Source organism: Schistocerca nitens, chromosome 2 (genome assembly GCF_023898315.1).
Source record: "Schistocerca nitens isolate TAMUIC-IGC-003100 chromosome 2, iqSchNite1.1, whole genome shotgun sequence".
In the NCBI taxonomy this organism is placed as follows: Eukaryota; Metazoa; Arthropoda; class Insecta; order Orthoptera; family Acrididae; genus Schistocerca; species Schistocerca nitens.
The window spans coordinates 995,046,731-995,118,819 of NC_064615.1; positions in this window are offsets into that span (position 1 = coordinate 995,046,731).

The following is a 72,089-nucleotide window of genomic DNA, read 5'->3' on the forward strand; positions in this document are numbered from 1 at the left end:
CCGTAGGGCTGAGCAGTTTCGTGAACTGAAAAAAATGAAAAAGGGCAAAGGAGAAGGGAAAGATGGAGGGTGAAGTAGGGGAAGAATGAAGAATAAAAAGAAAGCGTTGGTGGGCACTACCATGGAAGCAGCGGAAGTCTATGAAAGGAAAACATAAAGGGATTCGGAATGGACTGTTAATTGTGGAGCAAACGATCCCATCCCTGGAATAGAGACGCTTGTTTCCTCGTTTCGGCTGCTGGAAGGAGTCACCCTCGTTGGACCAAGTGAGCCAACGCAAGCAGGTTTAAGTAGTATAATATTTTCCGTTTGTTGTTTTTTTTATACGTTTTACGCTCAACGGTATCTAAACAATGAAAACGGATGGCAATGTTGTTGTGTATTATTCCAAATTTTTGTCGAAATATGTTCCTTTTAATTCATTAGAAAGTCGTCTTGTAAGTAAACAAATAAACGGACTAAATGTCGATGAGCATTAAACAAATAAAGTGGGGAGATGATGGTAGGGTGGAAAGCAAGACGCAAAATGGAAGATGTCTAGGCCTGTATAATGATCTAAATAATAAAGTACTCCATCAGTTACATTAGCCCTGCCTCTTTTTATAGTTTTACTGCAGCTGAAAAATCGTACAATATAACTCTATGCATGCTTAGGTGTTAATGATACGAAATAGTATTTCTTGTGTATTATTTACAAGTATTGTGACTCCTTCGTTACGCAGGCATTCACTCAGTCGTAACTCAGCATTCGCACTGGTTTCTTTACGTTAAACCATGAGGTGGTACAAATATATTGCGACGGTATTGCTTTACAGAAGGCATAGATACAGTCAGACGTTTCCTAATTTTGGTGGATTGCTTGTGTATTTACTTTAAACCGTCATTTCTAACACGCATCAATAGCAAGAATGACTGCTTAAAACAACCATTATGCTTTATATACAATTGTTATACATTTTTGTGGCAAAATATGGTCAAATGATGCACATGCAATGATGAAGCTGATATAATAAATAATTGCTACGTTTAAGAATGCTCCTCGTGTACTTCAGGGGTGTAGTTAATGAGGCGTTAGAAGCCGTTGAGGATGAGGGGCCACTGCCGGCGGAAAGAGAGGAACGAACATAGAAATGACATATGAAAGCACGAAAAGTAGTAAACCTGATGAGTCAAATGAAGTCTTTCCCAATAGTAAAATAATTCAAAAATAATTTGAAAGTCATTGTAAGGTAAAGATACGTGCATCATTTAGGTAATTTTAGTTGCCAGCCTATACTGTCTTCGGATTCTATATCAGTGGCCTTAAAACAGGGATCCAATCAAGTATTTGTGTGGCCCGCGGTTCTCAGTCGGGTTTTATAAAAATATGCATGTAGCAAATAACGGCACAATCCAAAACTGTCAACTAACATGAAGACCTTCTTAAAGGTATAGTTTTCTGCTCAGGAAAGAACAAAAGTAATTACAGAGACAGTAATAATTTAAGATATAAAACAAACAAAATAGAACATCGTTCGGACAAGCCTAGGAGATCCAACAGTACCGGCCGGCCACCATGTCATCCTCAGCCCTTACGCGTCACCGGATGCGGATACGGAGGGACAAGTGGTCAGCATACATCTCTCCCGGCCGTTATCATTTTTCGTGACCCGTGTCGCTACTTCCCAATCAATTAGCCCCTCAATTGGCCTCACAAGGGCTGAGTGCACCCTACTTGCCAACAGCACTGGGCATACCCGAACGGTGAGCCATCGAGTACTAGCTGAGCCCAACAGCGCTTAACTTCGGTGATCTGACGGAAATCGGTGTTACCTGTGCGGCAAGGCCGTTGGCAATATTTTAACATATGCTTAATTTTAATTCACGTTGGTGAATTCGACCATGAGCTAAGTGAAGCTGGTCACTTAAATGGTTCAAATGGCTCTGAGCACTATGGGACTCAACTGCTGAGGTCATTAGTCCCCTAGAACTTAGAACTAGTTAAACCTAACTAACCTAAGGACATCACAAACATCCATGCCCGAGGCAGGATTCGAACCTGCGACCGTAGCGGTCTTGCGGTTCCAGACTGCAGCGCCTTTAACCGCACGGCCACTTCGGCCGGCCTGGTCACTTAACTTATGAGCAGAAAAGTAAGTACCGCGGCCACCTCCGGGTTTGTGGATGTTAGAGTGAAAAGTTTAATTGTTTGTCTTCCGATACTGGCACTTCATAAGCGAGCGAACCGATCACCTGCAATGGAATACATTTTGGCAAGCAAGTAACGTGAATTCGTGAATGTGCTTTACACGGACGGTCACCAACAAATGTGAAATTTGTAGCAAGGAACAGTAGATTAGTTAAGGCTGTTGTAATATAACGTACTGAATAGAAGAAAATGACATTGAAATCAATTGGAAAACATTTGTGATGCTGTCCGATATTGAATAATGTATTTATATGTAAGTAAAATTACTGATGTTAATCAATTGATCATCCACTCTCAGAGACAACACAACAACACTTCGTCACGTAACTAGTGCCACAACTTTGAAATCGCTGAGGGTGGCAGTAATCTGAAACAGAACAGTCAATACGAAATGTTCCGAATGGTGCCGACTTAATGATCAGTACTTTGGGGGGGGGGGGGGGCGGCATCCAAGTTACTGTGCCCTTACTATAGCTAGTCTGTTGAGCTACTAACATACTAATTTATTCAGGTTACAAATTAATAATAACATCGGTACATGTGCTGCCCCACAATGTCAGTATTGGCTCCTGAGGGAAAAACTCCCAAATGAAAACAGGCTCTACACGTGCTGTCAGTTATAACATAGATGCAGCGTGTAATTGAATTTTAAATGGGTTATATTAATTGTTATGTCCAATGAAGATAATCATTGCACACAATATTCAGAGCTAAGATTGGTACCGATCGGAAACAAGTGAATATCACTCCGAAGGGACAAACAACCTTTCGACTTGCATCGAAAGAGCTACTCCCAACAGCCACTGTTCCGATAGTATTTCCATGCCGCGAGGAGTGGCCGCACGGTTTGAGGCGCCATGTCACGGATTGCGCGGCCCCTCACCATGGAGGTTCGAGCCCCCTTCGGGCATGGGTTCAAAAATGGTTCAAATGGCTCTGAGCACTATGGGACTTAACTTCTGAGGTCATCAGTGCTTTAGAACTTACTTAGAACTGCTTAAACCTAGCTAACCTAAGGACATCACACACATCCATGCCTGAGGCAGGATTCGAACCTGCAACCGTAGCGGTCGCGCGGTTCCAGACTGTAGCACCTAGAACTGCTCGGCCACCACGGCTGGCGCTCGGGCATGGGTGTGTGGTTTGCTCTTAGCATAAGTTAGTTTAAGTAGGGTGTAAGTCTAGGGACCGATGACCTCAGCAGATTGGTGCCTTAGGAATTCAAACACTTTTGAACATTTCTGAGTATTTTTTAGTATTTCCGTAGTGAAAGATTCATATTTGTTAAGCCACATAAAGGGATATCAGGTACAAGTGATGTTGCTGTAGGTTACCTATCATCGAAATGAAACACAGCATTAACGAATGCTTTACGCGCAGTATCATTTGCTCACCAAAGATGAGGAGAAAGTACATATTAGCTGTCGACTTCCAGTGACTTCTACCGGTTCAACGCTACGGAGAAGAGAAGCCAAGAAAATACAGGCTGACTGTATTGGGGTTGAGGATACGAACTACACTGGCAGAAAAAGAAAAACTGATCAAGCTTATTTAATTGCACGTAATCTGAAACAACAATTTATATTCGCATTTCATTATCTTTATAAGAGACCCATGAGTTAAAACGTAAATTAGTTTCTGACAAAAATACAGCTTAATGTTTGAAATTCGTCTATAATCCCTGAACGTTCTTACAAAAACGCGTTATGTTCATGGAGAACGTGTGTTCCAAGACACCAAGGTGACACACTCATCTTGTCGAACTACGCATTCACGAGCTAATACAGAGAGCACTTGGCCTGAAATGGTCGTAGGAGCATGTGAAATTTGTATTATCTCGATTTTCCTGTAGTTACGAGGCATGAAATTCATGATCCTCCAACACAAACTGCCTCAGAGAAATCTTGTGAAACAGCCTGGATGACCGTTTTGCAAAATAAAATTACCCTGAATATAACTGCGTCGTCGAAGATCTCCATGTTCATTAACTATACATACCGGTGAGAATTTACGCTATGCGCCAGCAGAATTGTGCAGTAGATTTAGCGCCTATGTTTTGGGCGCCACGAATTAAAGGAAGATCTCGGTGGATGGCTTACCTTCTGACTGCTATCGTAGCTCCTTGTTCTTACTGCATTTCGCGGTATACTAAGGGTTTCACTGAGTAGAGATTGACACGTTCATGTTGAACGCCAGTCGCCCGTTCGAACTGTTGCTGAGCGACGGCGCGGGCAGCTGCAGAAACCGCGGTATTGTTAGAAATTGTGTCATCTTGCGATGTACGTTTACCCTTAGAGGACACACGGAAAATAACGATGGTACAGTTAAGGAAACTACCCAGCGATAAAAGTAGATCTGCAACTAGGCTGGGACAGGCGGGGCAACATCCCCGATGGTACGGTGCCTCCGAAAAATAAAAACGAAAACCTGACGAAAAATTAAAATCTAAAGGAAAATTGGAAAATTTACTGCAATCTATTTGTCAATAGAATTCTTACTCTACGTTAAAATAACGAGAGATTCATTTAGAAATCGTACTGACATATAGATATTCAAATCATTTACCTCTTTTATGCAGGTTAAAGATTAATCCGAACAAGAATACGAACATCCGTTAATTAAATACATAGAACGAAAGAGGACAGATGTGGGCAAGCGTTTGACTTAGGGTATGGCGGATTTGTGTATACAACGATGTGTAAAAAACAATCATGTGGCAATTTAAACTTAGTTCATAAAGGAACTGTAGAGGCTGAGAGGTTAGTCAAGAAAGGACCTTGTACTTCGAAACGGATGAGAACGCCTACAGCGTTGGTTACAGCATGCTACGGTGGTAAGATTTAAAAACTTGTTCTGTGAATACTTCTAAGGTAACGTTGAAGACATCAAATACAACACCTTGGACTGGCAGATGGGAAACCATCTATACGTTCAGAGATGCATTGAATTTCTTATGGCTCGGACAACATAATTCGTTATCAGTAAAAAATGTAACGAACCCGTCTTAAAAACATATTCTTACCTTCTTCAAAATCATTACAAACCACCACAATGAATTAATACACCATCTAAATACTTGCAGTCGGAAAGTATGGACGTTACAGTTGCATATGACTTTTTAGGAACGGCTGTGTCAGAAACTAAGATGGAACATTGGAGTTTAACGTCCCATCGACGAGTGGTAATTAGAGACAAAGAGCCAACACGGTTAGGGGAAGGATGGGTAACGACTTTTTCCTCTCCAAAGGAACCATCCTGATATTCGCCTCAAGCAGTTTGGGTTTAAATCACGTAAACCTCAATATGGATGGGCGGACTGGGGTGTGAATCGCAAATCTCCTGGATGCAAGTCCAGTGTCTCTCCACTGTGACATATCGCTACGTCGCTCTCGGAAATAACTAGCATGGAAGCACCTTGCTACAAACTACTTGCCAAAGCTTTCAACATATGTGGAAGATGGGCGATTGAGCCTAAATTCCCTAACAAACAGCTTTAACAGCAGAGAAGCACTTCGACGAGTTTTACGAGGACGAGAGCGTAACATAACATGTTTTTATCCAAGAGAGCTGCTTTTTTATGTACCTTTTATATTTGTTGCTACTAGTTTCGAGCATACATCATTTTAAGCTGTGCACAGTACAATTATAAATGCTTATCAATTAATAGAAAAGAATACATTTTGTAGCTACAGAACAGCAAACACAAGATATGTTTTTATCCAATGATTGACAAAATTTATTCACAACTAAATACTTAGTTCTGTGGAGTGAAGTATGATATGGTGGCGTAACATGTTAGCGTTCCGTACCTCAGTCAGTAAAAATGGAACCGTTATAGGATTACTTTGTTCTCCGTCTGTCTGGCTGGCTGTTCGACTGTTAAAATCCTTTTTCCTCAGGAAAGGGTACACGTATTAAGTTGAAATGTAAGTTACATACTTAGGTCTACGGTCCCTTGGTGATACAAAAAATTGAAGCTTCTAAGTCAGTGCAATCAAAAGATACGATCATTTATGTCACATACTTTATCACTTGAAAACTCACTAATCAAAATCTGTCGGATACTTCCCGTTGATCTAGAATCATGACATTTGCCAAGAAGCAGGCTTTCACAGTACCAGTAAAGGAAAAAAACCCGAAAAGTGTTAATTAGTAAATATATCACATGAAAAAAAAAATTTATTAGGGTCATTTGTTACCAACTGTCTGTGTGTCCGGCTGATAAAATCCCTTTCTCTCAGGATCGGGTTGACGTATCAAGCACCCTTGGCGGTGTAAAAAATTCATGCACACATCTGTGCAATCAAAAGACACGGAGATTTATGTCACATGTTTTGGTATGTTGTCTACAAGGCACTGTGCAAGATGTGGTAGCTTCGTAATGGTATGCGCTTTGTTTGCGTGGAATAGACTAGATCCTCTGGTACCACTGAACCGATCATTAACGGGAAATGGTTACGTTCTGTTACTTGGAGACCATTTTCAGCCATTCATGGACACTACGTTCCCAAACAAAGCTGGAACTTTTATGTATGACAGTGCGAAATGACACTAGGCCACAATTAATCGCGACTGGTTTGGAGAACATTCTGGACAATTCGAGCTAATGATGTGGCCACCCATCGAATATTTATGGGACATAATCGAGAGGTGTCCGCCCCTTGTAGCTGAGTGGTCAGTGCGACGGGAAGTCATACCTAACGGTCCGGGTTCGATTCCAGGCTGGGTCGGAGATTTTCTCCGCCCAGGGACTGGGTGTTGTGTTGTCGTTATCATCGTCATTTCATCGCCATCGACACGCAAGCCGAAGAGGTGTCAACTCGAAAGACTTGCACTAGGCGAACGGTCTACCCGACGGGAGGCCATATCCACACGGCATTTCCATTTTATCGAGAGGTCAGTACGTGCATAAATTCCTTCAGCGGCAACACTTTCGCAGTTACGGACGGCCATAAAGGCGGCATGGCTCAGTATTTTTGCAGGGGACTACCAGCGACTTGTTAAGTCCATGCCCCGTCGAGTGTTGCGATACGATAGGCCAAAAGAGATCTGACACGAAATTAGGAGGTATCTCATGACTTTTGTCACCTCATTGTAACGATCGCCAAGAGAAAGAAAAGTTATTTATACACTATTGTATTAGGTTTAGGACATAAAATGCCACACATCAAATGGTACCAAAGTTAAGTACCATTTAGTAACACACTTTTTTTAAATGTTAATTGCTGTTTCCTACTACGCTGCCATAAGGTTGTTATAGTGACGTCACGTCCTATCAAACAAGTGTTTATTTGCAACTGTGCAAATCAGCTGTCATTAAGGAACAAAAGCACGATAGAAGTTTCGGCTAATGTGGATGTTTGGGCTGAATTAATAGTAGCATTCAGTTGCTACATTCGCAGTATTTACACCGCCTCATAAGAAGTATCCGAACACTGCTATAAAAAGCGGAATTGGGGACTAATATTGCGACGGGCTGACCCACTTCTACGAAATGAGGCGTGAAGCCCAGTGTTGTCAATAGGGAAGTAGTAAAAGTAGTAATAAAGAACGCGGTCGGTTAGGAGAGCTTAGTGATTTGTAACGTGACATATCCATCAGGTACACTTAAACCATTCTAAAATTTGCGCAAGGCGACTGTTGGTGAAGTGTTTGTGAAGACGATGCACTGTGGAACACCCACAGCTTAATCAAGACCACGCAGAACTCATTTACTCACGTACAACGACTACACTCATGTTCAGAAAAGAAAGAAACAGAATACCTTGAACGATTAGTGACAGAACGTTCATATTCATAGGACATGTACACTACTATGTTCTTCAGAAACCATTAGCATTTCAATTACCTCGGTTCAGGATGTGTCTTGTTGCGTAGTAGGCACAGGGTTTGCCGTGGACCCAGATAACTCGTTCCATGTATGATGGCATCGACGCGTATAAGGCGCAAATGACGCATTGGGTCACGGATACTCAATTCACCGTATCCTACACATTTTTGATTGGCGACAAGTGTGGTGATCTGCTGGGCCAGGGCAAAAGGCAGACATCTTGTGACACCAAGAAGGCACGTATTCGAGCATTCTCTTGCCGAAAAATCGCGTCGAGGTGATGGGCAGAAAGGATATGGCTACGGATCGCAGGATGCCGTTCACGTAGGTCACTCTGGTCACAATGCCCCAGACATGGACCAACTGTCATTTGTGGTTGTACCCAATAGCACGCCACACCATAAGGCTTTGAGATGGAGCTGTATTTCTTGTGCGAATTCAGTCACTGTGGTGCGGCTGCCCCTGTCTGTGGCGAACCAAAATGCGGCCATACTTTTTAAACGAACAGAACCTAGCTTCATCCAAAAATACTATCTGATGCCGCTCCTGTCCCCAGTGACGTCGTTCCATTCACCGTTGCCGTCTAGCATGTTTCTGCGCATTAGTCAAAGGGAGGGGGAGAAGTGGACGACGCGCACGTAACCCTTGCCGTAATAAGCGGCGACGGACTGTTAGCCCTGATAGTGCACGATCTGCTAGACTGTTATACTGTTGCGCCAGAGCAGAGGAGGATGCAGATCTGCCCTGCAGTGTCGTTCTCTTGACTTTCCGATTTCTCGGGGCGGGGGGAATGGTCTGGGTGGTGCCACCTGATCCATCTCGTCGCGTCCTACAGCCTTCCGTGAACCATTCTGCACACACCCGTTGCACTGCTGAAACACTTCGTCCCACACGAGCAACAACTTCCAGGGTGGATGCATCACATTCTCGCACGCCGATAATGGGTCCCCGTTCAAACACACTGATCTGACGGTACGTCTGCACGTCTGCTGAAGTCACAATGGTCCTTTACATTCGTTTTATAGCGACAACGAGAGCCGCAGGCATATTTTACCAGTAGGTGGTGTTGCTCCGCCATATCGATGTTGACCTTAAAACATCGGGCCGACATGTTTCAAATGCTAACCATATCAGCAGAACATACTAATGTACATGTCCCGTGAATATGAGCGTCCTATTTCCAGTCGTTCAAGGAGTTCTGTTTTTTTTCTGAACATTTGTAACATTGCAGATGGTGGTTGTAAAGAAACGCTTGCAATGAGCGGAAGCAAACAGTCGTTAAGTGTTACCAGCAGTCCAGCTAACATAATCGCTGTTCGCAAAGAATTAAAAAGCCAGCCATTACTGTAGCCAGACCTGAGCGACGATTGAGGTGATGTAAAGAGCGGTGTCACTGGACAGAGGATAAATATAACACGAGTGATTTGGAGTGATGCGACGACTGAGGTGATATAAAGAGCGGTGTCACTGGACAGAGGATAAATATAACACGAGTGATTTGGAGTGATGCGACGATTGAGGTGATGTAAAGAGCGGTGTCACTGGACGGAGGATAAATATAACACGAGTGATTTGGAGTGATGCGACGATTGAGGTGATATAAAGAGCGGTGTCACTGGACAGAGGATAAATATAACACGAGTGATTTGGAGTGATGCAACGATTGAGGTGATATAAAGAGCGGTGTCACTGGACGGAGGATAAATATAACACGAGTGATTAGGAGTGATGCGACGATTGAGGTGATATAACGAGCGGTGTCACTGGACGGAGGATAAATATAACACGAGTGATTAGCAGTGATGCGACGATTGAGGTGATATAAAGAGCGGTGTCACTGGACGGAGGATAAATATAACACGAGTGATTAGGAGTTATGCGACGATTGAGGTGATATAAAGAGCGGTGTCACTGGACGGAGGATAAATATAACACGGGTGATTTGGAGTGATGCGACGATTGAGGTGATATAAAGAGCGGTGTCACTGGACAGAGGATAAATATAACACGAGTGATTAGGAGTGATGCGACGATTGAGGTGATATAAAGAGCGGTGTCACTGGACGGAGGATAAATATAACACGAGTGATTAGGAGTGATGCGACGATTGAGGTGATATAAAGAGCGGTGTCACTGGACGGAGGATAAATATAACACGAGTGATTAGGAGTTATGCGACGATTGAGGTGATATAAAGAGCGGTGTCACTGGACGGAGGATAAATATAACACGGGTGATTTGGAGTGATGCGACGATTGAGGTGATATAAAGAGCGCTGTCACTGGACGGAGGATAAATATAACACGGGTGATTTGGAGTGATGCGACGATTGAGGTGATATAAAGAGCGCAGTCACTGGACGGAGGATAAATATAACACGGGTGATTTGGAGTGATGCGACGATTGAGGTGATATAAAGAGCGCTGTCACTGGACGGAGGATAAATATAACACGGGTGATTTGGAGTGATTCGACGATTGAGGTGATATAAACAACGGTGTCACTGGACGGAGGATAAATATAACATGAGTGATTTGGAGTGATGCGACGATTGAGGTGATATAAAGAGCGGTGTCACTGGACAGAGGATAAATATAACACGAGTGATTTGGAGTGATCCGATGATTGAGGTGATATAAAGAGCGGTGTCACTGGACAGAGGATAAATATAACACGAGTGATTTGGAGTGATGCAACGATTGAGGTGATATAAAGAGCGGTGTCACTGGACGGAGGATAAATATAACACGAGTGATTAGGAGTGATGCGACGATTGAGGTGATATAAAGAGCGGTGTCACTGGACGGAGGATAAATATAACACGAGTGATTAGCAGTGATGCGACGATTGAGGTGATATAAAGAGCGGTGTCACTGGACGGAGGATAAATATAACACGAGTGATTAGGAGTTATGCGACGACTGAGGTGATATAAAGAGCGGTGTCACTGGACGGAGGATAAATATAACACGGGTGATTTGGAGTGATGCGATGATTGAGGTGATATAAAGAGCGGTGTCACTGGACAGAGGATAAATATAACACGAGTGATTTGGAGTGATGCGACGATTGAGGTGATATAAAGAGCGGTGTCACTGGACGGAGGATAAATATAACACGAGTGATTAGGAGTGATGCAACGATTGAGGTGATATAAAGAGCGGTGTCACTGGACGGAGGATAAATATAACACGAGTGATTTGGAGTGATGCGACGATTGAGGTGATATAAAGAGCGGTGTCACTGGACGGAGGATAAATATAACACGAGTGATTAGGAGTTATGCGACGATTGAGGTGATATAAAGAGCGGTGTCACTGGACGGAGGATAAATATAACACGGGTGATTTGGAGTGATGCGACGATTGAGGTGATATAAAGAGCGCTGTCACTGGACGGAGGATAAATATAACACGGGTGATTTGGAGTGATGCGACGATTGAGGTGATATAAAGAGCGCAGTCACTGGACGGAGGATAAATATAACACGGGTGATTTGGAGTGATGCTACGATTGAGGTGATATAAAGAGCGCTGTCACTGGACGGAGGATAAATATAACACGGGTGATTTGGAGTGATTCGACGATTGAGGTGATATAAACAACGGTGTCACTGGACGGAGGATAAATATAACATGAGTGATTTGGAGTGATGCGACGATTGAGGTGATATAAAGAGCGGTGTCACTGGACAGAGGATAAATATAACACGAGTGATTTGGAGTGATGCGACGATTGAGGTGATATAAAGAGCGGTGTCACTGGACAGAGGATAAATATAACACGAGTGATTTGGAGTGATCCGATGATTGAGGTGATATAAAGAGCGGTGTCACTGGACAGAGGATAAATATAACACGAGTGATTTGGAGTGATGCGACGATTGAGGTGATATAAAGAGCGTTGTCACTGGACGGAGGATAAATATAACACGGGTGATTTGGAGTGATGCGACGATTGAGGTGATATAAAGAGCGTTGTCACTGGACGGAGGATAAATATAACACGGGTGATTTGGAGTGATGCGACGATTGAGGTGATATAAAGAGCGGTGTCACTGGACAGAGGATAAATATAACACGAGTGATTTGGAGTGATGCAACGATTGAGGTGATATAAAGAGCGATGTGACTGGACAGAGGATAAATATAACACGAGTGATTTGGAGTGATCCGATGATTGAGGTGATATAAAGAGCGGTGTCACTGGACAGAGGATAAATATAACACGAGTGATTTGGAGTGATGCGACGATTGAGGTGATATAAAGAGCGGTGTCACTGGACGGAGGATAAATATGAGTGATTTGGAGTGATGCGACGATTGAGGTGATATAAAGAGCGGTGTCACTGGACAGAGGATAAATATAACACGAGTGATTTGGAGTGATGCGACGATTGAGGTGATATAAAGAGCGGTGTCACTGGACAGAGGATAAATATAACACGAGTGATTTGGAGTGATCCGATGATTGAGGTGATATAAAGAGCGGTGTCACTGGACAGAGGATAAATATAACACGAGTGATTTGGAGTGATGTGACGATTGAGGTGATATAAAGAGCGGTGTCACTGGACGGAGGATAAATATAACACGGGTGATTTGGTGTGATGCGACGATTGAGGTGATATAAAGAGCGGTGTCACTGGACAGAGGATAAATATAACACGAGTGATTTGGAGTGATGCAACGATTGAGGTGATATAAAGAGCGGTGTCACTGGACGGAGGATAAATATAACACGAGTGATTAGGAGTGATGCGACGATTGAGGTGATATAAAGAGCGGTGTCACTGGACGGAGGATAAATATAACACGAGTGATTAGGAGTGATGCGACGATTGAGGTGATATAAAGAGCGGTGTCACTGGACGGAGGATAAATATAACACGAGTGATTAGGAGTTATGCGACGATTGAGGTGATATAAAGAGCGGTGTCACTGGACGGAGGATAAATATAACACGGGTGATTTGGAGTGATGCGACGATTGAGGTGGTATAAAGAGCGCTGTCACTGGACGGAGGATAAATATAACACGGGTGATTTGGAGTGATGCGACGATTGAGGTGATATAAAGAGCGCAGTCACTGGACGGAGGATAAATATAACACGGGTGATTTGGAGTGATGCGACGATTGAGGTGATATAAAGAGCGCTGTCACTGGACGGAGGATAAATATAACACGGGTGATTTGGAGTGATTCGACGATTGAGGTGATATAAACAACGGTGTCACTGGATGGAGGATAAATATAACATGAGTGATTTGGAGTGATGCGACGATTGAGGTGATATAAAGAGCGGTGTCACTGGACAGAGGATAAATATAACACGAGTGATTTGGAGTGATGCGACGATTGAGGTGATATAAAGAGCGGTGTCACTGGACAGAGGATAAATATAACACGAGTGATTTGGAGTGATCCGATGATTGAGGTGATATAAAGAGCGGTGTCACTGGACAGAGGATAAATATAACACGAGTGATTTGGAGTGATGCGACGATTGAGGTGATATAAAGAGCAGTGTCACTGGACAGAGGATAAATATAACACGAGTGATTTGGTGTGATGCGATGATTGAGGTGATATAAAGAGCGGTGTCACTGGACAGAGGATAAATATAACAGGAGTGATTTGGAGTGAGGCGACGATTGAGGTGATATAAAGAGCGGTGTCATTGGACAGAGGATAAATATAACACGAGTGATTTGGAGTGATGCGACGATTGAGGTGATATAAAGAGCAGTGTCACTGGACAGAGGATAAATATAACACGAGTGATTTGGAGTGATGCGACGATTGAGGTGATATAAAGAGCGGTGTCACTGGACAGAGGATAAATATAACACGAGTGATTTGGAGTGATGCGACGATTGAGGTGATATAAAGAGCGGTGTCACTGGACAGAGGATAAATATAACACGAGTGATTTGGAGTGATGCGACGATTGAGGTGATATAAAGAGCGGTGTCACTGGACAGAGGATAAATATAACATGAGTGATTTGGAGTGATGCGACGATTGAGGTGATATAAAGAGCGGTGTCACTGGACAGAGGATAAATATAACACGAGTGATTTGGAGTGATGCGACAATTGAGGTGATATAAAGAGCGCAGTCACTGGACGGAGGATAAATATAACACGGGTGATTTGGAGTGATGCGCCGATTGAGGTGATATAAAGAGCGGTGTCACTGGACGGAGGATAAATATAACACGAGTGATTAGGAGTGATGCGACGATTGAGGTGATATAAAGAGCGGTGTCACTGGACGGAGGATAAATATAACACGAGTGATTAGGAGTTATGCGACGATTGAGGTGATATAAAGAGCGGTGTCACTGGACGGAGGATAAATATAACACGGGTGATTTGGAGTGATGCGACGATTGAGGTGATATAAAGAGCGCTGTCACTGGACGGAGGATAAATATAACACGGGTGATTTGGAGTGATGCGACGATTGAGGTGATATAAAGAGCGCAGTCACTGGACGGAGGATAAATATAACACGGGTGATTTGGAGTGATGCGACGATTGAGGTGATATAAAGAGCGGTGTCACTGGACGGAGGATAAATATAACACGGGTGATTTGGAGTGATTCGACGATTGAGGTGATATAAACAACGGTGTCACTGGACGGAGGATAAATATAACATGAGTGATTTGGAGTGATGCGACGATTGAGGTGATATAAAGAGCGGTGTCACTGGACAGAGGATAAATATAACACGGGTGATTTGGAGTGATGCGACGATTGAGGTGATATAAAGAGCGCAGTCACTGGACGGAGGATAAATATAACACGGGTGATTTGGAGTGATGCTACGATTGAGGTGATATAAAGAGCGCTGTCACTGGACGGAGGATAAATATAACACGGGTGATTTGGAGTGATTCGACGATTGAGGTGATATAAACAACGGTGTCACTGGACGGAGGATAAATATAACATGAGTGATTTGGAGTGATGCGACGATTGAGGTGATATAAAGAGCGGTGTCACTGGACAGAGGATAAATATAACACGAGTGATTTGGAGTGATGCGACGATTGAGGTGATATAAAGAGCGGTGTCACTGGACAGAGGATAAATATAACACGAGTGATTTGGAGTGATCCGATGATTGAGGTGATATAAAGAGCGGTGTCACTGGACAGAGGATAAATATAACACGAGTGATTTGGAGTGATGCGACGATTGAGGTGATATAAAGAGCAGTGTCACTGGACAGAGGATAAATATAACACGAGTGATTTGGTGTGATGCGATGATTGAGGTGATATAAAGAGCGGTGTCACTGGACAGAGGATAAATATAACAGGAGTGATTTGGAGTGAGGCGACGATTGAGGTGATATAAAGAGCGGTGTCATTGGACAGAGGATAAATATAACACGAGTGATTTGGAGTGATGCGACGATTGAGGTGATATAAAGAGCGGTGTCACTGGACAGAGGATAAATATAACACGAGTGATTTGGAGTGATGCGACGATTGAGGTGATATAAAGAGCGGTGTCACTGGACAGAGGATAAATATAACACGAGTGATTTGGAGTGATGCGACGATTGAGGTGATATAAAGAGCGGTGTCACTGGACAGAGGATAAATATAACACGAGTGATTTGGAGTGATGCGACGATTGAGGTGATATAAAGAGCGGTGTCACTGGACAGAGGATAAATATAACACGAGTGATTTGGAGTGATGCGACAATTGAGGTGATATAAAGAGCGGTGTCACTGGACAGAGAATAAATATAACACGAGTGATTTGGAGTGATGCGCCGATTGAGGTGATATAAAGAGCGGTGTCACTGGACAGAGGATAAATGTAACACGAGTGATTTGGAGTGATGAACTTTGGTGTGTGCTGAGGTAGTGGGTTGGAGGGGTCTGGGTTCGGCGAATTCATATAGAACGTTATTTGTCATAGTGTGGAGTGCCAACAAGGAAGTACGGAGAGGGTGGTGTTACAGTATGTGGGCGTCTTTCGTGGTTTGTGTGTGTTCCCCTAATTGAGCTTAAGAAAACATTAAATGTGGAACAACATGAACACATTTTACAGCATTGTTTACTGTGTGCAGTAGAGCAACACTATGTCAGCATTACAAGGCAACCCTTTATAAAGCAACATCTATGGCGCAATGATTTGAGGACAATAACATTCCTGAAACAGAATGACCTGCGCTGAGTTCGACTTGAGTCCTATGAAGGATCCACGGTATGAGTTACAACGTCGATTTTTCCCCAAACCTAGGTGTCCAATAACACTATTTTCTTTAGTTTGAACTATTGAGGAAGAATGGATTCGCCATTCCTTCACAGACATTCAGACACCTTACTGAGTGTCCGTCCCATCAACGTTCAAGCCCTCATAATGGGAACGTTGTACACACTCCATATTAATGCGCACTAATAGGTGCCCGGAGACATTTAATCAGTTATCGTACATTATACAATTACTCAGGAATAGTTTTCCAGTTTGGTAATATACTGTGGAAAAGAGGAACATGGCACGAATGATCACAAGCTAATTGGACTGGCGAAGACTATAAAGCCAAAGTTGAAAAATCTGGCAGAACTAGAAGTAATACGTATCACTTCTCTCAAATACTGGCTTGCGGGTCTCAGAGACTCATCTTTCTCCAAAGAAACCACGAATATTCTTCAGCTTCCTACGTGTCTATGTCGTAGAAAACGTGCAGGTAAAATCAAGGAAATACTATTTCTCTCCGAGGTGCAGAAGAAAAAGGGAGAGGAACAGATTTAATTATGTAATTCAGTAAAAAAAAATTCACCCCTACGCAGTTTATGGATAGATGAAGATCGAAACGTATAAGATGTATAGAAAATGAAAGCTAACAGAATAGTGAAAAGAAAGGAAATCGTCGTCCTTTTTAAGCGAACCATCCCGTCCTCGCATTACCCGATCTGGGGAAAGCACGAAGAACCTAAATCTAGGTGAATGCCAGTTCACTGTCCTACTATTCAGCCACCTTGGTAACTGCGAGTCTGTTCCGTGATACAAGTCACCTGAAAGTCTTCCCGACTGAATGGTTCGGTGTACCTCAACACACATTCTCTCTCCTTCCGAGTAATCTCACATATAACTCGCTCTCATTCGAAAACGGATTGCGGGTGGTTTCCAGATCGAGTCTTTCTCTCTGTACTCGGATGTTGGAGCCCCTCTGACACATTAAAACGTTTTGCTCTCTGGGAGTTTAATACGTTCTGCCACTTGCCGCAGGCAGTGTTTTTAACGACTGGGCAGTCTAGATGGCGTCCGAGAAACATTTTAGGTAACTAAAGGGCGGCTCCGTTCACTTTGGGGATCGCGCCTGCCCTCATCACCGATTTCGTCAAAATTTATAGTATACGCAGGGCTTGGACAGAACAGACGGTGACAGAATTGGGAGTTCCAGATGGCGAAACCTTTAAAAAAAATAGCATTTTTGGCGCGGATCGGGCAATGGGTGAACCATCTATGCTAATCTCGTTTCTAGGCAACAGGCAGCGGTTTGTCATAGTGGAAAGAGTACACAACAGTAATTCGAGGGCTGTGGGGTCGAGCCCCTATGTGGCACTTTTTATTTCATTTTTAAATTTTATCATACTTATTTTTAAATTTTACGATACTTATACTGAAAATGAATATAAGTTTTGTCCAATATTTTCGTAAAAGGCATGAAATGGAAAGGCAAAGGAAAATTTGGGATTGCAAATAAAGCCGTACGTTTAGGAAAAGAATTTCTTGTTTTAATTGACTCGTGGAGGGGGTAAGGAAACGCACAAATAGAATAATTTTTTAATTTGGAGAAAGATTGATATCGTGCAGTACCGAAATGATGCCCCTTAAATGCACTCCATTAGTGGAAACCTGCGATGTCTGTTTTTGTCGCCACGTAAAGAATTTGATGCAAAAGTTTCATAACTGGAACTCATCGAAAGAGAAAAAGAAATCGCATTCGGAGAGAACTGATTCAAAATACATTCGATTGTACATCCTCAGTTATCCTCACCGATGTTGGCGAAATGATGCTTACGCATTGTTAGGTGCCTAACTCTGTGGTGAGAATGACCCTTTTGTGAATATAATCCATGCAGTTGTAAAAATGCGGCTTTTATAACGTATGCAAGATGCCGAAATAGTTGGGCCTATTGATTCCCCTGTTTTTACAATGCATGCCATCCCAGCACACTTAAATTATCAATTGTAAAGAAATAAAAGTATCTAATTTTATATACTAAGTTCTCGTGTAGAACTGACGATCCTTTCCTGGAAATTTACTTTTCTGTTGTCTTTCCTTTCATGCCTTGTACGAAAATTTTAATAAATACATTGTTTCGGTTCCCTTGAAGTGTAAGTAACGTAGACATTTAAACATTGAAAGGTTCCTCACGTGATCACGCTCCTCGGATTACCATTGTGTTCTCTACCCTCTGTACCTACTGCTGTCTTGTCCCCACCCGCGCCAAACATGCTTTTTTTTCTAAACCCTTGGCCATCTGGAACTTCCAATTCCATCATTACCATTTGTGGCCAAGCCCTGCATACACCAATAACTTGGACGAAATCGGTGATGACGAGTGGGCGCCGTCCCGTTGCAAGTACCATACAATTCTTCTTTCTTCCTAGTACGTGGCAGCTATACACAAATGTAAAATCAGTACATGTGCTGACCGGACAAAATATTACACAGCCACTCAGAAGACAACACTGGTCGATTTGATGTCCTATAAATGGTATAGAACTGGCACCACGAACTCCTGTGACTGTCCACCGCAAACGTAAGTCATGGCAGCCATGTGATATGCACAGGGGATGGACAAAAACGTAAAAACACAACACATAACCGTGCCTCACACGGTGCAGGAAAATTTTTGGGATTCAAAACAGCTTCCAGTCGTTTCAGAATAAATTAGTATTGCTGCTGTATAGTTCTCAAGGGAATCCTATACCATTCTTCTGGCAAAATAGTGGCAAGTCCACTTAACCATGTTGTAGATGAGCAGGGTCACGCACCCTCCTCTCCAAAGCAAACCACAAAGGTTCAATATTATTGAGATCTGGTGGTTGTGATGGCCAGGGAAGATGCGAAAATTCAACGTAATGCTTACAAAGGCAGTTCTCGAAGATGTGAGCTGTGTAAACAGGAGCACTGTCGAAACTTCCTGGCAGATTATAACTGTGTGCCGGACCGAGACTCGAACTCGGGACCTTTGCCTTTCGCGGGCAAGCGCTCTACCAACTGAGCTACCCAAGCACGACTCACGCCCCGTCCTCACAGCTTTACTTCTGCCAGTACCTCGTCTCCTACCTCCCAAACTTTACAGAAGCTCTCCTGCGAATCTTGCAGAACTAGATCTCCTGAAAGAAGGATATTGCGGAGACATGGTTTAGCCACAGTTTCATATCAGCGCACACTCTGCTGCAGAGTGAAAATCTCATTCAGGAGCCCTGTCGTCTTGCAACGCAGCATCACCATTTGGAAACAAACATGGACATAATCAGCGAAATGCTCTCATAATCCCTGGTAGTAATGTGACCCTGCGGAAAAGCCACGGCCCCCATGGAGTACCACGATATGGCTGGACTGCACAAATAATCACCGAACCCCGCCAGTTTCCCTCTTGGGACGTAACCTCGGTTAGTGCAACAGTGTGGAACAAGACTCATCCGACCAAACGATTTTTTTCCAGGTTTTATGGATCCGTCACCACGTTTTCCTGTTACGGGAATTAGGACCGCTGATGAGCAGTTCTGAAATTCCAGCTCGCCCTGCAGTTTCCTGCCCATGGAGGTTCATTCGTGTTGTTTTGGTGCTGACAGTGTTCGCGACATTCAGTTCCACAGTGACTTTTACAGCTGTCGTCCTCTTATTTTTCGTCACAATCCTTTCCAATGATCATCCATCGCGATCACTCAACACACGCTTTCTTGACTTAGCGGATGATGTTTTCCCAATTTGCTTATATGCAGCATAAATCTTCGATGCGGTACCTCTTGAAATACCAAACACTTTAGCTCCATTGGCTACGGAAGTACCCACTATACGAGCACCAACAGCTCGCCCACGAATTCTCTTAGCTCTGACGTAATGCTCTCATAGCTACACGAAACACTGTTCTGACCACAACTGACAATTGCAACGTACTGAGAACATCGGACTGTTGTCATTTGTGGGCAAATACAGGAAGACAGTTATTGAACTATCCATTTTTATTCTATCGCTTGCGCCTTGTCCCGCGGTTACGCAGTGTCGGCCATGGTTAATCGGATTTGGCATACTAATGTTAAGGTGTGGCCGGATGCCCTTCCTGCCGCCACCGTGTACCCCCCAGGACGGAATTAGTGTACGCCAACTGTCTGTGTCTAGTGGAATCCATGAAATAGTGTGAATGTGTTCAGATGTCTGCGCGCTGTGTAACTGAGGCGGAACGTGGGGACCAGCCCGGTATTCACCTAGCGGGATATGGAAAACCGCCTAAAAACCACATCCAGGCTGGCCGGATCACGTCGTCAACCCGCCAGGCGGATTCGATCCGGGGCCGGCGAGTCTACCCAAGTCCAGGAAGCAGTACGTTAGCTCTCTCGGCTACCCTGGCGGGTAAGACAGTTACTGAACTATATGAAATAAAATAGTTATAACTTCCGAACGGACGGTTTGTGTTAGATATTCAAACTGCACGGCTGACCGCGGGGCACGGTAGGAATTAGCATGCGCTGTATAGCTTGGTTTAGCGACGAAGCCCGATTTCATTTGGATGAGTTCGTCAATATGCTATATTGGGGCATTTGGGAACTGAGAATCTGCATTTCGCCATCGAGAATTCTCTTCACCCCCAAGGGGCGCTGTGTTGTGTGCAATGTCCAGTCATGGAATAATCGGTGCTATATTCGCTGATGGCACGGTGACTACCCAAAGCTACATTAAGGTTTTGGAAGAACCTTTCATCCCCATTATCCAAAGTCTGCATTTATGATGAAGCAATCATTTATCGCAGTGTTTCCATATTGTTTTTCCAATCCAAAAATGCACGAGTCTGTTGTATTGAATCAGCACAGTAAGATGGATCGACGAAAGAACGTGACAGAATGGCAGGAAGCAGCTATTTTGTATGCACGTTCCTATGACCTTGCGGTCGTTGAAGTTGCCCGATTTATTGGTGTTTCAACGTGAACTGCCCAGTGTGTGTACAGGGAATGTTGTACCACTTGCAGCCGTGTAACACGGCGTAAGAATAGTAGTCGTGAAAAGGTCCAAAGATACAGGGACCGTAGACGATTGTCACGCCTCGTCAATGAGAATCGGTTTCAAATCTGACAGGAATTACAGCTGCCAGAGGATGCAGGTCCGTCTCAAATACTTTGCAAGAGAACAGTGCAAAGGAATCGCGTACAATGGGCATCTGAAGTTGGGTACTTTGCGAAAGGCCATTGCTCACAACGGCACGGTAGGCTGCACCTCCTCAATAGGCCAAACAAGACACAAACTGAACAGTAGCCGACTTGAGTGGTATAGTGTGATCCAAAGAATTGCGATTTTGCATGTTTTCGAATGATCCGATTCATCGAGATCACCGTCGGCCTAAAGAGGCTTTCAATGCACAGTGTAAGGAGGACATACTTCAGATGGAGATGTTTCTTGACGTTTTGGGTTTGTTTTTTGTACCGTAACTCGAGTCCACTAATCCAGGTTACCTTGAAATTGAAACGGATGTTTGTTTCAGTACTGTCGTTCCCTCTACCTCTTCATGATGAGTGCTGTGGACACTACCGTCCTCCGAGACAACTGCCGTGTTCACGGGGTTGCACGCATATGTTACTGGTTTGACAAACACTCAGGACCCTATCGCATTTCGACTTGCCTGCTGAATCACAGGATCTCTGTACAACAGAGAGTCGCTGAATGCGATTCCTTGTCATCATCTGTATTAGATATGGATCTGTCACCCGACAGTGACATTTGAATATTTGTGCCAGACCAGACTGTATGCTATCGTCTTTGGCGTCAGGAGAACCATAGCCAAATCGAGTGTCCTGGGCACCAGATAGACGTTGACATAAGCCACCCACTGGACCATGTTCAAAGTCCGCAACAAGGTGTGTACACCCATACGTATGCCTTGGAGGCCTCAACTACAGATATGGTGCGCCTCCGTCGACTGTCGCATGTAAACATGTCTCACAGACATTTGATTGTAGCCCAGAGCGGTATGGGGCCCAGCTCCCTTCTGGGAGCCTGCTGCCGATGACCACCACCACTGACTTCTTCAAGTTCATGCCGCTTCTTGCTGTGACTCCGTATCAAGGAATCCAGTCCAGTGGTCTATGGACTTCATCTGGCGTACGCACTAGGAACACCACATCAATCCACATGCACAGCACAGGAAAGTATGTCTCTCAATATAAGTCCTTGCTGCCGGCACTGTAGCCCACTTAACAGCGACTCGATGGCGATGACATACATAACCAATTATAGGGGCAATCTTGTCTCACAGGGAGGGCGATAGTATCATGACTACTCTACATCCATTGCTCGTCACCACTGAATTCGCGCCACTGCTGGGTGTACTCGGGCAGCGTGGGCTGTCCCTGCCGCAACATCGGGCGCTGCTCAGGATCAATTGGGGACGACGCTTCTGTCAACAGTTGATGTTCAGACGGCACAGAAGGGAGCACCGTTGGACTGGGCCTTTGCATACAGCTTGATCTGAGATAACTCTCTTGCCCGCAACCCGAACATGTCTTCGGCTGACCATCGTAAATTAAGATTTACAGACAGCACGGGACATATTCACTAAGGTCTATGCGCACCATGCGCACGCCATTCAAAACTGTGCGTCGTAAATGGTGCTACCCATTTTTCCGCCGTATGGCTTATCACAGTGGCATAGGTTCTCAATGCTGCGATTAGCGTCTCTGCTTGCACCTCAGACAGCATTTCGGTCGAGAGTCACGTGTTCCACTTTCGCGGTGCCAATGTGTCCATCCAAATGTCTGAACTGTAGGTCGCTCATCTTATTGTGGATTCTTTCATAAGCCATGTTGTCCAGTAGTTCTACTGTAAGGTGCCAGGACGTGGGCACTCACATGTTAGCTTACCAACATTAGTATTAATAATAAAAGGCATCAGATCATGACTCTATTGAATTACGATAAATATGAGGCACTACCGAGCAGTACTCCCTGCATGTCTGCAGTATTGAGCCACTTAAAGCGTTGGTGAAAAGCGTTGGTGAAAAGCGTCGGAAGTTGAGAATTGTGGAATGTAAAGTCTGCAGTTGACCGTAGCTCGCCGGGCCGCCGTGGGCGGGACGTAGCGGTCACCGCAAACGCGGGACAATACGGCGCTATTGGGGATAGCCCAGCATCCGGAGCCACCTGTGCTGGGCAACACGTGGCGATGACGGGAATTTCGTTTGCCTAGGGGCGTTATGACCTACTCGATCATTGGGTAGATCTCAGTGGAGGCATTTCGGCAACGCTTGGGAGACGGGAGAGTTGTGGAGAAGAGAGGACTTCGCCTTCAGCCACCGAGCGGTACAGACTTGGAGACGGCGTCTTGGCCATCGTCTTCAGAGGGAGATATACGGTCTGTATCGCAGCACTGCACCAACACGTGTCCGCGCAGAGTTTGCGGTTAGAGCTCTTTGTGTGCTCAGAAGCGCGATTTTCAGCAACGCTTAACCACTTCCAACAACTTACCTAATATTCTTGATCTGGTAGCTATCCTTGCGAGGTACCGAGTATTTATCAACGCAGCTGCCGGTAATAGGAGCGCGTAATTGCAAATTGTTAATGTGCCATTCTCAGGAGTGTGTGGGTGGACAAAGAAATTAACATTTGTTTTTTTGTAAATTTTGTCAGTTGTGGGGGGATATCAAATTAAAATGCCAATATTACAATCGAATCATCGACTTCATTGTAGCTAGCATTTACCCTGTCGCCGGTAGGATTGGCTGTGCGGTTCTAGGCGCTACAGTCTGGAACCGAGCGACCGCTACGGTCGCAGGTTCGAATCCTGCCTCGGGCATGGATGTGTGTGGTGTCCTTAGGTTAGTTAGGTTTAAGTAGTTCTAAGTTCTGGGTGACTGATGATCTCAGAAGTTAAGTCGCATAGTGCTCAGAGGCATTTGAACCATTTTTTTACCCTGTCCCAGTAAGCTTTACGTGTACTCTAGTCACTGCACAGCTTGCCCAGACGGGAAGGAAAGAAGGTTTGCAGTCTTCTATGTCAGAGACGGACAAATAAGTTTACACTACACAGACGTCGCTACTCATGATGGAGAGGTGATTCCCTGCTAACTCATAATAATCGATGCCAACGTCATCTCGTAAAAATTGTTGAGTTTCCAATGCTTTTGGTCCCGCATACTCCATCGCAAAACTGAACTTTAATGTCTATTTTCGATGTGAAAATGTCATGGTGCATCGTAGGAAGTAAGTTGCACGGAGACGATTGTAAACCACACCAACACTGCGCTTGAACTATTGTGGCAGGGGCAGAAACAAATGGCTCTGAGCACTATGCGACTTAACTTCTGCGGTCATCAGTCGCCTAGAACTTAGAACTAATTAAACCTAACTAACCTAAGGAAATCACACACACCCATGCCCGAGGCAGGATTCGAACCTGCGACCGTAGCGGTCACACGGTTCCAGACTGAAGCGCCTAGAACCGCACGGCCACACCGGCCGGCACTTCCACTATACCTGATACAATTGATATCATGGAATTCGCATTCAGTGAATTAATTTCAAATTATTTCAATAGCTGTGGGTTTCATACATAGATGTATGTAAGAATAGACATTGTCTCGAATCATTTCGAACAGCGGATGAAAAGTAACAGTCAACATCCTCTCAGTCTGGTATCTCTCCACGATCTAATTATCAGTGAGTGGCTCCTTTGAACTTCGCATACCTGAAGAAATTTGCGTACTCTCTTTCTCGCCGAATTCCGACCATTTACAGCGTTAGACGCAGTGTTCCGCAATATTTTTATTTTTTTATTTTTCCTCCGGTGTGCTTACAAGTTGCTCTTGTGGGAAAACGGCCTATGAGTGTTTTTCAGGTTGGATATTTCTCTTCGCAACGGACTGTGCTCGGTTATTAGAGCTCCTGAAGGATTAAAAGTTGTATAAGACTGCAGGCTTTCATGGTGTTGTCATTGACGGTGTACTGTGCAGTCATATTAATGCGACCACTTGTCAAAAGCCTGAATAACCACCTACTACAGCACGGACCACTGCAAGGCGTGCAGGAAGGGTAGCCCTGATGCTATGGAAGGCACCGACAGATATTGGAGCCATGCTGCGTCCAGTCCCGTAGCCATTTGCACTAGTTTTGTCAATTGAAGAACCACGCCGCAGACAACCCAATCAAGGTAGTTCCACAGATTCTCCATTGGGTTTTAATATGGGATGTTTGGTGGCCGAGGAGTGCCACTAACTCATCCTGGTGCTCTTCGAACAGATCATTTAGGCTACGAGCTGTGTGACTCCTTGCATTGTCCTGCTGGTAGATGCCATCGTGCCAAGGAAAAAAGCAAACTCCATGTAGGGGTAGACATGGTCCCCAAGGATAGATGCATGCATATGTTGATCCACTGTGCCTTCCAGAATGACGAATCACCAAGAGAATGCCACGAAAATATTCCCCAAACCGTAACGCACCCTCCTGGTTGCAAGGTGTTTGCTTTCAAACATTTTACGCCATACACGCCAACGGATATGTACCTGATGCAGTATGGAACGTGATTCATCTGAGAAGGTCACCTGTCGCCACCTAGTAGACGTCCAGTTGCCGTAATGGCGTGAAAATTCTAGCCTCCGCCGCAGATGAACACCAGTCAGCCTGGATGCATAAACCAAACTCCTGTTGTGGAGGCCCATACGCGGCAACGTTCACTGACCCACGGTGCGCCACAACTGCCTCAACGTCGATTTTGGGTAGCTCCATTTTTCCATCCGCCGTATACTTTAACCTGGGTAGCACGCGAAGTTCACAAACTTAGCTGTTTCCGAAATGCTTCCACCTCTGGCCCAAAAGCCAATGATCACGCTCTTTTGGACGTCAGATAAATTGCTTCACTTTCTCATTACGTTAACGACTGCACTGTTCTCTCCGCCCTCCCCCGAACAAGCTTTGAATACACTCCACTGCTAGTGCTGACCCCTTCAGTCTGTGAGTCATTACTGCACGTCGACTTCTAACGTAGATGGTGCTCACATCAATGTGAATGGATCATGTAAAATGTCCTGAATCGTTAGGATGCGTCCTATTCAAACGTCTCCAATAATCTACGTTTCGGCCCGTCTGCTAGAAACTTCTTCAGGATTACAATGGTTTCCCTGGGTGGTTGGATATCCAAGGACACCAGTGGAGTCCTGAAAAAGATCCCAGCAGACAGATCGAAAAGTCGAGCAGTGAAGAAGGTGAACAGGATTACTTCGGGGCCTGCCTGTTTAGAACACGTTATGATCAGATTAAAAGTTTTTGCAGTCAGGTAATACATTTGGGTCCCTTATCTTTCGCAGGCAGCACTGTTTGAGACTAAGGAATCCATGTGGCACCGCAGAATCACTTCATGCGAATAAGACTAGTCAACAGCCATTTTGCATCTTGGATGTGATACATCAACTAGTACTATTTTGATGTGTAGAATCCGAATATACCCTTCAAAATGTTCTAGTATGTACCATATTTGAGTTTTTAAAGGTTTTTTATTTTTCGTATTCGGTATTTCGCTTTTTGCTGTTCTTCTGTTTTGATGTTTAATTGTTTGTTTTTGATTTGCAGAAGAGAGCTACAAGATCTACAAATCGTCAGTAAATTGTTGGTGTGGTAATCCAGTGGTGTGAAAGAGATCCTCAGTGAAAAAGATACTGCAAACTTTTTGTGTTTAAAACTTACGCTAAGACAAATGGCAACTAGTAAATCTCGTTGCTGTCTAAACCACCCCGACAACTTCTTTTATGTGTGTGGGAAATTCACTCCAAAAGCCCAAAGAAAACCAATCACTGATTTGGTTAAGAAGGCATATAAATTGTATATTGATGGTCCTGTTGCTGATCAACATAAAAATTTCGCACCTCGTATTTCTTGCATAACCTGTACTACAACCTTAACCGAGTGTTTGAAAGAAAAACGCCAAGACATGCCATTCGCTGTTCCGATGGTGTGGTGTGAACCTAATGATCATAATTCAGACAGTCTCTTCTGTCTTACAAATATTTCGCGACATTCAAGCAAAACTAGACATAAAATAAAGTATCCAAATGTATCTTCAGTGCAGTTGCCTGTACTCCATGATGAGGGGTGGCCTTTTACTGTCTGCAACTTGAAAGCTACGGAACCAGAAACCATGTCAAGTGAATCAGAAAGTATTGAACATATAGAAGAGTATTGCCCTCAATATCATGACACTTCGCCTCAGCTCTTAAATCAAAAGGAACTGAATGATTTGGTTTGCGATCTAAAACTTCCGAAACAGCAAGCTGCAAACAACGGAACCTTCTTGCTCCAGGGACAAAAATGTCCAGTTTCAGATCAAGAGGTACTTCCTTCGCTCAGTTTTTGGATATGCAGAACTCATTGTGTGTATGTAGACTGTCAATGGTCTGACGATGCAGCTAGGTGTACAATATAATCCACAGGAGTGGCGGCTATTTATTGACTCCAGTAAAACCAGCTTGAAAGCAGTAATGGCAATGCATTTCCATCGATACCTTTGGCTTACGCAGTAGACATGAAAGAAACTTATGAAACCCTGGCTTTGCTGCTAGAGGCAGGATCATGAATGGCAGCTTTGCTGTGATTTAAAAGTTGTTGCGCTCCTTACAGTCTTACAGGCTGTATTCACGAAATACTGCTGCTTTTTGTGGCTTTGGGATAGCCGTGACACCAAGCACAGTCAAGGAATGGCTTATAAAGAAGTCATATGTTCCTGGAAACGTAAATGTGAACAACACCCCATTGGTTGAGCCTTGCCTCCCCTCCATATTAAGTTGGGTCTTATCAAGCAGTCTGTAAAAGCTCTGGATAAAGAAGGTGAGGCCTTCAATCACTTAAAAGAAAATATCCCAAATCAAGTGAGGCAAAGCTGAAAGAGGGTATATTAGTTGGACCACAAATAAGAACATTGCTGAAACATCCAACCTTTGATACCAAACTCACAGATATCCCATTAGCTGCTTGGTCTTCTTTTAAAGCAATTGTGAAGGGCTTTTTGGTTAACAGAGAACACAAAAACTATGTTCCATTGTGAATGATCTGTTGGACAACTATAAGAACATGGGGTGTAGAATGTCGCTTAAAATTCGCTTTTTACATTCTCACCTTGATTTATTCCTGGAAAATTTGGGAGCTGTATGCGATGAGCATGGTGAACACTTTCACCAATACAATCTTAGCGTGGAACACCGTTACCAGGGCCATTAGAACCCTTCGATGATGGGTGACTACTGCTAGGGTCTTGTTAGGGAGAATCATGAAAGGGCAAACAAAAGAAGAGTTCCGTCGTCGCATTTTTCAAAAACCAAAGACGATTAAAGGTGGAAATATCTTCGGAACTAATTTGGACCTTTTATTGGCATCATGCCCATATAGGGGAAGGCGGGGCAAGACGGGGAGGTGGGTTAAGACGGGGAAGGGCTATAAGCTACAGTTAGAGTGCTGCCATCTGTGGATAGCTACGTCAACATCATCAATACAAAGGTCCCAGTGTGTTGACATTGCTGAACCTTAGTCTCGCGGCGGTTTCTGTGAGGTTTACAAGGTACGTACAATTGTTATACTGATTTGCAATGTTTTACACCTTTCGAGGTACTAAAACATGTGTTTCGTGAACATTTGTCCAGACTGTATATATAGCACTGAATAGTACGTCTTATTAACAGTAAACTGCTGTGTCAGTAGTCAATGTTCACTAAATAGTGTTCATGTAGGCGTAATATAACCTGACATCATATTAGGGGGCAAGATGGGGAGCTTCACCGTCTTGCCCCTACTATTTGTCCAACCATTACTTTCTTATCGTCTCATGTGTTTACCTCGCTACGAGTTTTGAACACGTACATTATACGTTGAATACAATTGTAAATAGCCTCTGAAGAAGGCTGGATACGGTGTATTAGCTGCGTACGCTGGGCCCACGACACTTGTGTCGGGATAGAAAGTGATGATGACGAGGCTGTCCACACTTGTGTACTATGTGAAAGTAAGAGGCCTAAATAAAACGTAATACCTGATTCTACAATTCGCAGAACCATGTTTCGAAACCTCATCGTCACATGATTTCATTATTCCAGTCCTTATTTAAGCTTTAGAGATGAATTCATGCTAGTTCCCCATCTTACCCCGCATTTGGGGCAAGACGGGGAATTTGTAGTTTATTTTTCAAATCGAGATATTTCTAACTAAATGTAACAACTTTGCAGGTTTCTTTACTTGTTATTTTAATTCAGTGTTTAAGTAAACAAATGATAATCAAACCTACTTGAATTTGTTTATTTTTGTCCCTTTTGTAAGGGTTTAAAGTTAGCTTCCCCATCTTGCCGCGCCTTCCCCTATATATACAAAATAGTATTGATTTCAAACGTTCTGAATGTGTATTTTTGTTTGACTAAATTTTGTGTCAATTTTCGCTATCACCATTTTTTATTCTGCTGTGTATCTAGGAAATGTGCCATCATAGAGAAAAACTGATTTTACCGGAGTATTCAGCACCCCAAAATTAGGTAAATCCACCCAATTACAAACTAGATGCAGGAAAAAGTTTAAATTCGTTGACTAGCGTAATGAGAGCAATCCTTTACACATGGCAACTACAGAGAGCTGTAAGAGCCGCACTTACTCAACAGTCATTTATGACGTCGATTGTTGGAAATAGTCTGTTATACCACCTTTTAAAACATTTACGGTTGCTTTGTTATACCACCTTTTTAAAACATTTACGGTTGCTCGTGAAAAGTATGCGTAGTGCAGGCAAGCCATTTATCGCAAGAGCGCTGCAGTAAATTCTGGCCTTAAAATAGTTTTTGCGCGTCACGACTTGTTTCTCATAGGTGAGGGTCGCTATGATTTATGTGTGGAAGGAAGGGGACAACGCTAGGTAGTCACGTCATGCACAGAGCGGCGCTCACGCCGGAACCGTTGCTGAGTACTGTGTTCCGCATGTAACCCGACGCCTATTAGATCTCCCATCTTTGCATATAATAACCTAGCACGTGAAACGGCACAAACAGCAACCATGTCCGATTCAAGGCTTTTCTCCCAACTGCCGGGTCTACATGCTCGCACGCGTAGAGCCATCAATCACGCCTGACACTTCGAGGATTTGAAACGGGATCGCCGTGTGGTTATTCCTCGTTCTTGTCAAGTTTTCAGTCCATTAAGACCTTAAGCGTCTGAAGTGAGATAAGATCTTTAGACACCCAACGACAAGAACTACCTGAATTGATGGAGAGCATTCATTGGGAATATAAAGGTCAAGAAACTTGACGTGTCATAACTCTGTTTTCTAAACTACACTTACCTCGTTCATGTTTATGAGAACTGCGCAGTTATCATATTGCTACAGATTGTGGCGGGTGTGAACAAACTGCTGTATGGCATTAGTCGGGGGTAAGCAAAGCATTTATGTTCCTCTTCTCAGAAGAGTGCAAGTAGCCTGAAGTATGCGCCGAAAATAGTAATCGGATGTTTTTATAGACCGCCTGAGTCAGAAGCTGAGGTGGTAGAGCACTTCAGAGAGAAACTGCAGAATATTGTTGATCTCTTTCCTGATCATACCGGTGTAATAGGGGGTAACTTCAACTTGCCAGGTATACACCGGGAGAGTCCTGCTATCAAAACTGGTGCCAGCTACTGGAAGTCGTGTAAAGCTTTTCTGATTGTCTTGTCCGAAAATCACTTCGAGCAGGTAACTAGAGAATCAACTCGAGAAGAAACGTCTTAGACCTCCTAGCTGGAAACACGCCTGGATTGATCGAATCCGCTAACGTAGAGAAAGGCATCAGTGATCTTAAGTCTGTGACATCAAGTATGACTACGGGTATTACAAAGAATGTTAAGAAAGGTACAAAAATATTTTTGCGTAGCAAGAATGACAGGATATAAATTGCAGAGTATCTGAGTAGTCAACAACAAATATCCAGCACTGAGGACTATAATGTTGAGTACAAATGGAAAAAAATTTAAAACCATCGTTCAGTGTTACATAGACAAGTATTTTCCGAGTAAGGTTTTAAGGGAAAGAAAACACTCACTACTGTTTAATAACTGTGTCCGAGTACTACTACTGAAACAAACAGAGCATCATCACACATTCAAGAGAAGTCAAAATCTAGCAGACAATCAAAAGTTGAACGAAGCGAAAATGAGCGTAAGGAGAGCAATGACAAAAGCGTTCAGTTGCTTTGAAAGTAAAATTTTGTCAACTGATCTGACTTCTAAAAGGTTTTGGTTTTACCTAAAATCAGTAAGCGGGTCGAAATCATCTGTTCGATCAGACAGTGACAATACAGGCACCGAAACGGAAGATAACAGAGAGAACGCCGAAATTGTTTCACCCCAGAAAATTGTGATACGATCCCACCTTTCAGCCATAGTAAGAACGTCGGAATGGCAGATATTGAGGTAACCAACCGCAGAATAGATGAGCAACAATAATCGCTTAGCACCGGAAAGGCATCAGGAGCAAATGAGATATCAGTAAGAATCTACAAAGAGTGTGCGATAGAACATGCTCCCCTTCTAGTATCCGTTTATCGTAGTACTCTGGAGCAACGTAAGGTACCTAGCGATTGGGAAAAAGTGCAGGTCATTCCGGTTTCCAAGAATCGTCATAGGACAGATGATATACACTGACGGAAAAAAATTGCAGCATCAAGGAGGAATTTTGCGTCGTAAACGAAAGTTGGTAGGCGTCTTTCTACATCTGAAAAATGATGTCTACTCAGTCTTCGTGCCAGTCGCATGAGACGCGCTAGCAGTCTCACTACGAGAATCCACGTCAGGTTTGCTTTAAATACACACTGTAACGGTCGTTGGCGTTAGTTACCTCTGAGATTGCACGTGGCGAATTGATGTTAATAGTGCTCTGCCGCACCGTACTGCATCCGCAGCGGCAGCAGTTAACACCACAATGACACAACGAACTGGTACATATCGGTTACTTCAGGGACAGCTCCGAACCAGATGTCCTGTAGCCTGCATTCCACCACCAAAAACCCACTATCACCTCCGCCATCAGTGGTGTGAAGCGAGAGCTCATTTGAGAACAGGGTGGAGGTCTGTTGTGTTTTCTGATGAAAGCAGTTTATACCACGCCGACAGTGATGGCCGTGTGTTGGTTAGAAGGAGGCCATTTGAGGGCCTGCAGCCAACCTCTCTGTGTGCTACACAAACCGGACCTACACCTAGAGTTATGGTCTGGGATGTGATTTCGTATGACAGCAAGAACACTGTTACGTTTATCCGACGCACCCTGACTGCCAATTTGTACATCAATTTGATGATAAGACATGTTTTGCTGTCATTCATGAACGGCATTACAGGAGATGTTTTCCAACAGGATAACGCTCGCCCACGTACCAATGTTGTAACCCAATGTGCTCTGCTGAGTGTCAACATGTTGCATTGGCCTGTTCGATCACTTGATCTATCTCCAGTCCAGTACATACGGGATATCCTCGGATGATAACTCTAGCGTCATCCACAACCAGCATTAACCGTCCCTGTATTACCGACCAAGTGCAACAGTCATGGAACTCTGTCCCACAAACTGACTTCCAGCAACTGTAAGACACAATGCACGCACGTTAGCATGCTTGTATTCAAAATTCTAGCAGTGGCACCGGTTATTAATCTACCAGCATTTCGCATTTGCAGTGGCTTATGGTCACTGTGACCGAGTGGTTCTAGGCGCTTCAGTCCGGAACCGCGCTGGTGCTACGGTCGCAGGTTCGAATCCTGCCTCGGGCATGGATGTGTATGATGTCCTTGGGTTAGTTAGGTCTAAGTAGTTCTATGTCTAAAGGACTGGTGACCTCAGATGTTACGCCTCATAGTGCTTGGAGCCTGTGATCTTGCAGTGTTTATCACTTAAATATGTTACCCAGAGAAATGACTTCCCGAAATTTCATTACTCTACGTGATTATTTTTTGATGTTAGAAATTTTTCCCGTCAGTGTAATTATAACTCTACGTCTTTGAAGCCAGCATATTGTAGAATTACGAAACGTGTTTTATGTTTACGAATTATGACGTTCTTGGAGAACGAAAATCCCTTTAAAAACCAACTTGAGAAACTCGGCTCCCTTTGTCTTTCCCAGAGATCCATCCCGCAGTAGACAACGGCGTTCAGACCGATGTCGTGTTCCTTGACTTTAGGCGTGTAGTGGAAAAAATAGGCGCTTGCCGAGTGTCGCACCAGATTTGCGAAGGGATTAAGGACTTTCGTGAAGATAGGAGTCAACATGTCGCTTGTGGTGTCACCGCCAGACACCACACTTGCTAGGTGGTAGCCTTTAAATCGGCCGCGGTCTGTTAGTATACGTCGGACCCGCGTGTCGCCATTATCAGTGATTGCAGACCGAGCGCCGCCACACGGCAGGTCTAGAGAGACTTCCTAGCACTCGCCCCAGTTGTACAGCCGACTTTGCTAGCGATGGTTCACTGATAAAATACGTCCTCAATTGCCGAGACGATAGTTAGCATAGCCTTCAGCTACGTCATTTGCTACAACCTAGCAAGGCGCCCTTATCAGTTGCTGTTGATCTTGTTAATCATGTACCGTCAAACCGACGTTCGCCTTTAACGGATTAAAGTTAAGTATTCCACCAGCTACGTCCGTTTTTCTATATTCTAATTTCCTTGTCCTGTTCCAGACCTCACGCCAGCCTGCGTGAGCTAAAACGCGTGCCTTTCGGCTTCCTCTATTTATACGGGTTGGCTCTCCTGCCAGCCCACAAAATCGCAGTTAACGGAGCAACATCTATAAACGTAGAGGTGATTTCCGGAGTACCCCAAGGAGGTGGTATAGGACAATTACGTTTACAATGTATATAAATCGCAGGAAGCTATTTAAGGCTATTTGCATATGTTGCCGTTGTCTACAAGGCAGTAGCAACGGTAAAAGAAAGTATTGAAGATTGATGAATGGTGAAATCTCTGACAGTTAACCCTGATCGTAAATGCGTTTAACATATTGTGCATATCCACAAATACGCTATTGATGAAAAATTACTGGGAGAATTAATATCCAGAGAGATCGTGAGTGAAATGACGACATAAAACAAATATCAGGAAAACAAGCGCGGGTTTTGTCACGGGGTCGTTTAGCCTACGTGAGAGCGTTACAGAGATGCTCAACAAAAATCCGTTGGCAGACGCTCCATAGAGGCGTTGTGCATCACGGAGAGGTCTGCTATTGATATTTCGAGAGAACACTTTCTGGGAAGAGTCGAACAGCAAATTAGTTTCTCCACATACATTTCGCGAAATGACCACGAAGAAAAAATTCGATATACACTCCTGGAAATTGAAATAAGAACACCGTGAATTCATTGTCCCAGCAAGGGGAAACTTTATTGACACATTCCTGGGGTCAGATACATCACATGATCACACTGACAGAACCACAGGCACATAGACACAGGCAACAGAGCATGCACAATGTCGGCACTAGTACAGTGTATATCCACCTTTCGCAGCAATGCAGGCTGCTATTCTCCCATGGAGACGATCGTAGAGATGCTGGATGTAGTCCTGTGGAACGGCTTGCCATGCCATTTCCACCTGGCGCCTCAGTCCCAAACATGCTCAATGGGGGACAGATCCGGAGATCTTGCTCGCCAGGGTAGTTGACTTACACCTTCTAAAGCACGTTGGGTGGCACGGGATACATGCGGACGTGCATTGTCCTGTTGGAACAGCAAGTTCCCTTGCCGGTCTAGGAATGGTAGAACGATGGGTTCGATGACGGTTTGGATGTACCGTGCACTATTCAGTGTTCCCTCGACGATCACCAGTGGTGTACGGCCAGTGTAGGAGATCGCTCCCCACACCATGATGCCGGGTGTTGGCCGTGTGTGCCTCGGTCGTATGCAGTCCTGATTGTGGCGCTCACCTGCACGGCGCCAAACACGCATACGACCATCATTGGCACCAAGGCAGAAGCGACTCTCATCGCTGAAGACGACACGTCTCCATTCGTGCCTCCATTCACGCCTGTCGCGACACCACTGGAGGCGGGCTGCACGATGTTGGGGCGTGAGCGGAAGACGGCCTAACGGTGTGCGGGACCGTAGCCCAGCTTCATGGAGACGGTTGCGAATGGTCCTCGCCGATACCCCAGGAGCAACAGTGTCCCTAATTTGCTGGGAAGTGGCGGTGCGGTCCCCTACGGCACTGCGTAGGATCCTACGGTCTTGGCGTGCATCCGTGCGTCGCTGCGGTCCGGTCCCAGGTCGACGGGCACGTGCACCTTCCGCCGACCACTGGCGACAACATCGATGTACTGTGGAGACCTCACGCCCCACGTGTTGAGCAATTCGGCGGTACGTCCACCCGGCCTCCCGCATGCCCACTATACGCCCTCGCTCAAAGTCCGTCAACTGCACATACGGTTCACGTCCACGCTGTCGCGGCATGCTACCAGTGTTAAAGGCTGCGATGGAGCTCCGTATGCCACGGCAAACTGGCTGACACTGACGGCGGCGGTGCACAAATGCTGCGCAGCTAGCGCCATTCGACGGCCAACACCGCGGTTCCTGGTGTGTCCGCTGTGCCGTGCGTGTGATCATTGCTTGTTCAGCCCTCTCGCAGTGTCCGGAGCAAGTATGGTGGGTCTGACACACCGGTGTCAATGTGTTCTTTTTTCCATTTCCAGGAGTGTATTAGAGCCAATACGGAGGCTCGATGGCAGTCATTTTTCCCACGAGCCAATCGCGAGCGGAACGGGAAGGGGCGATCAGTTAGTGGTGCCAGGTGTACCTTTCGCCACACACAGTCAAGTGTCTTGCAGAACACTGACATAGATGTAGATGAATATTATTTTACATAAAACGTTACGTACCGATCGAAAAATGAGCTGCAACAATGGCTAACAGTTATAAAGAGAGGTAAAAATTTCTCATTAATGTACACAGTCCGTCCAGAAAGCTCGGAGACCGACTTTGTTCCTGGATTACAAACCACTTGAGCGGAATTGCTACGTTGACAGCTTGAGCTAATAAGCACAACGTGTGAATTCGACCAGTCAGTTCTGTACAGGCAAGTGGTAACTGGTCTACTGCTTAACGGGCGGCCGAAAGCTTTAAAATCCCAAGCATTCTTGAGGAAATATCGACAGTCCTATTTTATCGAAACAACAATGTGAAACAATTGGACGATAGAGAGTAATGTCAGGAAGACGAATTCTAGCTCAATATGGCCTTTCAATAAAAAAGTTTCGAGTCTGGATTAATAAAAAATAGAGAAATTTAAGATGTTTTCACGCTTCAGGTTTTCGTCGCAAAGTTCTCTGAGATGTTGCTCACCTCGCGTGTAACATTGGCTTGAATGTCGGTTATGTCGTCAAAGAGTTAACTCTCCATGCGAATTTCTGCACTTTGTCGTTCTGTGAAACGTCCGTATTGAGAACACCAAGTCTCGTCACCCGTGACGACAACATGTACTTGCTCGTTTCGTCGCCTTCTTTGTTTGCATTATGAAACGTTTCTCATTGTCGTTGTCTATCAAAATAATTAATGAGAGTCACAGCAAGTTCTCGCCGCCTCCTACAAAGTCATTTTCCTCCATCACTCTCCCTGTTCGCACTATGAGGTGCATTAATTTGAATTGGAAAGTGACTGCAGCTATCAGGTGACTACATTAGTTTCCGCTATGGTCGGGTTACCAGTTAGCCTTGCAGCGTAATAATTGCAGCGATTAGCGTGAGATCAAATGCCAGATCAGGTGACATCTTACAAGATAACTTTTCCACAACAGTTAGTGGCAAACATCTACATCTACATGAATACTCTGGAAACCACACTTAAGTGCCAATCAACTGCTGCCTATGAAAGTGGCTGGATCCAGCAATATTACTGGATCACAGGGCCCCGGGTTCGTTTCCCGGCCGGGTTGGGGATTTTCTCTGCTCGGAGCTTGGATATTTGTGTTGTCCTCATCATTTCATCACCATCATTCGTGGCAGTGGCTAAGTTTGATTGTGTACAAATTGGACTGTGCACAATTTGGGACTTCGTACGGGCCCTGATGACCGCGCAGTTGAGCGCCCCACAAACCAATCATCTTCATCATCACCATCCAGGAATATTAAAGTTACCGATCCGCTTCTAAAAATCACTCTATCGATTTATTGGGATAGATAATACGCAGCGCACCTCGTTAACGGACCGTCCTCGTTCGATGAAATGTCGTTGTCCCAGGGCACGTAAATACTAAAGGAGGACTAGCCTAGCATTGCCGGGGAGCATCAGCGAACATTCTGTATCCAAAAAAGTTGTTTCCCCTGACGTGATCTATGACCTCTAGAAGTTTGATTCAAAGCCTTTGAAACACACACACTGTTCGGAAATTCCCGTTACAAACGTCTAGGACTTGTAGGTCTTCTAGGACTTGTTGAATAGGAACCCATGTCCGGGAAAGTCATCCGACGATGCCAAGAGCGTCGAAGTTATAGGCGACGGCGCCTGTAAATGTGCGTATGCATGCACAGAGTGATTCCATGATGATGTCACAAATTTTCTAGGATGATGAAGGATCAATGTATTAATTTGAGGTAAGGGACCATTGTTCAGAAACTAACGAATCGAAAGTTACAAGCTACTATCGATCTGATACCTCTGAGTGTGGAATGCATATGCCGACACTGTTGCTGCTAACAATGGAATCTCTCCAAATGGTTCAGATGGCTCTGAGCACTATAGGACTTAACATCTGAGGTCATCAGTCCCCTAGAACTGAGAACTATTTAAAGCTAACTAACCTAATGACATCACACACATCCATGCCGGAGGCAGGATTCGAACCTACGACCGTAGCAGTTGCGCGGTTCCGGACTGAAGCGCCTAGAACCGCTCGTCCACCGCGGCCGGCAGAAACTCTCCATCGCACCCGCTTCAGATTTAGGGTTAAGGTGGCTCAGTGGATAGTTCGTAAAAAACTGAACACAGATCAAGCATGGAAGCAGGAAGAAGGTGTACTGAACTTAAAAAGAAAGCAAAATAGAAAGAGTGAATATATGAAAAAAGAAGTGCGATGTAGAGCAATCTATCTTAGGAACGGCGTCGTCGTTAACTTGTCACGGTGTTGAACTACTCTGCGGGTGATCTGTGTTCAAATCTCTCTCGTGTCCCTTTTTTTTTTTTTTTCCCAGCCGCGGGAAGTGGCCGTACGGTTAGAGGTGCCATGTCACTGACTGCGCGGCCCCTCCCGCCGGAGGTTCGAGTCCTCCCTCGGGCATGGGTGCGTGTGATGTTCTTAGCATAGGCTAGTGTAAGTTAGTTTAAGTGGTGTGTAAGAGTAGGGACCGATGATCTCTGCAGTTTGGTCCCTTAAGAACTCACACACATTTCAACATTTTTATTTTTCCACAACATTATGAGTTGTCCGTCCGGGCACTGAAACGTTTGTTGTTTTCTGTTGTCTTGGTAGTTGTCATTCTATACACTGGTTATAGAATATAAGTCATGCGTTAAGACTGCATTACCGTCGCAAGTAAACGTGATGAATAGTGAGAGCAGGCGAGATACCATATAGATGTCTCACAGAAATGAAAACAACAAATAAACGGGTGTGAATTATGCTTCAACAAAGGAATTCAAGAGCCAAAACTTCCAAAATGGGACGCAACTTCTAAAACGTTAAAAACTTATGTTTTTACAGAGCACGGAGAAACTGTGTGATTGTGAAAATCTTGCGTTCATCTGTTGTAGCTTATGTGACAAGCTATTATGTTTTCATCATATCCTTGAGAGTGCTCACATTCACATTCAAATGAACACCTCAATCGGACAAAGAGGCATATCTCACTCACTTACCAGGAGTACAAATTAGGTGTATCGGTAAGAGATTCCTATGACGCACGTACTGTCACTAATGCCGTGTATGACACACCAGACGTGTTTTCCAGTGGACAATTCGGTTGACTTGACGTCTTGATATCAAACGTTTGCGGTTCACATTCGAAAACTACTTCTTTTCGGCTCCTAATAGAGTAGTCATTATAGGCCACTTCCATACAATTCGGTGTTGTAAATGGACATTTCACACGACGCAGATACAAATGTGAATACAGCGAAAAAAAAAAAAAAGCACGAGGAAGTTTCGGGTACTGTTCATCCGCATGACAGTTTAATACGGTAACCATTCATCGCGTTGGAATGCCACGCCAAGAGGCCCGGGTTTGATTCCTGGCTGGGGCAGGAGATTTTCTCCGCTCGGGGACTGGATGTTGTGTTGACCTCATCATCATTTCATCCCCTCTCCAACGCGCAAGTCGCCCAATGAGGCGTCGAATGCAATAAGTACTTGCCCTCGGCGAATGGCGGACTTCCGCCCCATAATGTCGTAGGCTCATTTCCATTATTACCGTAAGCACTTATTTTAATATAATTTTTTTGTTCGTTGTATTTGTTGTTTGCCCATAACATTCGTTCAAGTTCATAATTGATCCGTTCACCCAGTTTTTTTTTTTTTTTTTTTAATTACGGAGGGCAGCTAACCCACTGACCGAACACGCTTTTTTCTTGTGATCTCATTTTGTTCATCAATGTTTATTGCAATGTTTATTGACCCGGACGTCCATATGACACCCGTTCAAGTTAATCCTGAATCCGTCCACTCAGTTTTTTTACTGCAGAGGGCAGCCGACCCTCTGACCAAACACGCTGAGCTACTGTGACGGCTAACACGCTGAGCTAGTGTGCCGGCACTAAACCACGACGCCGTTGCTCTGTTGGGTTGCTCTATATTTCACTTCTTGTCCTTCGACCATTCACTATTTCTATTTTGCTTTCTTTCCACAGTTTCTTATAACTTCTTCCTGTTTTCATGCTTGGTCTGTTTTCATGTCCTGACGGATAGTCCACCGGGCCCTCTTACCACTAAATCTGATGGGGGCAGGAGGGGGGGGGGGGTGATGGGGAGTTTCCCTTGTAAGAATTGTGGACATGCAACTTTCAGAGGTTGTAGTATGGCCCAAAACAAGGGAAAAATGTCCAGTAAACATGGGCTCTAAAATGCATACCTTAAGAGCTATGAGCACCTTTTCATCTTCGCTGTTATGAAACACGCATTCTTTATTGAACATGTACTCTTAGCTCTTGAGGTACGCGTGTGCAGGATAAAGGCTGAAGCTGAAGTATACATTAGTATACAATAAGTAAGTAATTGCTACAGAAGAATGCTGAAGATAAGGTGGGTAGATCACATAACTAATGAGGAAGTATTGAATAGGATTGGGGAGAAGAGAAGTTTGTGGCACAACTTGACCAGAAGAAGGGATCGGTTGGTAGGACATGTTTTGAGGCATCAAGGGATCACAAATTTAGCATTGGAGGGCAGCGTGGAGGGTAAAATCGTAGAGGGAGACCAAGAGATCAATACACTAAGCAGATTCAGAAGGATGTAGGTTGCAGTAGGTACTGGGAGATGAAGAAGCTTGCACAGGATAGACTAGCATGGAGAGCTGCATCAAACCAGTCTCAGGACTGAAGACCACAACACAAGTAAGTAATTGAGAACGCTGGGTGCAAGTGCCGTTCTGAGATGAAGAGATTGCTACACGTTAATAATTCGTAGTGGGCCGCATAAAACCAGTGGACTGATGTCAAAAACAAATTGTCGCTAGACTGATACCCTATTCGTCGCTTCTCCACTTACATAATTTCCTTGTCAGGTCACGTGCCCGCAACACCAGTAGGGACGGTGGTCATTATGTTTTGACCTATCAGCGTATATTCTACGAGGGTTGGAACTTTAATGTTGGCAACAATTTATTTACAATAGGTTTGTTTATAAATAAATAAATCTTCTGCTACCAGTCACGATTTTTCTTTATTTTATTATTCGCACGACGCGTTTCGAGAAATAATTCCCATTTTCAAGTGCGTTTTTTTTATGTGTGTTAAGCCATTTCTTTTGATGTTATCAGTGTGTGTGAGTCTGCTTCATTTTGTTGACTTTTACTGTAATACATAAGAAACGCGATTTTTAGTTGGGTATCAATTCTTTCTGTGAGGTTAGTGGCTAAAGTTTGAGAACAATTTGTACTTACAGTTTCCTAATGGTCCATTTGTGTAGAGTCTCACACACACTTAACATCACACACAACGTGTACATTTTACACATCGAAAATATCTTATATAAACAAAACAGTTACAAAGATCTTCTTACAGGTAGTTCACAGAGATAACATTATAGGTCTTCCACAGATTATGATATGCTTTTGTACAGAGGTTAATTTATCTTTACAATTTGGCTCATGAATTACTTATACTGATTTTACAATTGTGCTTATTTCTATGTTTTACTTTTTTTATTTAAGTATATTATCGAAACATCTGAAGAAATACACTGATTCACTTCAAGTTTTCCATTTAATATTTTATCTTCATATTTTCTGTAATGTGAATATATCTCCAGTTCTTCAAGCAAATCCATTTTATGTCCTTTATTTAGTCAGTGGAGTACTTTGACATTTTGCGGAGCTATTAGCTGCCTTCAACTTCTTGCTATTAGTTTGGATTTAGTATTATTATTATTAGTGAAGTACAACCAGCGGTATTTTATGCCTTCTGGCCGCTTATTCCCCAGCTACCTGCCCTGGAGGTTAGTGTACTTTTCCGGTAGTGTACCTTTCCTCATTGTGTTGATGCTGCCCAACACGGCGTGTAGTTCGACAGCCTCTTGAATTGCACTGTGCATATATTTTTGGAAGGTCTACCTTGGTTCTAGTGTTTCCTTCGGCTCTGGGTATTTTTCTGAAGACGTGGTGCTGTCTGTCTCTTTGCCCTTGCCTAAAAATATTCCATCGTTGTACTGGTGATCGGACATTAGGCGAATTGGTTAGTCGGTCGGTCGGCGCTCAAGCTACCCCTAGTGTGAGTTGCCATCCTGTTACGTGAATACAACTCTTGGCTGCCTGTCTCACCGCTTACATACCTGTAGTCACCTTCTTCAGGTCGATTCAGGTAGTACTGTCTGTGGATCAACTCCGTCTTATTTGGACAAGTTGTCATAATTGTTTAAAATTTATCCTAATGTTCTAACATGCTATTGCCTTCCCCACTTGTAATTCCAGCCTTCAGCCGTTAATTTTTTGTAACAAGTCAGTATAGACTGTTACAGTTCGTTAAGATTGTTTAAAAAAGTTTTAGTATTTTAAGGTGCAACAGCCTTCCTTACTTCTAATTCAGGCCTTCAGCTCTTGAGTATTCTGAAAACTGCTTGTGGCCATCAGCCCCAATAATTTTGAATCCTTTCTTCATCAGGCCTTCAGCTGTTATTTGTTTGTAACATTGCTTGTGGCCTTCAGCCGTCACTATAGCTTGTTACAAGTTATTAAGATTATTAGAAAGGCTTTTAGTATTTTTTAAATTATAACTGTCTACTTTATTTGTAATTCAGGCCTTCAGCCATTGTGTATTCTGAAATTGCTGCTGGCCTTCAGCTGTTAATTGTTTGTAACATTGCTTGTGGCTTTCAGCTGATAAATAGTTTCAATTCTGTTTTTATAAGGCCTTCAGCCGTCACTGTAACTTGTTACAGTTATTAAGATTGTTAAAGGGGTTTTTGGTATTTTTAACGCGTAATTGTCCACCTTATTGGTAACACAGGCCTTCAGCCGTTGTGTATTTTTGAAATTGCTTCTGTCCTTCAGCCGTCGAATAATTTTGAACCATCTTAATCAGGCCTTCAGCCGTTGATTGTGTGTAACATTGCTTGTGGCCTTCAGCCGACAATAACTTGTAATTCTTCTAATAAGGCTTTCAGCTGCCAGTGTAGTAAAATTTTTTTAAAGATGATTGTTGAGAGTTTTGTTTTTTAAAAAATAAAGTGTATGTGTTTGCTGTGCAACCAATGGTAACTGATTAGGCCCCGTCCACACCTTTCCTGCTTTCCGTAAGTTCCACGTCTCAATCGATACTACAGAGATTGAACATTTATCAAATTCGCAACTCCATTCTCAATTTTAGCCAAAATTTCTTGCAAATCAACATGGCAAATACGACAATCCCCTTTCAACAAGTATGAAAATCATAACTGGAGCCATAGCTTTAGCATCTGACTGCACTGGAAAAATGTTTTGTGCTATGGGCGTCACTAATAAAACAATGTACACAAAATGTCAATCCAAGAAATAAATTATCATCTTAGCTTCGTGCAGCGATTTAAAAACAGCAAACTGTGCAAATCTACTGAACATAAATAACCACTTTTACATGATGTACTTTGAAAAATAAACCATTGATGTATTAATAACAAATATAATAAACACGTCAAAATAGTTTTGCATCGCCTTGGTTCCGAGAGTCCCGGAAACTGTACAGAAAATTGGAATAGAGATCTACACAAACCACACATTGCATGTTGTACCACCATATAGCCAGACCTTCAGAGGTGGTGGTCCAGCTTGCTGCACACACAGGTACCTCTGATACCCAGTAGCACGTCCTCGTGCATTGATTGATGCATGCCAGTATTCGTCTTGGCACTCGTACTACCCACAAGTTTATCACGGCACTGTTGGTCCGGATTGACCCACTCCTCAACGACGATTCGGCGTAGATCCCTAAAAGTGGTTGGTGGGTCACGGCGTCCATGAAAAGCCCTTTTCAAGATATCCCAGGCCTGTTCGATAGGGTTAATGTCTGGAGAACATCCTGGCCACTCTAGTCGAGCGATGTCGTTATCCTGAAAGAAGTCATTCTCAAAATGTTCACGGTGGGGGCGCCAATTATCGTCTATGAAGACGAATGCCTCGCCAATATGCTGCCAATATGGTTGCACTATCGGACGGATGAAGGCATTCACACATCGTACAGCCGTTACGGCGCCTTCCATGTCCACCAGCGACGTACGTCGTCCCCTCATAATGCCACCCCAAAACAGCAGGAAAACTCCACATTACTGCGTGTGTCTAAGGGATTTAGACTGACCAGGTTGCCTTTAAACAGGTCTCCAACGACTGTCTGGTTGAAGGCGTATGGACACTCGTAGGTAAAGAGAACGTGATGCCAATCCTGAGCGGTCCATTCGGCATGTTGTTTGGCCCATCTGCACCATGCTGCATGGTGTTGTGATTGGAAAGGTGGACCTCGCCATGGACGTCGGGACTGAATGTGCGCAACTTGCAGCCTACTGGGCACAGTTTGAGTCGTAAAACGACGAGCTGCGGCTGCACGAAAGCATTATTCAACATGGTGGCGTTACTGTCAGCGTTCTCGCGAGCCATAACCTGTAGGTAGCGGTCATCCACTGCAGTAGTAGCCTTTTTGCGCCTGAGCGAGGCATGTCATCGACAGTTCCTGTCTCTCTGTATCCCTCAATGTCCGAACAACATAACTTTGGTTCACTCCGAGACGCCTGGACACTTCCCTTGTTGAGAGCCCTTCTGGCACAAAGTAACATTGCGGACGCGATCGAACCCCGGTATTGGCCGTCTAGGCATGGATGAACAACAGACAACACGAGCCGTGTACTTCCTTCCTGGCAGAATAATTGGAACTGATTGGGTGTCGGACCACCTCCGTCTAATAGGAGCTGCTCATGTATGGTTGTTTACATCTTGGGCAGATTTAGTGACGTCTCTGAACAGCCAGAGTGACTGTGTCTGTGATACAATATCTTGAGTCAACGTCTTACATCAGGAGATCTGGGAACCGGGATGATGCAAAACTTTTTTGATGTGTATATTCTTCCAGTAACATTCAAGGCAGTTCGCCTTGTGCAAATAACTTCCTGAAAATGTTTAAAAAATATTAATGATAACTACAATCACCCAGGTGCAATTACAATCCGCTAAGTCCAGAACTGACACAATAAAAATTAAGACTACACTGAGCAGCACAGTAAAAGGATCACTTTTTCGAAACGCCGAAACTGTCTAGCATTGCGACGTAGAAGATTGAAGTTTGGCTCAAAGGTGCACACAACATTCCTCTGCAATGCTGCAAAAACACGCTGCCCTGCGATGTGACTCTCGGATTCGTCGCCCCTTCAAACATCAAGGTGTAGACACATGCGAAAAATGGTTAAGAGCCTACAAGCTCATGTGTGGTGTAAGGTGGGTTCATGATATCTAATTGACACCAAATTCCATTACAATTCAGCCTAACGGCACCGTGGACGTGTCACACGATGGGAAGGTTATCACACGTCCTCTTACCCACTTTTCACGCACTCTTTCGACCTCGATGGAATGGAGGTCAGAACCGCGACGCTCAGTGATGAAACGAAGCGGGTATCTTATGAGTGGCCGAGGAAAACATTTCAGGCATACCACCGCTCAGAATGGACATGAAAAAGACCTTAGGGGGTGGCATAAAACGCGTTAATGAAACCACTCCTTTTTTTGGCACGTAATTCCCATACATTTCACAGCCGAAAACGTCAATTCGCAGTGTGATGAAAGAAAGGACGACATTCTTGAAAACCTTTGAAGCTGCCTCGGACTATTAAACTCTCACCTAATGACATCATAGGACAGCAACCACACTGAGGGTGATCACACCCCTGTGGAGTGCATTGCGACCAATTTTCTTGCTCTTGCGTACAGTATGGAAACCTTAAGGACCGTTCAAAACCATTTGAACGCGATCCGAAGCAACAATGGGTGCTCAAGCTTTTCCAAACCTCCTGTTTCGCGCCATCCTGTGGCATGGTCACATAGGGGTGCGACATTGACACATGTGTTAATAAAACAGCGAAGTGTCCCTCTAAGACCCCCATTTCGGCAACACTCTCTGTCCCACCCGCCTGCTTTTGTTGAGACCTCTGGAAATATTTCTGTGCAGGGACATACTGTGACGGAATTCTAGGCGCTTGCAGACTTGCAATCGCTTCACAACCCTCCGATTATGCACAGCTACTAGCAGGTGCAAGAGCAGCAGCGGAGCCTCCCTGCAGGCGCCTACGATTGTCGTCTCAATTTGTCTCTGTTTCAGTACATTTTTAAAGCGCTCAGCAATGAATGTTGTGCAGGTGGAAAATTGGAAATTTGTGCTAAGGTCTTGTTGGACCAAACGGCTGAGGTCATCGGTCCCTAAGCCTACACACTACTTAAACTAACATTATGGACAACACACACACATACACACACACACACACACACACACACCCATGCCCGAGGGAGGACTCGAACCTCCGACGGGGGCAGCCGCACGGACCGTGACAAGGCGCCCCACACCGTGCGGCTACCCCACGCGGGGCGCAGGTGGCACCAAGGGTGTTGCCGAACTCGTGGGTCTTGGAGGGCTCCTTGCCGTTTTATCCACTCATGTGTCAAACTCGCACCCCTACGTGGTGTTGCCACAGGATGGTGCGAAACAGAAAGTCTGAAACAAGCGCCCTTTGCTGCTTCGAATAGCGTTCAAATTTCGTCAAATGACTTTAAAAGGTCCCCAGTCGTCCCACAGTGTACTCCGTAGCATAAGCTGCGGCCTCACTGCTCTCCAAAAGGATACGATCACGCTGGGCATCGCAGGTCTGATCTCCACTGCACAGGCGTCAAAAGAAGGGGTGAAATGTGGGTGAGAGGGGGTGTGACGACCTTCCCATCGCGTGACACCTCCGCAATTGTGTTGGGTGAAATTTGTTGCCAATATGACATCATTAATCCACATTACACTTCACATGAATTTCGGAACTCTGGCCCTTTTTTCGCATGTGACGACACCTCGCTGTTTGAAGAGCCGCAGAGACCGAAGGTAACGTTACAGGGAGGCATACTTTCGCACCGTTACAAAGAAAGTTGTAGGCACCTTTGAACGTAATTTCAAACTTCTACCTGACTCTGAAAATTGTGTTGGTTAGTTCACATTGCTATATCCTATTTGTCTTTAATTCTTGAGAAAATAGTGGCTGGCTGTGAATGCAGTGCCTGTTGTTCTTAGATAAATGTTCTGCGCATCTAACACAATCACATCAGATTCCCAGCTACTGTATTTCCCGGAACGCTAAGCTAGGTGGCATTTTAGACGTTATTTGCTTTACAAATGGAACATATGTCCACAAAACTATTAATAAAAAGTTCACTTACCATTTGTCGCTCTTTTACTGTCATTCATCAAGCTTCTCTTTTACATATTACATTAATATTTGATGGAAGAATAAAAATGTACACAACTGGATCAATACACTTTTAACTAATTCGCTTACTTTCATTTTAACAACTCGTAGAACATGATTGTAGGGAAGTGTTGTATCTTGGGAGCAGTGTAACTTGGAACAGAAAATGTTTTCTGGTCGCTGTTTCAATGTAGCGACCAGAATCACATGAAGAAATGTGTACTCGAGACCGTCGTAACCGCTATCCAACATTTTCTGCTGTTTTTGTTGTTGTGAACAGTACAAACCGCTACTGACATATGGTGGAGATGCTGAGTCATAGACAGGCAAACCAAAAATACTGTTGGACAAGTAAGTTTTCGTCTGACAAAATGCCTTCTTCTGAACTACACAACATACACGTAAATGTAGCTCACACACACACACACACACACACACACACACACACACACACGCACTCACACACACACACACACACACACACACACACACACACACACACACATGACCTCTGCCTATGGCTTCCGAGTAGTAGTATATGGAGACAAGTAATTTATTCTTTTCATAATTTCGATATCTACCTATTTACTTGCTGTATAATACAGTATATTAAAAGTATTTGTAACGTATTTTTAATTCGTCGTAGTATGTTTGTTCTTAGGGTCGTAAGCATATTGACGTTAGATTTTTTTTTACATTTGAGAAAAAATTACTTTTCCCGAATTTTTATGAAATTTCAGAAACAGACTGCAACACAGGAAAAGTGAATGCCATTATCCAAAAATCGATTAAGAAAGATGCATTTACTTCTGTTACAGACCTAGCTGAAAGAAGATATCTGAAATACACACATCAAAAAAAGTTTTGTATCACCCCGGTTTCCAGAACTCCTGAAGTAAGACGTTGACTCAAGATATTGTATCACAGACACAGTCACTTTGACTGTTCCGAGCCGTCACTAAACCCGACCAAAGATGTAAAGAACCAAGCATGAGCTGCGCCTATTACACGAAGGGGCTCCGACACCCGATCAGGTCCAGTCATTCTATCAGGAAGGAGGTACACGACTCGTGTTGTCTGTAGTTCAACCATGCCTAGACGGCGAATACCGCGGTTCAATCGCGTCCGCATTGTTATTTTGTGCCAGAAGGGCTCTCCACAAGGGAAGTGTCCAGGCGTCTCGGAGTGAACCAAAGCGATGTTGTTCGGACATGTAGGAGACACAGAGACACAGGAACTGTCGATGACATACCTCGCTCAGGCCGCCTAAGGGCTACTACTGCTGTGGATGACCGCTACCCACGGATTATGGCTCGGAGGAAACCTGACAGCAACGCCACAACGTTGAATAATGCTTTCGTGCAGTCGCAGCTCGTCGTTTTACGACTCAAACTGTGCCCAATAGGCTGCAAGTTGCGCACTTTCACTCCCGACGTTCATGGCGAGGTCCATCTTTGCAACCACGACACAAGGCAGCGCGGTACAGATGGGCCCAACAACATGCCAAATGGACCGCTCAGAACTGGCATCACGTTCTCTTCACCGATGAGTGTCGCATATGCCTTCAACCAGACAATGGACGGAGACGTGTTTGGAGGCAACTCGGTGAGTCTGAACGCCTTAGACACACTATCCAGCGAGTGCAGCAAGGTGGAGGTTCCCTGCTGTTTTGAGGTGGCGTTATATGGGGCCAGCGTACGCCGCTGGTGGTCATGGACGGCGCCGTAACGACTGTGCGATACGTGAACGGCATCCTCTGATCGATAGTGCAACCATATCGGCAACATATTTGTGAGGCATTCGTCCTCATGGACAACAATTCGCCTCGACTATAGTGGCTAGCATGTTCTCCAGACATGAACCCTATCGAACATGCCTGGGATGGATTGAAAAGGGCTGTTTATGAAAGACGTAATCCACCAACCACTCTGACGGATCTACGCCGAATCGCCGTTGAAGAGTGGGACAATCTGGACCAACAGTGCCTTGATAAACTTGTCGATAGCATGGCATGACGAATACACGCATGCATCATTATAAGATGACGTGCTACTGGGTATTAGAGGTACCGGTGTGTGAAGCAATCTGGACGACAGCCTCTGAATGTCTCGCTGTATGGTGGTACAACATGCAATATGTGGTTTTCCGATGTGGCGTCAACTAAAGAGGAATTGCAATACGGCGGCCGAACTCCCCCGCATGGGGCTTCCCGGGCAACAATACGATACGAGCATCTCATGGGCAATAAAATGGGCGGAAATGGTGTTTATGTTGATCTTTATTCCAATTTTCTGTACTGGTTCCGGAGCTCTCGGAACCGAGGTGATGAAATACTTTTTTTGATGAGTGTATATTCCGATGTAGAACATTCTCTCTTACAATCTTAAACACTGCCATCGATAAATATTGTTTGTGAAAGTTATAGTGGAAGTTACGGGTTTTTCTTTCCAAAAACACAGACTAGCGTATGGGAATTGAATTACAGCGAATCCTGTCTTGTAGTTTCAGTTTTAAGATATAACAATATCATAATGTAGCTCCTGTGAACACTGACGACGTACACAGAGAACTGGAAATCAGAGCTTTGAGAACAATGAAGATAGGAACTAAAGCTCGGTACTTAGTGAAGTATGGTTGAAATGGAAAGTAGAATGAGTGGTCATTCGGAAAAGAACGAGACCAACCTAACGAGACTGAGGCTGGGGCGAGCAAGGGCGGAAGCTAGAGCAAGGAAGCGGGGATGAGTGAGCATCTGAAGAAGAACGACTCCGATCAAACGAAACTGACCTGAAGGCTTCGATTGACGACCGTTCCTCAGAAGTCGTGCCTCGGTCCTTCCGTTCGGTTTACTGAAACGTTCCTTTGGAGCTGCTCCTTCCTGAAAGACCCAGCTCTACTCCTATGTCGTCTCATTGATTCACGGTGGAATAGAACAGGCCACCTGTGTCTTTTTCAGAGCAACAGGCCGGTGCGTGATGCGGTCATCGGAACCTGCCTGTGATGTACTGGTTCCCTCGTAACGCCACACAAAGCGGCTGCGTCGCAGGCTGTTCGTCCAATGGCACAACTCAACTGCAACCCTACCACAGCGCAGATTTTTGGCTACTGTTCGTTGACACGTAGCACGTTGTTGTGGTTGAAATGGCTCTGAGCACTATGGGACTTAAACAGCTGTGGTCATCAGTCACTTAGAACTACTTAAAGCTAACTAACCCTAGGACATCACACACATCCATGCCCGAGGCAGGATTCGAACCTGCGACCGTAGCGGTCGCGCGATTCCAGACTGAAGCGCCTAGAACCGCTCGGCCACTCCGGCCGGCACGTTGTTGTGCTCTGATTCAACTGTTTTGAAACTGACGGTTAACTCAAAAACACAGCATTTTGTCAGTCTGCTCAACAATGGCAAGCCACACAGATAATAATGTGCTCGTGTTGTATAGGTATTTGACGAAGCTTCAAAGAAATTGTAAATTTTTGAATTAATCCCTTCATTCGAGAGTTTAAGACACGGCTTTCTTATTAGTTAGAGAACTAAAAACAGACGAAGTACAGTTCAAAGCAATTTATAGGATATCGAAGAAACCGTACGATGACATGGCTCATAATTTTCGTCCAGTCATTGCAAAATAGGACAAATTGAAAGAAAAATGTTTCAGTTCAAGGACGACTACCACTTACTTCGAGGTAACATGCATTTTGTGAATCATAATATTAACACCTGAAATGCAAACGAATCAAGGAGTAAAACATGGGTATAGACTGAGACCAGCATTGTGCAGTACTATACTGACGACATGACCAGAGAATGGAAAAGAGATAGAACATCATCAGGTATAAATACTGGTATGAATAACATTATCAACACGATGATTATCAAGTTACCGTACAAGACAGAGAAGATAAATTTCATGTGGCATTATATAAACTAAATTAGATGAGTGCAAACCATAGTCTAACTGTATCTACAGATGAAACTAAAACCATGGCTTTTTAAGGTATTCATCTAATACGTAAAAAAATAGTCTTAAGTAATAAACTGATAGATCAATTAGCTCATCTCAAATATTTAGGATGTCACGTATCCAATGGTTCAAAATGGTTCAAATGGCTCTGAACACTATGGGACTTAACTGCTGTGGTCATCAGTCCCCTAGAACTTAGAACTACTTAAACTTAACTAACCTAAGGACATCACACACATCCATGCCCGAGGCAGGATTCGAACCTGCGACCGTAGCGGTCGCGCGGTTCCAGACTGTAGCGCCCAGAACTGATACTTACCAGCGCATATGAGGCACAATAAGGAGAATACGTACGGGTAAAACAAGCAAAGTAGAAACTATCGAAATTGTATAAAGATACGGCAATTCGCAGTTCACCATATGGAGGGGAAAGTTGGACGCTGACAAAGATTTACATCAACTGGAAGCATCAGAAATAAAATTTCTAGCGTCTGAGAAAGGCTGCACTTGGAAAGACAAAATTAGAAACGAAACAATAAGGGCAGAATTAGGGATGCAATCAAACACCCAAAAGGTAATTAATTACAAAGATAAACCTTGTATGTCATCTAAACTAGCAATGGATTAAAAACCCTAGACGCGCGGTATTAACCGAGTGGCCTGAGGCGCTGCAATCCTGGACTTTACGGCTGGTCCCGGCGGAGGTTCGAGTCCTCCCTCGGGTACGGATGTGTGTGTTTGTCCTTAGGATAATTTAGGTTAAGTAGTGTGTAAGCTTAGGGACTGATGACCTTAGCAGTTAAGTCCCATAAGATTTCACACACATTTGAACGTTTTTTAAAAACCCTAGGACAACAGAACAGTGGGAAGACCGAGAATGAGAGGGTGAGATCGAAACGGGCCCCAGGGCTAACCCTTGAGTGACAGAAGAAGCAAAGAAATAGTGGAGAAAACATGAAGGATGGCATTTTATTATGAAACAAATCTGTACAGTTATAAATTTAAAATCATTATATTCGATACAGTTCTAAGAAATTTCAACAGTTTTTTTAACCCGTAACTATACTCGCTTTTTAGACTGAGGTTAGTAGTTTCATGGGGTAGTTTTCCGCCCTAAAAACAAAGACCACCTCAAACTTATTAACTTCATTGTATCTCTAAACTGTTCTTAAGAAATCAATAAAAGAAAAGTTGCTGTTTATGAAAAATCAATCTTCACTAGAAAAGAAAACATGATCCTGCCAACAATTACGGCTCTTACGTTAACCTAAGCCTCTTAAACAAAGTTTTAGTATTAACTTAAAAAGCAAAGAAAATCTTTTTCAACCATGTACAGAAACACGTTTTGAGATCAAATAATGATCAATTAAGTAAATTATGTAGCAAAAATAAACAATGACTTCCAATAAAAAATATCTGTAGGTACATGAACAAATCAACTTAACACTTATCTTCATTCATCACAGTAAAGACACACCGTTTTGTCAATGTAATGCATTTTCTGCACTATTTTTGACATTTAGAACGTGTTTTGGTAGCTTTTGTATCTTTAAGGAATGGTGATACGAGTATGTGGCATCGTGACGTCTTTGACTTCTTTGGCTGAATCGGTCCTGCTTCAATTTGCACTGCAGATTCATCGACTCTGCAACCACTCTCAAAATTTTTGCAAAGAACTACGTTCATTGAAGCCGGCCGGTGTGGCCGTGCGGTTAAAGGCGCTTCAGTCTGGAACCGCATGACCGCTACGGTCGCAGGTTCGAATCCTGCCTCGGGCATGGATGTGTGTGATGTCCTTAGGTTAGTTAGGTTTAATTAGTTCTAAGTTCTAGGCGACTGATGACCTCAGAAGTTAAGTCGCATAGTGCTCAGAGCCATTTGAACCATTTGAGCCTACGTTCATTGCGATCTGCAAACCCCTAGAAAACTTTCTGGAAATCATTTTCCTCTCTTTGAGATTTACTTAGATCAATGGCATGTCAAGTTGTTTTACAAAACCTCGGTGCACCATTTCGCTGTTCTTGTTTATATCTTTTGTCATAAAAATGTCGAGATTGTCTTACTACTTTTTGGTTGTCTTCACAAACATTTGCTTCTTCTAACTCTTCGTCATCCTCTATTTCTCTATCACTTTTATGATCAGGTATTTCTGTTTCATTGTCACTAAACTCGGCTGCATCTCGAAAGTAGTCTAGTGTATCGAAATATAATCTTCCCTAGCTAACAATAACTCTAGTATGCGATGTTTATTGTAAAGTAGCTCCATTCTGTCTAAAGCAATGAAAAACAGTTTGTGATGACAAATAAGTAACGTTTGCATTTCCGTGGGGTAGATTTCGACCCCAGCTGGTACGTACCTACGGAAATAATGGTCGCTTGTTAACACGCGCCTACACAATGCAAAAGCACGGCGGTACTAAGATTACACAGAAGCCGAGTGGCAACGCTGCAGTAGGAAGATAATTATAAACGAAGGAGTAACGCGTAGGGGTAAGAAATTATCCCACGAATGCAGTTATGTATTAGTATAAGGAGATGAAAAGTAGTGATGTGAGTTCTCAGAACTAAAGATTTGATCTGACAGCATTACTTACCTATTAATTAACTGATGCAATCTGGTAACCCTTGGAAGCATTCGTACATGATTGGTAGCGATATGTCATCTAAAATTTTTTGTACACATACACACGTATCATGCTCGAAAGCTGATGCATATAAAGTCATCTGTAGGCACTGGTAATGCTGACCGTGATGAGATTGAGAAGTCTATAATACTATCAGTCAACTGTAGCACTTTGCTTCTGAACCTATGAAACTGCTTTTCAGCCATGCTTTCCACATCTGACACTGCACTGGATAGAAATATTTTGTCGGACAGTCTTCTGTGCCAATACTTCGTTGCTACAGAAGTCATTGAAAGCTTTGTTGGCTGCAAATATTTGCGTTGGGCCTTTTGCCGTTTTCGCAACGTGTTTGGCCCTCAGTTCAGAAAGTACAAGTGCAGAGATAGAGATGTATTGTCTGTGGAAGCATGTTCGTTTATAACTTCTCCTTAACTTCATTTACAACGACAGCTGAATTAGGATAAAGTCACATGGAGGTTGTACTGCAAGTGTACTGTATTTGTCCTAGTACATTGAAGTGAAAAATGTCATGAACCTCCGAACATCGAGTCGGAACTCCTTTCACTCGGTGTAGTGCGGAAACTCGACGTGGTATGGTCTCAGCAAGTCTTTGGAAGTCCCCTGCAGAAATACTGAGCCATGCTGCCTATATAGCCATCCATAAATACCGAAGTGACGCCAGTGCGTGATTTTGTGCACGAAATGACCTCTCGATTATGTCCCATAAATTTGCTATTGGATTCATGTCAGGCGATCTGGATGGCCAAATCATTCGCTCGAATTGCGCAGAATTTTCTTCAAACCAAGGACATGGTTGTTTTTAGAACATTAAGTCCATGAATGGCTGCAAATGGTATCCAAGTAGCTCAGCATAACCAAGTCCATTAGTCCACTCGCTGTGAACACAGCCTACACCATTATGGACCAACCCCAGTTTGCACAATGCCGTGTTGACGACTTGGGTACATGGCTTCTGGGGTTTGTGCCACAGTCGAGTCCTACCATCATCTCTTACCAACTGAAATCGATACTCATCTGACGAGGCGACAGTTTTGCAGTCGTCTTAAGTTCCAACCGATACGGTCACGAGCCCGGGAGAGGCCCTGCAGGCGATGTCGTGCTGTTAGCAAAGACACTCGTGTCGGTCGTCTGCTGCCACAGCCCATCAACGCCAAATTTTGTCGCACTGTCCTAACGGATAAGTTCGTCGTACGTTCCACATTGATTTCTGCCGTTATTTCAAGCAGTGTTGATTGTCTGTTAGCACTGACAACTCTACGCAAACGGCGCAGCTCTTGGTCGTTAAGTGAAGGCCTTCAGCCACTGTTTTGTGATCCCTGAAATTTGGTATTCTCGACACACTCTTAGCACTGTGAACCTCGTAATACTGAACCCCCTAACGATTTCCGAAATGGAATGTGCCATGCGTCTGGCTCCAACTACCATTCCACGTACAAAGTCTGTTTCCGTAGTGCGGCGATAATCACACATGAATTACCTGAGTACAAATGACTACTCCGACAAAACCTTGTGGACGTGATATTACCGCCGTCCGTATATGTGCATATCGCTACACCATGACTTTTGCACGTCAGTCTATAACGGATGAGACCCTGAAACGACTGGTGCCCAACGCTCAAGCGGCATTGTGCACCAGTTGCGTTGCGCCTATGGACCAACGGCCGTTCGAGAAACACACTGTACTTGTTTTTCGTCGCGCACCGCTGTTTGTCGTCGATGGCCACCGACGTCATTAGGTAGCGCTATTGTGTCAGCGGCTTGTTTGGACGCCAGCATCGGGACAGCGCCGGCGTGCCCACGCCGCGCAATGACAAGCTGTGCGGAGGAGTTCCGGCCGACCGACACAAAAAGAAGAACGCCCTAGCAGGAGAGGACGGCAGAGCGGAGTCGGGTGTCCACTTAGCCGATGATATACTGGGAGCGCGCGGACCGCCACTGGACGCGTGAAAATGAGGCCGTTACTCTGGGTGTGGCCGGGCGACGGCGACGCGCCCTCTGCGCTAATTGGCGCCATTTTCTCAGGGGCGCAAAAGGAAAGCAACGGCGGCGACTGAGCGCGCTATTACGGTCGCCACTCGTTAAACACGGACGCCGCGCGTCGGTGGCAAAGTTTACGGGTCAGTTTCTGTCCTCAACGACCTACTCATTCTCAGCTCTGCTGCCTCTTTAAACAGCAGTATTATCGGCCTCGTAATTGTGGTACTGAAGTGGGAGCTGCATGAGTACTGGATGGGAAGGCATTACTAATCACGGGGGTGTTTGTTCCTCCTAGTGTAATAGCTATCTAATGAGGACTTTCAGCGACTTCCGTCGCTACTGATAACGAGAACTTGTAGAGTACATACATCTACATCTAAATGACTGCTCTACATTTTACATGTAGAATAGATTAGATTAGATTAGATTTACTTTCTTTCCAACTGATCCGTAGTGAGGAGGTCCTCCAGGATGTAGAACATGCCATAAAAACAATAATACATGAAAAATATTTACAACTCAAACAAATAAGCTAATGTACCATTCCACAGGTCCCAAGTGGAATGATCGTCATTTTTTTAATGAACACTATATGAAAGAATCATTTTACAAACACTAATGCACTGAATTTAAAATAAAAAAAGTTTTTTTTATTTATAAGGTAATAAACATGTAATAAAACTACTATAATACTTATTTACAATAAACACAATATTGCAGTGAAATGGTGCAGAAGTTAATTTTCACTTACACACACACACACACACACACACACACACACACACACATACACTTATTTACAATGAACACATTACTACGAGCGGAACGATTTGAAGTGGAATGATCGTATCAAATTAATTGTTGGTAAGACGGGTGTCAGGTTGAGATTCATTGGGAGAGTCCTTAGAAAATGTAGTCCATCAACAGAGGAGGTGGCTTACAAAACACTCGTTCGACCTATACTTGAGTATTGCTCATCAGAGTGGGATCCGTACCAGATCGGGTTTACAGAGGAGGTAGAGAAGATCCAAAGAAGAGCGGCGCGTTTCGTCACAGGGTTATTTGGTAAGCGTGATAGCGTTACGGAGATGTTTAGCAAACTCAAGTGTCAGACTCTGCATCGCGGTGTAGCTTGTTGTCCACATTTCGAGAGGGTGTGTTTCTGGATGAGGTATCGAATATATTGCTTCCCCCTACTTATACCTCCCGAGGAGATCACGAATGTAAAATTAGAGAGATTCGAGCGCGCACGGAGGCTTTCCGGCAGTCGTTCTTCCCGCGAACCATACGCGACTGGAACAGAAAACGGAGGTAATGACTGTGGCACGTAAAGTGCCCTCCGCCACACGCCGTTGGGTGGCTTGCGGAGTATAAATGTAGATGTAGATGTACTGCATTGAAATTGTGCAAAAGTCATACACACAAATCAGTCGGTCCTACTGAGTAATTCATCAATGGAGTAGAAGTAGTTGGCCACCAATAAATCCTTTAGGCTTCTCTTAAACTGAATTTCATTGGTTGTTAAGCTTTTCATGACTGCTGGCAAGTTATTGAAAATGTGTGCCTGAATAATGCACACCTCTTTGTACAAGACTAAGTGACTTTAAATCCTTGTGAAGATTATTCTTATTTCTAGTATTGATTCCATGAATTGAGCTGTTGGTATGAAAAAGTGATATATTTTTAATGACAAATTTCATTAAGGAATAAATATATTGGGAGGCAGTAGTTAGTATCCCTAGTTCCCTAAACAGGCTTCTCCAGGATGTTCTTGAGTTCACACCACATATAACTCTTATTGCACGTTTTTGTTCCCGGAAAACTTTAGCTTGGCTTGATGAATTACGCCAAAAAATAGTCCCATATGACATTATGGAATAAAAGTAAGCATAGTATGCCAGCTTTTTCATTTTTATATCCCCTCTGTCTGACACAATTCGCATTGCAAATACAGATCTGTTAAGACGCTTCATCAGTTCTTGATGTGCTCCTCCCAGTTGAATTTGTTATCAAGCTGTAATCCCAAGAATTTAACACAGTCCACTTCTTCTACCTGCTTTTCATCGTATGGTAGGAATATACTCGTGGGACACCCCTTACAAGTTCTGAACTGCGTGTAGTGTATTTTCTTTTTTTTTTTTAGTTTAATGTTTTTTTTAGTTTAGTGACAAAGAGTTGGCTAGGAACCAGTGATTAATGTACACAAATATTTTATCAGAAGATCTTTCTAAGATTACACGTGCTTGGCAGAGCGTTCATAGAACTGCAGTCGATGGAGTTTATAGAGACATCTAACAGCGAAATCTGACGGTCTCGTCTAAACTCTATGAAAACGCGATATTTAAAAATATATTACTACGAATTCGCTTATAGCGACTTGTCGTATAAAATGACGAATTTTCACTACATTTTCGGAAAAATATATCGGCTATAACGTCCGATGTTCATTCTTGTTTCTTAGCCATTTGTGGATCACTAACAACAATGTATTTTTAAATTCTTGTTTTCTGTAAACTGGTAGTTTCAAATCAGGCGTTATAAAGAATGCGTCGTCTAATACAAAATGCGTATGCACATCTTAAAAGCAAAAAGGTAACAGAGGTAGCTGATTGCCTTAAGTAGGACAGTATACTGTAGTAAGCGATACTGTGTTGCATTTTGAATGTAATTCAACTGATTGAAAAAAATAAGAACACTGTCTTTACTGTGATTGTAGAAAACTTAATTAAACGTCAGTGAGTGATATTTTTTCAAAGTACAGGAGTTGGATAACAATGTATTCGTTATTGATGTGTGTTGTTGACTATATGTGCTACATATTTCAACGTCTTAGGTACAGTACATCACATTTGTTCAACATTTTAAAGAGAACGTAGGAGAAAGCATTAGCCTTACTGTAATTTATTTGTTGGATACTGTCTCTTCATTTTGGTACTGGCAGTGATAACTGGAATGAAGTTGTGTCATTAATAACTATTCCACTATTATACTATACGGTTTTAAACATGCTCAACTTTTTATCTAATTCATTATCCAAGACCGTGTTCCACACTAATGAACAATTTACGTTATAACTTCTTCTTTCTTCACTTCTTTTTTTACATTTTTCTGACATTTTATTGCTGTACGTACCGCATAACAACAACAAAAATTATTCTTCAGTCCCTCTCCACCAACACTGTCCTGTAAATACTGTATTTGTACTGTATTTCTACTACTTTTTCAAGTAGTAAATCTATGGCAGCCTAAAATTTATAGATACGAAATATTCATCAAAAAAGAAAGCGAAAACCCGGTTTGTGCGACTGGCGGCTGTAACGACCATAAAGCTTCGGTCCCTTCGACGTCGTTATAACCGGTTTCGATTGTATTTTCAGACTATTTTTCGACCGTTGCACTCTCGAATAGCACGTGGGAAAAATAACAAATATATTTGTACATAAATGTGACGATATAATGACCACAAAAACACGTCAACTTTGAGAAAAATATCTATCTGGTGGAAACGACTCAACGCCTCTGCCAATACGACGGACGAGAATATCTCTTATTTCACGAAAAACCGAGGGAACATTGCAAAAACTTACCACTCTTGGCTTACAAAATGCATCTTAATAAGATCTTGGTTCTGGGGTGGAGCAGTGTCTTACCGACTGGTCGGCTTCATTACGCCATGCACTGAGGGGGGCGACTCAATTCGACTGGGTACTTCAAATTTTGGAGTGAAAGCAGCGGACATTCCTAGGCTGATTGGGCAGTACAACATTCCGCTGTGATAGTAGTAAAGTCATTCACAGGAAGTCTGCGGTCAGTAATGCGTACCAAATATGCGCAGATCATGCAATACTATTTGAAGGTGACTTTAACTGGAGTATAGACTGAGACGTCTAGGAATTCATTGCAGAGGGATCAGACAGTCTTTTGAGGTACTTTTTAACACCTTTTCCGAAATATGTCTTGAGCTGCTAGTTCGGGAGCCCACACGTAATGGAAATATTTCAGTATAGAGACGCAGCGTAGTGATCATGATGTCACCATAGCGACTGTGGTTACTAAAGAAAATAAATCAGTCAAGAAGGCTAACAAGTGTTCCTGCAAGAAAGAGCAGGTGACCAGTTGCTAAGACCTCACTTACAAAATGTACTGGCATCATTTAGTTCCAATATGGTGGACGTAGAGGAATTGTGCGGGAAGTTTAAACAGCTTGTAAATCGTGGTCTGAAGAAGTAGTGCCTAGTAAGTGGATTAAGGACGGTAAATGCTTTTCAAGGAACACTAATGAGAAAAATTAGAGAATCGGCATTTGAAGTTGAGTCCAAAACGATTCTACTGCCACCAACGTACAATTCGCGGAATAACCGCAAAGGTAAGAGAAATTAAGGCTCACAAGGAGGCAGTCGCTTCGCCCTCGCTATGTTAGCGAGCGAAACAGGAAAGGAAATGACCAGTCGTGGTGCAGGGTACACTTCACAACGCGCCGTACGGTGGCTTTCGGAGTATTTATGTAGATGTAGAATGGTTTGGAGTGACAGCATACAATTAATTCAGTTAACGGATCGCTTCATACCTTAGCATTGATGTGACGAGGCCAGCAGTCAGAAGCATCAAGAATATGGCAGCATGGCACTATGTAGCGATGTAAAGTAGAATAATCAATTAAAAAACTAGGGTTGAACAAAACAATTCAGGGAAAATATATGAAATATAAGGCAATAATTATTATAGTTCTGTGTTCCAAACATTGTAAATTATCAAGAGTCAAGAATGACGGTAAACAAATGTAAAAAGAGCAGAGTGTCACTGAGTCAGTGACATAACCTACAACCTGCTCATGAAGAAATACTTTCGAATATGTATGAAATTGCAGCTTATTCCACTGAAAGCAGTAGAGTACTAATACAGAATTTCATACATGAGAGGCATAACCAAAACAGTGTAGATAATTGACAGCCCACGTGGGTTCTCAAATGCAGCTGACGCGACGTAAGTTTCGTGTAACAGGGAAACAAATTACATATTGTTAATACACGAATTCTAGAAAGACAATAAATCGTTTATAAGGCAGGAAAGGATGGTATACGTTTCAAAGTACAACACGGAGGACTGAAAAAATGTTACTTGATTGTATAACTACCATCCCTCTCACAAAAAGTGAGCAAACTATAAACCTTCATTTCACTACAGGGATGCAATTACAAGTTCTGCAAGGAGAATGATCGCTCGATAACTGTGCTGATATTTAGAATCCGTGACTAAAGTAACTTATACGTCGCTTTTTAGATACTGCGGAAAGTAAAAGAAAAGAACTCGCCCACAGTCTTCATCATTGTAGAAACTCCGAACCAGGGCATATCGATATCAGACATAGCAAGAATTAGAGCAGATCAGACTGCTTTTCAAACCGAAAAACAGGAACGGAATAAAGTTACATCTACATCTGTAACTACAGGGATACTCTGCAAATCACATTTATGTGAGAGGCAGAGGGTTCATCGAACCACCTTGACAATCCTCTATTATTGTTTCTCGTATAGGGCGCAGGAAGAACGAACAACTACGCCTTTACATACGAGCTCTGATTTCCCTTTTTTTTATCGTGGTGATCGTTTCTCCCTATGTAGGTCGGTGTCAACAAAATATTTTCGCATTCGGAGGAGAAAGCTGATGATTTCGTGAGAAGATTCCGTCGCAACGAAAAACGCCTTTCTTTTAATGATGTCCAGCCCAAATCCTGTATCATTTCAGTGACACTCTCTCCCATATTTCGCGATAATACAAAACGTGCTGGCCTTCTTTGAACTTTTTCGATGAACTCTGTCAGTCCTACCTGGTAAGGATCCCACATCGCGCAGCAATATTCTAAACGAGGACGGACAAGCATAGTGTAGCCAGTTTCCTTGGTAGATGTGTTACATTTTCTAAGTGCCCTGCCAATAAAACGCAGTCCCCGCAACATTTTTTATGTGTTCCTTCCAATTTAAGTTGTTCGTAATTGTAATTCCTAGGTATTTAGTTGTATTTATGGCCTTTAGATTTGACTGATTTATCGTGTAATCGAACTTTACGAATTCCTTTTAGCACCCATATTGATGACCTCACACTTCTCGTTATTTAGTATCAAATGCCAATTTTCGCACCATCCAGATATCTTTTCTAAATCGTTTTGCAATTTTTGCAATTTTTCTGAACTTTTGATGACTTTATTAGTCGATAAACGACAGCGTCATCTGCAAACCCCCCCTGCGGGTTCGGGGGTAAAAATAGGCCTGTTGTACTCCTGCCTGTCGTAAGAGGCGACTAAAAGGAGTCTCAAACGTTTCGGCCTTATGTGATGGTCCCCTGTCGGGTTTGACCTCCATATCTCAAAATTTTTCCGAAGAGCGAGCCGATTGGGGAAGGGCGCCTTACTTGGTGCATTGTAACCATCTTGCTTTGAGAACTTTCGCCAGCTTATTCGTCGTTGCATTGCAGTCCTGCCTGCTCTCGATCTCTTGGGAATGGATACGTTCCTGCGTGCAGTTTTCGCAATCCAATGTGCAGTGGCCTTTTCTGCGCTGACGGCGACCATCGACTACATGTCACCTAAAATCCAGCACGGTAGGCAGTCCGTTGTGGTGGGTCCGCCATGCACCCTGTTGGTTGTAGCCCCCAGACAACACAGGGATCGCTCTGCTGATGCCTGCGCCGTTTTCTCCCCATGTATGCCAAGGAGTAGATGCCCATCTCCCTGGGGCATCAGCATTCCCGGCAATGGCCATCCTGCCAGGTGGCCCTTGCTGTGGCTGGGTGGCGCCCATGGGGAGGGCCCTTGGTCAGAGTAGGTGGCATCAGGGTGGATGACACGCAATGAAGCGTGGCACATCATCTCTTGCTGATGGCCAGCCACCAGCATTCTCTAAGCGTTCGAGGGCTTATTTTAAAGCTAACGTTTATGACCCCAAATCGTTCCCCTCCCTCGCCACACCATGGGAGGAACGAAAGGCAATGCATGAAAGTGAGACGTATTCGCCCAGGTATCTCGTCTGTACCAGAGCTGATAGGGAATCCTTTGTATCCGTAAAGGCTCAGTTCTTTGTAGAGCATTTAGAGGACAAGTTTGGGGAGGTGGAGTGCTTGTCCAAAATGAGGTCCGGTTCGGTATTGATAAAAACGGCATCCTCTGCACAGTCACGGGCCTTGCTCGCTTGTAATAAGCTGGAGGATGTTTCCGTTACTATCACGTCCCATAAAAGTTTAAATATGGTCCACGGCATTATTTTCCACAGGGATCTCCTTTTACAGTCCGATGACGAGCTGCGCGACAACTTAGAGCGACGAGGTGTCCATTTCGTCCGGTGCGTCAACCGGGGTCCGAGGGATCACCAAGTTGCCACCGGTGCCTTCGTCTTGGCCTTCGATAGTGACACATTACCTGAGAAGGTCGAGGTGATGGTCTACCGGTGTGATGTAAAGACATATATCCCTCCCCCGATGCGGTGCTTCAAGTGTTGGAAGTTCGGCCATATCTCTTCCCGCTGTGCTTCCAGCCTCATGTGTCGCGATTGTGGTCGTCCATCCCATCCTGATACTCCATGTGCCCCGCCACCCATCTGCGTCAACTGCGGAGGCCACCATCCCCCTTGCTCGCCGGACTGTCCGATTCTGCAAAAGGAAGGGAAAATAATGGAATACAAAACCCTGGACCGACTGACGTACACTGAGGCTAAGCGGAAATTTGATCGGCTTCATCCGGTGCGCATGACGTCTTCTTATTCCGCCACTGTCACTCCTGCTACAGTTCCATCAGCTCCAGTACTTCCAGTCAGCTCTCGGAGTCGAAGGACCATACCTGCCCCCTTGATGGTGGGAGGCACTTCACTCCCTGTTGCTCCTGCTCCATCTACTTCAGGAGCAACGCCCCCGCCCCCGCCCCCCCCCCCCCCCAACCATCGGGGACATCAGTTCCCTCCTTCCCAGCCAGAGAAGCGTAAGACTTCTTCGGCTCCTCTCGCCAGCAAGGGGTCCCTTGGGGACCTCCCTTCGCAAGTTCCGACCGGTACAAAAGCGGACACCCGCAAATGGCTCAAACAACCACCGGTCCATGGTCGTAGGGCCTCATGGTCGTCGTCCGTCCCTGAGACTGACCCAGTGAAGCCCTCCCAGCCTGAACCACTGAAGGCACAGCGAGATAAGCTGAAAAAGAAACAGGTTCCCAACAATCCCGACATTGCGGTGGCACCCGCCCCACCGCTTCCTACAAGCTCAGCGTCTGAGGACGAGGTCGAGATTCTGGCGACTGCTGAAGACCTGGATCTCGCCGGTCCCTCAGACGCCATGGATGTCACTCGCGCTGGTACTTAATCGGTGGCAGCGAGTGAACAAGCGGCGTAAACTGCCATCCCAGTCCCTTCACGCCTTTCAGAGCCATGGACAATATCATCCTCCAGTGGAACTGCAGCGGTTTCTTTCACCATCTAGCTGAGCTCCGACATCTTATCAGCCTTCACCCTTTCTTCTGCATTGCTCTTCAGGAAACTTGATTTCCAGCGATGCGAACCCCCGCCCTCCGTGGCTATCGGGGTTATTATAAGAACCGGGAAGCTTATGAAAGCGTGTCTGGTGGCGTCTGCATCTATGTCTTTCACTCTCTTCACAGCGAGTCTGTCCCTCTACAAACACCTTTAGAGGCTGTCGCTGTTCGGGTTTGGACGCCACAGGCTGTTACCGTCTGCAGTCTTTATCTCCCACCGGCTGGTGATGTCCCGCAGCATGTCCTGGCTGCGCTGATAGCGCAACTGCCGCCGCCTTTCCTGTTACTGGGCGACTTCAACGCCCGTAACCCTCTGTGGGGTGGGTCAGTGGCAACAGGTCGAGGCGCCACCGTTGAGAATGTATTGACACAGCTAGACCTTTCGATTTTAAATGATGGTGCCTTCACACATTTGAGTGTGGCACACGGCGCGTACTTCGCCATCGACCTTTCAATCTGCAGCCCTAGCCTCTTACCTTCTGTCCAATGGAGTGTGCATGACCACCTGTGTGGTAGTGACCACTTTCCGATCTTTCTGTCACTGCCACGGCGTCACTCTTCTGGGCGCTCTTGCAGATGGGCTATGAATAAGGCTGACTGGGACTTGTTCTCCTCCACTGCCGCTATTGACCCTGTTTCTCATGAAGCAATTGATACGGTGGTTCACCCAGTCACCACCAGCATCGTTACTGCCGCTGAATCTGCCATTCCCCGTTCTTCTGGGTTCCGTTCGGCGGAGGACTGTGCGTTGGTGGTCGCCCGAGATCGGTGAAGCGATTAAAGATCGCCGACGGGCGCTCCAGCGTCACAAGCGGCATCCATCTTTAGAAAACCTCGTCGCCTTTAAACAGCTCCGTGCGCGGGCCCGCCGCATCATTCGCTAACACAAACAGGAGTGCTGGGAGCGGTATGTGTCCACTATTGGCCTCCATGTCTCTCCATCGCAGGTCTGGGGCAAGATTCGACGCCTCTATGGCTGTCAGACCCGTGTCAGCGTCCCTATGATCTTACTGAATGGAGCAGTTTGTACTGACGTCATTGCCAACCGCTTGGAAGAGCATTTTGCTCTGAGTTCTGCTTCTGCGAATTACCCACTGGCCTTCCGCTCCATTAAAGAGCAGATGGAACGTCGGAGCCTTTCTTTTCGCAATCACCATCCTGAAATCTACAATGTTCCATTCAGTGAGTGGGAATTTCAGAGTGCCCTAGCCGCTTGCCCTGATACCGCTCCTGGGCCAGATCGCATCCACTGTCAGATGCTGAAACACCTTACAGTGGACTGCAAGCGACGCCTCCTCGACCTTTACAACCGTATTTGGGTCGAGGGTGATTTTCCGTCGCAATGGCGGGAAAGCATTGTCATCCCCGTTTTGAAACCTGGCAAGAACCCATTGGAGGTGGACAGCTACCGCCCCATTAGCCTCACCAACGTTCTTCGCAAGCTGCTCGAACGGATGGTGAGCCGGCGATTGAGTTGGATACTCGAGTCTCGGGGCCTCTTGGCTGCATCTCAGGGTGGGTTCCGAAAAGGCCGCTCCGCCGCCGACAATCTGGTGAGCCTGGAGTTCGCCATCCGTACGGCCTTTCCCCGCCGTCAGCACCTGGTCGCTGTCTTCTTTGACATGCGGAAGGCGTACGATACGACGTGGCGCCATCACATCCTCTCTGTACTTCACGATTGGGGTCTTCGGGGTCCGCTGCCGATTTTCATACACAATTTTCTGTCGCATCGTACCTTTCGCGTGCAAGTCGCGGCCTCTCTTAGTTCCTGTCGAGTTCAGGAGAACGGGCTGCCACGGGGATCTGTTTTAAGTGTGTGCCTGTTTTTAATAGCAATTAACGGGCTCGCTGCGGCGGTGGGTACGTCTGTCTCAGCGCCCTTGCATGCTGACGACTTCTGCCTTTACTATAGCTCTATTGGCATTGCAGCTGCTGAACGTCAGCTGCATGGCGCTATCCGCAAGGCGCAGTCTTGGGCTGTAGCGCATGGCTTCCAGTTTTCGGCAGCCAAGACCTGCGTTGTACATTTCTGCCGGCGACGCACTGTTCACCTGGAGCCGCGGCTTTATCTTGACGGCGAACTTCTTGCTGTGGTGGAGTCACATAGGATTTTGGGTGTGGTTTTTGATGCTCGGTTGACTTGGCTGCCTCATATTCGGCAGCTTAAACAAATGTGTTGGCAGCATCTTAATGCTCTGCGATGCTTGAGCCACACCAGGTGGGGCGCCGACCGATCTACCCTCTTACGGCTCTACCAGGCGTTAATCCAGTCTCGTCTGGATTGTGGGAGCCTGGCTTATGGTTCAGAATCCCCTTCGGCGTTGCAGGTGCTCGACCCAATCCTTCACAGCGGGATACGCATTGTCGATGGTGCTTTCCGGACCAGCCCTGTGAACAGCTTACTTGTGGAGGCAGAAGTCCCTCCACTGCAGTTTCGGTGCCACTGTTTACTGGCCCCTTATGCTGTCCATGTTTTTAGCTTGCCCGGGCATCCAAATCATCGTCTTCTGTTCCCGAAATCGGTCGTCCATCTGTCAGAACGTCGGCCCCGGTCAGGTTGTACGATCGCGGTCCGCGTCAGAGCTTCTCCTTTCTGGGCCCCTTTGCGTACGACCTCGTGGTGTGTTCCTCGCCCTTGCCTTCGGCTCAACTTGTCACAGGGCCCGAAGGACTCAGTCCCTCTGGAGGCCTTCCTCCGCCGCTTTTATTCCATCCTAGCCATGTATCAGGGCTCTGGCGTTGTATACACTGACGGTTCGATGGTTGCTGGTCGGGTCGATTATGCTCTAACTCTAGGGGACCATTACGAACAAGGATCCTTGCCGGCTGGTTGCAGCGTTTTTACTGCTGAGCTGGTCGCCATCTTTCGTGCCCTAGAGTATATCCGCTCCTGCTCAGGTGAGTCCTTCGTTATCTGTAGCGACTCCCTGAGCAGTTTACGAGCTATCGACCAGTGTTTCCCTCGCTCTCGTCTGGTGATGGCTATCCAGGAGTCCCTGCATACTCTTGCCCGTTGCGGCCGCTCTGTGGTCTTTGTGTGGACCCCTGGTCATGTCGGTATCCCGGGCAATGAACATGTTGACCGCCTGGCTAAACAGGCCACCAGTGAACCAACCCTGGACATTGGCCTCCCGGAGACTGATTTGCGAGCGGTCTTACGCCGCAAGGTTTTCGCGCTATGGGACGCTGAATGGCGAGGTCTGACCACCCATAACAAACTCCGTGCCGCCAAGGAGATGACGACTGTGTGGCGGCCATCCCTGCGAGGCACTCTCAGGGACTCAGTAGTCCTTTGCCGGCTCCGCATTGGCCACACCCGCTTGACACACAGCCATTTACTGCGGCATGAGGACCCGCCTCTCTGTCGATGCGGGTCGGCTTTGATGGTGGTCCACATTTTGTTGGCCTGTCCACTTTTAACTATGCTCAGGCAGTCGTTTGCGCTGCCTGATACGCTCCCTGCCCTTTTAACTGGGGCTTTTATCATTTGCTCTAAGTGTTTATCTTTATTTAGTGTTGATTCTGGCCTTTGGCCTACGGTTTTAGACCGAGTTTTTAATATATTTCTCGGTAGTTGGCTTTTCCTTTTTTTTTTTTTTTTTTTTCTCTATGGTCGGCCAACCACCGTCACACTGTGTGATTTTAATTCGTTTTGTTTGATCTGTCTCTGTGTCTTTCTTGTCCTGTGTCGTCTGCCGTCTTTTCTATTGTTCGTTTTTTTTTCTCTGTGGGTGTTTTTAGTTTTTGGAAAAAGGGACCGATGACCGTCGCAGTCTGATCCCTTTAATCCTACAAACCAACCAACCATCAGCAAACAACCTAAGACGCCTGCTCAGATTGTCTCCCAAATCATTTATGTAGATAAGGAACAGTAAAGGGCCTATAACATTACTCTCGGGAACGCCATAAATCACTTCTGTTTTACTCGATGAGTTTCCGTCAGTTACTGCGAACTGTGACCTCTCTGACAGGAAATCACAAATCCAGTCACATAACTGAGACGATATTCCATAAGAACGCAATTTCGCTACAAGCTGCTTGTGTGGTACAGTCTCAAAAGCCTTCCAGAAATCCAGAAATACGGAATCTATCTGAAATGCCTTGTTAGTAACACTCAACACTTCGTGCGAGTAAAGAGCTGGTTGTGTTTCACAATAACGATGTTTTCTAAACCCATGTCGACTGCATGTCAATAGATCTTTTTCTTCGAGGTAATTCGTAATGTTCGAACACAATATATGTTCCAAAATCCTCCTGCATATCGATGTTAATGTTACGGGCCTGTAATTAATAGGATCACTCCTACTACCCTTCTTCATCATTGGTGTATACTGCGCAACTTTCCAGTTTTTGGGTACGGATCTTTCGTCTAGCGAACGGTTGTATATGATTGTCAAGTATGGAGCTAATGCATCAGAACACAGAAAGGAACCTAACTGGTATTCAATATGTACCAGAATAATTGATTTTATTAAGTGATTTAAGTTGCTTCACTACTCCGAGGATATTTACTTCTATGTTACTCATGTTGGCAGCTGTTATTGATTCGAATTCTGGAGTATTTACTTCGTCTTCTTTTGTGAAGCATTTCGGAAGGCTGTGTTTAGTAACTCTGCTTTTGCAGCACTGTCTTCGACAGTATCTCCGTTGCTATCGCCCAGCGAAGGCATTGATTGTTCCTTGTCGCTAACATACTCCACATTCACCCAGAAACTCTTTGGATTTTCTGCCAGGTTTCGAGACAACGTTTGGTTGTGGAAACTGGTATAAGCATCTTGCATTGAAGTCAGCGCTAAATTTCGAGCTTCCGTAAAAGATCACCAATCTTGGGGATTTTGCGTCTGTTTAAATTTGGCATGTTTCTTTCGTTTTTTCTGCAACAGTGTTCTGACGCGTTTTCTGTACCAAGGAGGATCAGCTGCGTCGTTTGTTAATTTATTTGCTATAAATCTCTCAATTGCTACCGATACTATTTCTTTGAATTCAAGCCCCATCTGGTCTACACCTATATTATTAATTTGGAAGGAGTGGAGGTTGTCTCTCAGGAAGGCGTTAAGTGAATTTTTATCTGCATTTTTGAATAGGTATTCTTTTCGGCTATTTTTGGAGGATTTGAGGGTTACAATATTCAATCCCGCTACGACAGTCCAGTGTTCACTAATCCCTGTATCCGTTTTGATGCTCACTATCAACTCAGGATTATTTGTTGCTAAGAGATCAAGGGTGTTTTCACAACGGTTTACTATTCGCGTTGGCTCATGAACTTTTTTTTTTTTTTGGTCATCAGTCTACTGACTGGTTTGACTGGTTTTTAGCAGATGTCCTATCATCCTGTCCCCTCTCCTTATCAGTGTTTTCCACATAATCCTTTCCTCTCCGATTCTGCGCAGAACCTCCTCATTCCTTACCTTATCAGTCCACCTAATTTTCAACATTCCTCTATAGCACCACATCTCAAATGCTTCGATTCTCTTCTGTTCCGGTTTTCCCACAGTCCATGTTTCACTACCATACAATGCTGTACTCCAGACGTACATCCTCAGAAATTTCTTCCTCAAATTAAGGCCGATATTTGATATTACTAGACTTCTCTTGGCCAGAAATGCCTTTTTTGCCATAGCGAGTCTGCTTTTGATGTCCTCCTTGCTCTGTCCGTCATTGGTTATTTTACTTCCTAGGTAGCAGAATTCCTTAACGTCATTGACTTCGTGACCATCAATCCTGATGTTAAGTTTCTCGCTGTTCTCATTTCTACTACTTCTCATTACCTTCGTCTTTCTCCGATTTACTCTCAAACCATACTGTGTACTCAATAGACTGTTCATTCCGTTCAGCAGATCATTTAATTCTTCTTCACTTTCACTCAGGATAGCAATGTCATCAGCGAATCGTATCATTGATATCTTTTGACCTTGTATTTTAATTCCACTCCTGAACCTTTCTTTTATTTCCATCATTGCTTCCTCGATGTACAGATTGAAGAGTAGGGGCGAAAGGCTACAGCCTTGTCTTACACCCTTCTTAATACGAGCACTTCGTTCTTGATCGTCCACTCTTATTATTCCTTCTTGGTCGTTGTACATATTGTATATGACCCGTCTCTCCCTATAGCTTACCCCTACTTTTTTCAGAATCTCGAACATCTTGCACCATTTTATATTGTCGAACGCTTTTTCCAGGTCGACAAATCCTATGAAACTGTCTTGATTTTTCTTTAGCCTTGCTTCCATTATTAGCCGTAACGTCAGAATTGCCTCTCTCGTCCCTTTACTTTTCCTAAAGCCAATCTGATCGTCACCTAGCGCATTCTCAATTTTCTTTTCCATTCTTCTGTATATTATTCTTGTAAGCAGCTTTGATGCATGAGCTGTTAAGCTGATTGTGCGATAATTCTCGCACTTGTCAGCTCTTGCCGTCTTCGGAATTGTGTGGATGATGTTTTTCCGAAAGTTCGATGGTATATCGCCAAACTCATATACTCTACACACCAACGTGAATAGTCGTTTTGTTGCCACTTCCCCCAATGATCTTAGAAATTCTGATAGAATGTTATCTATCCCTTCTGCCTTATTTGACCGTAAGTCCTCTAAAGCTCTTTTAAATTCCGATTCTAATACTGGATCCCCTATCTCTTCTAAATCGACTCCTGTTTCTTCTTCTATCACATCAGACAAATCTTCACCCTCATAGAGACTTTCAATGTATTCTTTCCACCTATCTGCTCTCTCCTCTGCATTTAACAGTGGAATTCCCGTTGCACTCTTAATGTTACCACCGTTGCTTTTAATGTCACCAAAGGTTGTTTTGACTTTCCTGTATGCTGAGTCTGTCCTTCCGACAATCATATCTTTTTCGATGTCCTCACATTTTTCCTGCAGCCATTTCGTCTTAGCTTCCCTACACTTCCTATTTATTTCATTCCTCAGCGACTTGTATTTCTGTATTCCTGATTTTCCCGGAACATGTTTGTACTTTCTCCTTCTTCTGTTACCCATGGTATCTTCGCAGCTACCTTCTTTGTACCTATGTTTTCCTTCCCAACTTCTGTGATGGCCCTTTTTAGAGATGTCCATTCCTCTTCAACTGTACTGCCTACTGCGCTATTCCTTATTGCTGTATCTATAGCGTTAGAGAACTTCAAACATATCTCGTCATTCCTTAGTACTTCCGTATCCCACTTCTTTGCGTATTGATTCTTCCTGACTAATGTCTTGAACTTCAGCCTACTCTTCATCACTACTATATTGTGATCTGAGTCTATATCTGCTCCTGGGTACGCCTTACAATCCAATATCTGATTTCGGAATCTCTGTCTGCCCATGATGTAATATAATTGAAATCTTCCCGTATCTCCCGGCCTTTTCCAAGTATACCTCCTCCTCTTGTGATTCTTGAACAGGGTATTCGCTGTTACTAGCTGAAACTTGTTACAGAACTCAATTAGTCTTTCTCCTCTTTCATTCCTTGTCCCAAGCCCATATTCTCCTGTAACCTTTTCTTCTGCTCCTTCCCCTACAACTGCATTCCAGTTGCCCATGACTATTAGATTTTCGTCCCCCGTTACATACTGCATTACCCTTTCAATATCCTCATACACTTTCTCTATCTGGTCATCTTCAGCTTGCGACGTCGGCATGTATACCTCAACTATCGTTG